The sequence below is a fragment of the Lepisma saccharinum genome, chromosome 14, assembly GCF_977018435.1.
Source record: "Lepisma saccharinum chromosome 14, izLepSacc3.1, whole genome shotgun sequence".
Lineage (NCBI taxonomy): Eukaryota > Metazoa > Arthropoda > Insecta > Zygentoma > Lepismatidae > Lepisma > Lepisma saccharinum.
The window spans coordinates 74,757,033-74,829,121 of record NC_139242.1 but is presented as its reverse complement, the minus strand read 5'-3'; the positions used below and the strand labels follow the sequence as shown (position 1 = coordinate 74,829,121).

Below are 72,089 nucleotides of genomic sequence, written 5' to 3'. Positions count from 1 at the left end.
TGTCGTTTCAGAACTTTTTTCAGTCTAGGGAAGAGATAATAATCAAAACCTTAAAAAATAGAGCCTACCAAAATAACCGTCATAGCATCGACGAACTAAAAGACAATATAAGGGCAGAACTTGGAAGAATTACGGAAGAAGAACTTTTGCGTGTGTATCAAAATTTCATCAAGGGATGCCAGGAATGTGTGAATGTAGGTGGACATCACTTTGAACAACTCTTATAACACAGGTTAGTGCTCGTTTTGCAATATTTATATAAATGTCTGCATATGTCCATAAAAATAAGCGGGCATTAAAGGCCGCAAATGTCGGCATCTCCGTCAGCGTCCCCTGGTCTCTCGGCTGAAGATCGAAATGGACGCACGGGTATTTCCATTTCTGAATGTATTAGCTATCAAGCGGTAAGCTGTCAGTTGAAAAGTTTGTAACATCCTCCGTACATACACTATAGCAAAAATGAAAAAAAAAGTAATTCGAAAGAAAGAAAGTTCACAGAATTAGTTAGTTTGATGCTCAGCAATAATAATTTTCATTGCCATGGAGGTGGTATGAAGTTTTTCACATTATTCTACGAGGTTTATTTGCTATTTTGTACAGGTGAATGAAGAAGATAGGCTGCCAAAGTTTCTGTGTCACTTATGCTTAGCTAAATTGGAATGCCTTCATGACTTCAGAGAGATGTGCCACGAAGCAGAGAATATGCTGAATGGTTACCTGCTACGTGAAGGACAAGAATGCTGCATTGCACCAATCTTGGAGGTAAGCTTAGCGAAGTGGTTTTCATACATAGTAATCTTCATGTGCTATTAAAGGTGCACTCATTTACAATACATTATGGTTTAATAAGCAAGAAGTGGTGTTTTTCTTTCTTTAAATTAACAAAAAATATAGGTAAAGAAAAAGGCTACACATTGCAACATGCCCTGAAAGTGTATGGGGAATGGGGAGGTACGGTCAAACACATTTACAATCTCAGTCATTTGTGGAGGTGATGTAATCAACATCATGCTCTGGCTACCTCCTCGTTACCCATTTTATAAGAGGCTGGGTGAACCCAAAAAGCACTGGATACAGGGACATTTGCTTGATAAATGCCCACCTGTCTAAGCCCCCTCCCCCCTGGGTGCCTCATGACATCAAGTTGCCCTGCAAAGATGATGGGAAATCCGATCTAAATCAATTCAGCTGCATCGGATCTCTTTATACATACAGTGAAACCTCAAGTTTTACATTTTCCTGCATTATACATTCAACCTTGATGATTCCAAAATAGCAAAATGTTTTGAAATTTTCTTTGTTTTTAAATTTTTCCAGCTTGGTTCCTTGAAAAACGTAATATATCAAGGTACCACTGTATACATTGTTCACAATGACATACAAAATGGAAATTTGAGGTCTCCCAATTCAGTTGTCACCTTGCACCATTTATGTTCTGAATCAGTGTACAACATTAAAAAGATGAAGGTTTTCAACTTTGTATCCTTGATCTTCATCTCAGTTAATAGGATGTATTAGAAAAACACTCAACTGATTGGAGGTTTATTTGGGTAAAAATGGATCTACATCTGATCTGCTGTCTTAAGTCAAACAAAGAGCAGCATGTGCTTATGCATTCTGTTCTCACTGCAGCCAAGGACAGGGGATTAACTTTTTTCCAATAGTAACATAAAGAAGCTGAAGGGATTGAAGTGCATGTTAAAAGCACATGCAACAATGAGGTACATTTTTCAGAATTACAATATGTAAATTTGCTTTTATTTCATGCATTGAAATAGCTGAAATTCAAAAGTCGCAAACTGTTCTTGACAATATGAAGAAACACGAACTGACCCTCAAACCAACTCGGAGTCTTCCGGTTAGTGAGCTACCTACAATTGAAAGTTTCTTATTATAATGAATAACTACAAAGACTCCAACATTTGCTTGTTTTGAAAGCTTTTTTTTTAACCCTGAAGTATAATATTCTACTCTTTTTCCTTCATGTTTTTTGTAATTACGGAAATTAATTGTCTGGGGTCAGAAGCAACCCCACACACAGTTCACGTTACAAATTCTTTTTGATATTCAATTCAAGAAACAAAAATACGTTAGAGTATTCAAATTGGTCTACTTACGCAAGTGAGTATGTATTCTTATGTGGACGACGTTTCGGAAGCTTTACTGCTTCCTTCCTCAGGTTGTCGTTTTCAGCTCGGAATATCAAGCCATGTCAGAGAAGTGTCATGTAAGGATACTGGGTGAAAGGTTTGGGTTAAAAACACTTCATAGTGCTTGACCTATACAGAATTAAAACCACTTTGCTTAGGCTCTCAACGGCCACTCCAGTTTACCGTAGCAGTGGTTTTTATATGTTTTATTGTGAGTTTTAAGGGGTTTTTAGCAAAGTGGTTTTAATTCTGTATAGGTCAAGCACTATGAAGTGTTTTTAACCCAAACCTTTCACCCAGTATCCTTACATGACACTTCTCTGACATGGCTTGACATTCCGAGCTGAAAACGACAACCTGAGGAAGGAAGCAGTAAAGCTTCCGAAACGTCGTCCACATAAGAATACATACTCACTTGCGTAAGTAGACCAATTTGAATACTCTAACGTATTTTTGTTTATTGATAGTGAGTAACACGCACGTAACCAATATGCTATTGACCTCCGATACGGGGAGAAAAGTGCGTACCTTCGAGAAGTTGAGGATTAGACTTAATAAAACCTTGATTAGGATAGGCTTTTTTAAACAATGTAAGAGGATGGGGGTTTTGCCAGGATTTTTAAAATGGGGATATCAACCTTTAAGCAATAACTGTCGGTCGCAAAAATTAGAATTGCAGCATAAAATGTTAGGGAAATGCATAAGGGAGGTTTACGGGCAGGTGGATAGACTGAACTATGAATGTTATAATTTACATTTGGAGATAGGGAAAAAACTCGACGATTTGACATGGAGGCGCATCAAAGAGCGGCATTTTAGAACCATCGAAAATGCAAAAATTAAAGATTTAGAAATCATAAGGAGGAAAACTGTAAAATTAGGCATCGGTAAGCAGACCAATAAAACTAAAACATGTGAGGGTAATATCGATTGTATGGGCGAAAACTTTTTAAATCTGACAAAATTAGACCCCCCAAAAGCTTTGGGGGTGATATGTTGAGCAGGGGGGCATAAATTCGCTGTAAAGAACGAACGGTTTGTGAAAGAGGAGGTTGTTATCGCCACGGAGAAAATTGTCGGGAAGATAGACGAGAAAGAGGATAAGTCCAAAGTCAGGCAGAATGTACGTGAGATTATTGATGAACACATGTTGAGTCAAATTAGGAGAGGGTGTGTTTCCAGGGGTGGGAATAGAACGCAAAAAGAGAAAAATGACCGGAGAATTAGGGATGATTTAAACACTGTGAAAAAATGGGCCAAAGATAATAATGTGTATCTCATTCGATCTGACAAAGAAAATAAGATGGTAGTAATAGAAAAAGGCGTATATCAAAGTAAGTTAGAAGAATGCTTTCTAAATAATGATTTCGAAATGATTAATGGGAACCCAATTAGTAAAATTAGAAATGAGATTAGACGTGGGATAGAAACCAGCATAACCTTAGGCAGCGGGGAAAAGAAGAAGCTCATTAAAGAAGTGAAGGAGGGGAATATCCCCACAGCATTCGGCATTCCAAAAATGCACAAGGCACTCATCCCACTTAGACCTATAATCCCCACCTATGAACACCCAGGGTATGGGTTGGCAAAGGAATTAATTAAAAGAATGAAGAAGATTAATGTTAACACCCAGTATAGCGTTAAAAACTCCTTTGAGGTAAAAAAGTCAATTGAAAATTTAGAAATCGGGAGGGATGACCAAATTAGCAGCTTTGATGTAACAAATTTGTACCCTAGTGTACCGAGAGAGAAAGCCGGTGACTGCCTTCAAAGATGGCTATTAGACCATGGCGTAGATATATTGGTAGCATGGGAATATGTCAGGTGGTTTTTTCTTGTAACCGGGTACAATTATTTCCGCGTAAACGATAAGATTTTTCGACAGAAAGAAGGGTTAGCGATGGGCAACCCGATATCGGGTTTTGCGGCAAACATTTTCTTGCATTACTTAGAAAAAGCGGTTATGGAAAGGGTGGGAGTAAACATAAAATATTATTGTAGGTATGTGGACGATATCCTTGTAGTTGGAAAAGAAAAAGATCTTAACACTGTTTTTGCGGAGTTAGGAAAACAAGAGGACAGAATAAGCTTCACTAGGGAGAATTTGGTAGAAGGTAAAATTAACTACCTGGACCTAAGGATTACCAAAATTGAAAAGGGGATAAAGACAGGGGTGTTTCATAAACCCCTGGCAGGCAGTCTTTATATTAATAAGGCATCGGAACATTCAAGTAGGGTCAAATCGAATGTTTATTTAAACTTTTTCATAAGGGCTGAGAGGTTATGCAATAATGCCGTAGAAAAAGAAAAGGAAATATCGTGGATAATAGAGGTAGCAATGAAGAATGGATTTTCCGAATATGAAATGAACGTGTTAGCTAGGAGAGCAAGGAAGAATATTTCAAAGGGGAACCCCGATTTTGATAGCAAGTTAGAAAAGGAGGAAAATGAGGAGGGAGGGTTGGATAGTAAAGTTAATTATGTTGGGATACCGTACTGTAAAGGGCTCACGGAGAAAATTGAAAAAACAGTGAAAAAGTATGGTGTGAAATGCGGGACTAGAGCACCTAGAAATATTGAAAAGCATTTCACGGATTATAAGAGGGGGGTGAAAATTCGAGATAACCCTGATGAACAAAAAGGGATGTATAGGATTGAATGCAATTGCGGGATGGAATATATTGGACAAACCGGCCGGAACATGCGTATTAGATGGGGCGAACACGATAAGAACATCAAAGAAAGGGATCCGAAAATGGGGCTTGCAGAGCATATAATAAACAGTGGGCATAGAATAATAAAAAGATAGGTTATCAAAAAAAGTAATAGTAAATTGGATAGGAACGTGTACGAAACGGCATTCATATGCGCGGCACACAGAAATAAACTGAACCGGGACGAGGGCAATTTAGATGGCGTATGGATTAGCTTTTTTAAAAAGTGGGACAATTTGAATAATAAAAGGGGCCCGATGGGCTTCCATGTCACATCGGAGGTAAGGAAAGCAGCCGAGGTGGAACGGGAATTCTCCTTGGATTGGTGACGAGGGGAAGAAAAAGTGAGGGGAGGGATCTCTCATGGGAGGGGAAGTACCACTCCGTTGCGCGGCGCCATCTGCCCGGTCGCCTCACCTTGACAGGGAGTTTAGGCTCTCAACGGCCACTCCAGTTTACCGTAGCAGTGGTTTTTATATGTTTTATTGTGAGTTTTAAGGGGTTTTTAGCAAAGTGGTTTTAATTCTGTATAGGTCAAGCACTATGAAGTGTTTTTAACCCAAACCTTTCACCCATGTCATGAGACATTACACTTCTCTGACATGGCTTGATATTCCGAGCTGAAAACGACAACCTGAGGAAGGAAGCAGTAAAGCTTCCGAAACGTCGTCCACATAAGAATACATACTCACTTGCGTAAGTAGACCAATTTGAATACTCTAACGTATTTTTGTTTATTGATAGTGAGTAACACACACGTAACCAATATGCTATTCAATTCAAGTTTTTGTTGCTTGTAGTGTTATTCAGGAAATTTGCAAATTTTATAGGGTTTTGCAGTACAGACATTTTTAGATCTTGATGGGAATTTTTTTAAATCCAGGTATTCGGGATGGGAAAAATTTGTAATTTCATGAGCCACTCGGGAAATGTTTGGGACAGAAATGGTCAAAATTTTTTAACACTGTTGAAATCTTTAATTCTACATGCCATTTTCCACTTAAGTGATTTTTTTTTTTTCATTTCTGGAATAGAAACTAACAATTTCCTGAGAAGTTTCAGACACTTAGGATACTAAAGATATCGAGAATTAACTATTATTAAACACGACCATTTGGATTTCCCTGATTCTTTGGGATCCCAAGTCAGGAAATCATTTCCCTAAGTTGGGATCTAGACTTTTGGGATCCTGAACACCCCTAGAATTTTGTAATTAATATGTAAACTTTGTGAATTTTACATATGAAAATGGTGTCATATCCAATTGAGATTTTAAATCTCACACATCATTTAATGCGATACTGTGAATTGGTAATTTTGCTTTCTGATGAAAATTGATTTTTATTGACTGTTTTTCATACTTTAGTGTGTCGATTCTTCAGTTGACAATGAATTATCTGAGGACTGTGGTCTAACTGAAGGGCCTGCCCCAGGAGCATCAGAATTTCTGGATCCATTAAATCTTCCAATTAAAACTGAAAATGAAGAAGTGACAAATGCTTCAAACAATTACAATGTCTCAGAAGACATTTTGTTGGATTCTTGTGGTGTTGAAACTGCACACGGTTCTCTCAGCATTGTTGACTGTAACCAGATTTTGCTGAAAAACTTAGAAGAGGACATTAGTAACAATGGAAGCCAAGTTTTCAGGGACCAATCAACAGCCAAGAAAGAGGTAGAATTAGCTACATCAGAATTCCCAGTTCACAGAGTCAGTCCCTTCTTTATAAGTAAACATTTGTTTTCAAAGTTATCAACAATGAGCAGTTCAAAGCAATCTCCAAAGAAGAAGTTGAAGGGTCTTGAAATGAAATCTGAAGCTAAACCGCATGTTTCCTCAAAGCATAATAAAGCTTCATCTCATCAAAGAAATCATCCCACTGCCAACCCACGCTCTGCTCCTTACGAGTGCTCACTGTGCAATAAACCAATCTTGTGGCGAAAGAATATTGCTAGACATTTACTGAGTCATGGTAAAGGGGAAACCTTACAGACACTTTCTCAACCGAGAAAGGTTACAAAGCACGTGAAACGAGCAAGCAATTCAAAAACGAAAAGTCATATAAAAATGTCCCAATCCTCAAAACTTAAGTCAGAAAATAATTCGAAAAATAAAACACAGTCTTCTCAAAAGAAGAAGGGTCCAGATGTAAAGTGTCACGAAGAGACACATGTTTGTTCAAAGTGCAATAAATCCTTCCCCACGGAAATATTCCTAACAACTCATTTCAAAGCTCATTTAAAGTCTGCCCCGTTCACATGTTTGCTGTGTGGGAAGAAGTTTCTTTGGCGGGCGAATCTTGACAGACATTTATTACTCCATAGTGGAACGAGTGTTTTCTCGTGTCCAATATGTAACAAAGAATTTTCTCAAGTGGGTAATGTTAAGAGGCACCTACAACAAGTTCATCCTGAAGCAATGTTGCCTCAGCCACATTACCCTACAGGCCATCTAGGAAGTGACAAGGTTGGGAATACTACGTGCAAAAAAGCAAGTATTAGAAACTACAGAGGTAAGAAAGCAACTAAGAGGAATGACGACTGTAAGGCATCTAGTAGTATGCATCCTAGAGCATCAACCTATGCACATAATAATAAAAAGTACTCAAGATGTCCCTGGTGCGACAAATGGTATTACCATAAGAATCTCCACAGACATATTACAACTCACAAACAGTAAAAAAGAAAGAAAACCTTGTGTGGCCCATACAACAGCTTGTAAGGGCCAAAGCCTACCTACTGACTGCCGGCATCACCTCGTGCCGAAGTGGGAGATAATCCAACCAGCTACAGGGTAACGGGCCGTGAGCACGATAAACCCCCGGTCGCTGTTGCAGGTTTCCATGAGTGTTATGCTAATCACTCGTAGTTCCCCAATATTTCCTATGTTTTTTGTGGTAACAGTATTTTCTCATTACTGTAAGTTGGAAATGATGAATTTGTATGTAATTTTTGTTATATTTCTGCATAAGATGCATTCTTAATGCATTCATGTCACATTTGCCTGTGGAAGGAAAAGGCAATAGATCGGTATGAATTTGCTGTGAAAATTTCGTTAAATGTGCAGCATGTTTCTTTAAGGTGTTTGTATGATACAAATAAACCGTTCTTTAAAATACAGTCATACTTTGTACACGATTAATTAAAAATGAACCGGAATATATTGGTTTTGACATTTACATAATTTTTCATTTTAATGTCATTTACATAGAATATGAAATCTTATGATTTACAGCATTTTATAATAAGGTTTATATTCATGGTGAAAACTCATATTTAATTTATATACCTAGAATGTTCATACTATAAAATACTATTTGTACTGGTTGTTTTTGGATGTGAATTCAAGATTTACTGTTATCAAGAAAAATATACTCGACTGTAATACTGTTTACATGCTACTTAAGGAGTATTTGATAAATTAACTTTGGAAATAAAAACTTTCATTGTAGCACTCAGAAGCAATGTTCTAAAAAATGTTTGAAAAAAAAATAAAAAAATTGTATTTTGAAATTGGTGATACACTTGCGAGTGTTTGCCAGAGGGAAATGCTTTTCAACATCCCTGAAATGTACTGTTTTTCTTTTGCGCAAATGTATATTAGTGTGTGCATGTGTAAACAATTTAAAATATACATGCCAAGACCATGAATTGTTCAGTTTTGCAAACCTTTTTAATGGTTATGAAATGATTAAAAGTAGGTTAAGAAATTTGACATGTGTTTACGTCAAGATATTTAGTTTATGTTTGTATTGCGATATTTCACCAATTTTCTAAGAGTTCCGATGTTTATACACGGGTTTGTATTGTACAGAGTACTGCAGATTTGTCTAGTTATTAATTGATTTTGTATAAAACATGCTGTACCATATTTTTTTGAAAAATACAAATATTCCAGGTTTTTGTTAAGAATTAATTTTTTGTTGTGGGGTCATTCCATGTCAAATCAACCAAGGTCTGAACCTTGACATCTCAAATAATTTCTGGTGCCAGTAAAATTGACAAAAACTGCCAGATTTCAGATTTTTTTGGCTCATAGTTTTTGAGTTATTGACTTTCAAAAAAAGCAAAAATTCCAAAATTTGACGACATTTTGAAATCTTTAAACAGCTGTAGATCAAAAACTATTTGACGTAGAGTGCTCAAATTGGTGTCACTCTCTTCTGCTTTTAATTAGCTTTAATTTGAAATGCAACATGTGGTATTTGAATTTTGTGATTTGGGAGAAACTCCAAAAAAAGGTTTTTTTCCCCAAAGTATCAAAGACATCAATTGACTATTTGTGTGCAAAATTTCATAATGGGACGGCAATGGGTTCCTATGGAAATTATTTTTCTGTATTGCATTGTGTGCGAAATTTGCTAAATTTGTTGACTTACATGAGTGGTTGATGTTGATATTCGTATTAGTCTATTTTGTAATTTTTGGACTACAAATAATATGAAAATTTGTAACATTTATCACTTTATGACACAAATTTGAGCTCTCTACATCAAATAGTTTTTGATCTAGAGCTGTTTAAAGATTTCAAATTGTCGTCAAATATTGGGATTTTTGCCTTTTTAAAAGTAAATAACTCAAAAACTAAAGCCTAAAAAATCAGAAATTTGGCATTTTTTGTCCTCTTGCTAGGTACAATGCATAAACAAAAAATCTGAATCCTAAAGGTCCAAAAATAATTTTTATTGGTTGATTTGATATGGAATGACCCTGTAAGATAAAGTACAATTCATGATAGATGCAGTAAACGTGGCTTAAGAATTACCTACGTGAAATCTCGTGTTTCCGTATTGCACAATTGGATAGTTATTTCCCATCAATTTCGAAGGCACTCACTATCTTCATTCACTAAGGGTATGGCATCTGGAGCAGAGATGGTAGCGCATCACTTCTTTGTTAGTTTCCGGGCAGTGGTGGTTGCATTTTCTCCCATTTGGCAACTTTGGTGTGTGTTTCCTGATTTCCCCCTTCACCCACACAAAGAAAAGGAACTACACCACACCGAGCAACACAACAGACAGCGCAGCCTCCCAACCACCCGGCAACCGAAAAGCAGAAATTACAGCAGACAATGCAAGCCAGGAAACACACATCAGTGCTGCCAAATGGGAGAAAATGCAACTACTGCAGCTCGGGAACTAACAAAGAAATGGCAAGCTATTGTCTCCGCTCCAGACACCTTACCCTTAGTGAATGAAGGCAGTGAGCCTTCGAAATTAATCAAAAATAACTATCCAATTGTGCAACGTGGAAACACTAAATTTCACGTAGGTAATAAAGTGGAATATTTTGTAATAAAAAATTACCAGACAGTATTATATTAATAAAATAAATAAACTTTATGCTGAGGTAGGCTAATCAGGAATAAATTATTTGTCACAATAATTTTCATGAATATAAACATAATTTGCATTCTCTGGTTTTGTAAAGTAAAAACTTAATTATGTTGTTTCTTTTTCAAATGTAAGCACCTAGTTCCATGCATGAATTAAGGAGATCAGTGAAGTGTTATACGTAGGTGTGTTTCAACTTTCACCTGCATCACAAACTGTTGCATTGTGGCTTCAAGCAACCATGATTGAGGCCACTTCTTGTAAGCATACAGAATTCAAGCAGGTGGGCAGGAGATGCTAACACAGACATTTGTGATTTAAAACAAATGTGCAGTTGGTACAGATGTAACAAACACACTGTGGTGGATATTTCCTTGCGAACGACAAATAAAATAGGCTGCAAACATGGTGGCTGTGTGCATCCTGATGGCACATGAAACCCATCTGTACTGCAAGGAACATTTGCAATGCTATATTTGTAAATTGTAAATGATACATTGACACTTTATCAGTGTCAGAAAAAAATGTTTGTAAGTCCAAACCCCCCTTTTTTTTACCTCTGACAGACTTTTCATACCAATTATGTGCAAAAAATAAATTCCAACTGGAATATGTTTAAAAAGGGTTTATGGAAAAGTTTCTGAAAAATTTAATTACATTCTTAAAATTAGATTTTCCTTCACAAGGGGTAACTTTTGAAACTGTGACAGCAGTTCTGAAACAAAATTGTGATATGCATTGCACATCAATGTGAATATGAGATTTTGGAGGATATGTCCAATTATTACACGCAATAATGTTAATAAAAATAAGCAGGTGCTCGCGCTCCAGCCATAGTAATGCATGGCTTAAATACATACTTTATAGCACGTACAGTAGATGTATGGAAGATTGAGTGATTTGGTGTTTTAAGTCCACATTATGCACAGTTAGGCTATTGGGGACTGGACCTACAGTTTAAAGTGGGATCCGAACCACTGTGTGCCACCACCGGGTATTGAACCCGGGACCCCTTGATTACAAGGCGACGACGCTACCATTGCGCCATAGGGGAGGCCTCAGATGTATGGAAGAATATATTAGTAGTTTGATTATAAATACCAGGCATTGGCTCATGACTGAAGTATCTCGATATATAGATGAGATTGGTTGTTACTTAATGTTACCAAAAACTTTGTAGAGTTTGTTTGTTTTCACAATATCTCGTCAATTAAATAACAATTTTCTCTTAAATTATATTTCTTTCTCTTTAAATTTATTTGTCACTAAATGTACACTATGTAACTCTTTATGAGACTTTCATGCAGGATCTGATGTTTTCTGCATGCTTCTCATTGCAATTGCAAATGCTAACTGAAATGCCTCCATGTAAAGTACTGCCTGATATAAGGTTTTTGGAAGCATTTATGCTAGCAAAAATGTTAAGATGTTTCCATCTAAAGTAGGCCTTACAGAAGCAAAATATATGCATCCATGCAGAATATAGTTATGCCTACAGTGTTCAAATCTTACACGGAACTCCTATTTGCAGGACAATTATTGTTAGATTTCTAACATGTGAGCAACAGTTGTCAACCTGACTGGTCACAACTACTGAAAACATAGACAAGCTAACTGGGCAGTTGGTCAACAGAAAGAATGGTGAAAACCAAGAGCGAGTGGAGTTCTGTAGATAGAAATTCAAGGTTGGCCAGCACTCTTGTGCTTGACTCCATGTTCGAAATTTTGACTCGAGCCTACCTTTATAAGTTATTGCTCACACAGTTGTATGATACTATAGGTAAATCAAAAAGTAAATTATACCCCCCCCCCCCCGTAAAAGAAAAAAATGGACAAAACAAATTAACATTTAACTTTTTTCGACAGTCACCAAGGTATTCCAAGCACTTCTCGAATCGCGTGACCAGTTTTTCAGTTACTTGTGTGTAAAAATTTCGTCCAATTTCAATCGAGTTGATTTTTGTGCTCATCGGTTAACAGCACAAAAAACAGTGAGAGCACAGTTTACTACATACCCAACTGACTGTGGATCAGCATAGACACACTATCGTAGGATATGTTCAATTCACTTGCAATCTCTAATTTTCACGTGGCGGTTGGCAAGAATGATTGCATTCACATGCTCCACGTTGTCGATAGTGTTCCCAGTTCCAGGCTGCCCGACACACAGTTCGTGGTTCACGTTCGATCATCCTTGTTCGAACATATGGCACAATTTTCCGATCACGAGATGTGAGAATGCATTCTGACCATTCACCTCAACAATTTGGCGATTACCTTTTGTGCCTACAAAAATTGGACCGACATACTGCACCTTAATGTTGGATGCAACCTCAATATGACTTGCCATACTCGCATACTAAACCAGATGGAACACGGTTGCTTCGGGTGAGTGGAAAAAACATTCCGGACAGTGTTGCCACCACATGAGATTATTTTATTTCAGTGTAGGAACAATATACAGGGTGTCAGGAATGGGACTGGCGGTTTTTAAAAGTGTGTGGTTTTAATATGCGCAGAGATAGGGAAGAAAGAAAACATACATTTTGAAGGAAAACTCAAAAAGTTTTGTTCAAGTTTTCATAGTTGTACGACTACCGGTGACAACGCAAGTACCGCCAAAATGAAAAATGTCGTCGGTACTCGAAAAGGCGGTGGTTTGCAGACAAAAAGTGTTGTTCAAGTGCAATGATACTTCCGACGGGTTTACCACAAGGATCCTCCATCACGCAACAATATCCAGGCATGGAAGAAACAATTTTTATCAACAGGGAGTGTAGTGAAACCTCAAGTGGTGGTAAATCGCGTGTGACAGACGAACAGGTGGAGTCAATAAGAGTGTGTTTCACACGTAGCCAGAGGAAGTCAATTCGTGCATCGAGCAGGCAGCTGGGAATTCCAAGGTCAACTGTGCACAATGTGGTACATAAACGATTACGTTTGCATGCATATAAGTTGCAATTTTTGCAAGAAATTAAGCCTAATGACAAGCCAAAAAGATTAGAATTTGCCAATGAAATTCTACACAAGATTGATAATGACCATAATTTTCTATTGAACAATGTTTTCTCAGATGAAGCAACTTTTCACTTGCCTGGCTGTGTTAACACACAATGTTAGGATATGGGGATCTGAAAATCCGCATGTGTATGTGGAACATTCCCGAGACAGTCCAAAATTGAATGTTTGGTGCACTTTAACACTTAATGAAGGTATAGGCCCCTTCTTTTTCATTGAGCAAACCATAACAGGAAATGTGTTCCTAGACATGCTTCAAAACTTTGCAGTTCCCCAATTACAACATTTGCAACCTCAAGTGATTTTCCAATTGGATGGTGCCCTGCCACATTGGAGCCTACAAGTGAGGGAGTATCTTGATACGGAATTTCCGGAACGTTGGATAGGCTGTGATGGGCCAATTAGGTGGCCACCATGCTCCCGTGATGTAACCCCTCTGGACTTTATCCGTATTCGGAATGCTATTGTTTCTGTCACACCTCAGATGTTACAGAATACGTGGAGAGAGATTGAATTCAGGCTGGATATTCTCAGTCACAAATGGAGCTCACGTGGAGTTATACTGAATTACAATGACTTTTAAGTAATACCAATAAAATGTTTTGAGTTTTCCTTCAAAATGCATGTTTTCTTTCTTCCCTATCTCTAACCATATTAAAACCACACACTTTTAAAAACTGTCAGTCCCATTCCAGACACCCTGTACATCAATACTGAGCTTTAATATTAGAGTTGTGCATTTGCAATTGAGGCTGTATTTGACAATATGGCTGATGACAGCAGAATGTTCTGCTTGCTTCAAATGATGTATACAATGAGGTTCTTTTTTTTTTTTAAAAAAAAAAAAGAGAAATAAATAAAAGTACACAAGTGTGTACTGTGCCGTGAAACAACAAACTGCAACAATCAGAAAAGCAAAGCATATGCTCGAACAAAATGATTTGTATTCTTAGATTGAATGTCAACAGATTAACCCATGCAATGAATATGGACGTGTAACCTATACATACATACAATACTGGATGGGAACTAGATATTTCTATGCCTAAAGTGAGAATAGAATTCAGTGTGTCCCTTCGAGCCCTGGTCTAGGCACAGAGCTATCATTGTTTTGGTTTCATCAATCATTTTGTAATTTCATTTTTCAGCTTCATTGTCACAATTAATTCAGCAGGATAAATAGGATGTAAAATAATAAATAGAAAGAAAGAGTGCTGCCTCTCTTCTTTTTATTCACATCATGCTCATGAATTTCTTTTTGGCAAGGCCAATACATTGCTTGGATATAAATGTGTTTCAAAACCAAGGGAGCTAAACAAAGCATCCTTGTTGGGGGGCATTTTTTGCCACCTTTGTGGGATATAGCACTGGGAAGGATGGTTTATGGCATTCTAGTGCATTTTAAACAAACAGCCTCTTGCCTATTTTGTTTTTTAAGACAGAACGAGCATTTCTTGGTATTTTTTTATCTTCCTAAAAGCAATTGTCCACTTGTTTCTTGCCAGTACGAAAGGTTCCAAACAACCACCTTGGTTCCAGGAAATCTGGTGTAGTGTTCCTCCACCTTAATTACCAGTATGGAAATGTTTCTACCAGACTTACAAGCTAGAGACATAGTTTACATTAAGCGTGTTCCTGTAGTGGAAGTAGAGGTGGATAGGAGCTTCCCAATGTCCACATTTTTATTAAGAGTCACCCAGACTTTTCCTTCATACAGAATGAAGTGCATGTTAGAAAAGTTGAGAAATGAGTGGGTGCTCAGATCTATTCATATGAGCCAATGAATGATCCTCTGCTGGAGAGGCCACAATATATTCTGTAGAGATGTATGCAGTTGATGCAACCATACATACATTATACAACAGCAATTATGTTCCAAATGGGGACCAAGTGTCTGAGACTAGACATGATACTACTAATGGTACCATCAAAACTACAGACTGTTCTCTTTGGTCAAATTAGCCTGTGACATTATTGTGGTAACTCCATTGCCTCGTAATGAAGGGGTTATGGGTTTGATTCCTGGTGGAGACTCGTTGCACATCAAAATCACGCTTTAATGGCGTTGACCCCTTTCCAGCAGCAGCGTCGAACAGAAATGGTTCCAAAAAGATATATCATCTATATGTAGATGCAACCGCAAATTTGTTTCATCACAAATAATAACTATAAAAAGACTTGCTGCGTAATGAAGCTAAGGAAAGCAATCTATGTATAGACTCTGCCACAAATTAACTTTCCAGATTAAGTAAGGTAAAAAGATAAAATTCCCCATGCATATAGCACTGTACCATGAAGGTACATTTAGGGGAAGTGGGGGTAGGGCCCCATCATATATTCTCGATCTCTGCCTTTTTGGAGGGGGTGATCAGCATCATGCTCCGGCCACCCTAACCCCCCTGGGTTGCCCCCAGGTACTCATTGATTTGAGGCTGGGTAAGCCCAGAGGAAAACTCCGACCTTAGATCACCCCACCCTGGGAATCAAACTCGGGTCTCCCATGTGACAGTCATTCAGATGCCCCTACCGACTAGACCACCGTTACTCAATTCCATATTACAAAAAAAATATATATATATATATATTTTTCAGGACCCAACAAAGTATCAACAATGGATTGTTCGATAGCCAATTGCCCAAATAAACTAATAAAAACACGAAAAAGTGGTGTTTATAAAAATGACTTGCCACAATACAATCGTTAATTTTGAAATACTGTCTACATATAGATGCTCCATGGGTTAATGATCAGAGTGTAGTCAAGGTCTACTAACATGTAGTTGCTAACCCCACATTATTTAATGGCTGACAAAACAAACTCAACAGCAAGGATGGTTTCACACTGGAGTGGCAAGAGACATAGGGACATCTCACATCTTGCCTGGTATCTGAGTGCCATGTCACTTCAATGTAACTACAATTCGTTTTTTTTTAATGGTGAACAACATATCACCTTGCTCTGTCATGTGTGCATATGTGGTGAATTGACACTTTGGTGTGAACTCCCCCATGCCGTACGTCACCTACCACTTGTTACTTTGGTGTGGTCTTCCCAAGATGCTGGGGAGAAAATACAATTGTGCAAATTAACACTGTTTATGTAATTTTAATGTATCTTCATGTGACGATCAAGGTTACCCTTGTCAGCAAAACCTCTTGCACACACTTCACACGTGTAAGGTTTTTCGCCCGTGTGAATCCGCAGATGTCTTGTCAAATGATGCTTCTCTCGAAACCTCTTGAAACATACTTCACACGAAAATGGCTTGTCACCATTATGTACCCTTATGTGCCTGTACAATCGGTTCCTATCCAAGAATAACTTGGAGCACTCGTCGCAGCGAGCAAATCCTCCGCTGAGTTCGTTCACCATGTTCTTACCACTATTTGACTGATCGTCACACGGTGTGTGATTGTTCATCTGTGAGCATTCTGCACATATCAATTGCCCTCCCATATCTAACACTTTTGCACCACACAGATTTTGGCATGGTTGGCTGTAAGGTCCACAGACTGAACTTTGAGCTTCCTGATGTATGCTTGCATGTATATTGATGTTTGAACTTGCATCATCTTGAGTCACGGATTGCCACTGCATTGTCCTAGTTTCATTATCTGAATAAACTTCACTTGAAACTTGGCCTTCCTCATTTGTTTCTATTCTTGAACTTTCCACGGGACTGCAAAAATGAAATAAATATCAATAACAATTACATGTTTTTAAAACTACACAAGTCAGATTAAAAAATTATCATCATCAATGCTATATATTTTATACATGTGTTACATATAGTTCACATTAAACTAAAATTTTGAATTCTTTCATAGAAATATTTTTTGAGGTTACCATTTTCTCAAAATTTCAAAGGTTTTTAAAAAGTTATCTGTAAAACCGTAACATTATCGTTTGTATATATAGCCAACCACAAACATAATACCACAGTAGATAATTTATACACAATTTTCCACTTTTGTCAAGACTATTGAAATTTTTTTAAAATATTCCAAAAACACAACAGTGTTGATTGTATAAATTTCATACTTGTTACTTGTTCACAAGGGCAATGTACAGGGTGCATCAAGGGACAATTTAAAAATAGATAGAACTCCAGTAATGTGTATGTAGCGAAACATTTTATATACAATAAGGTTTTGATTGATTTAGTGTTTTAAGTCCACTTTATGCACAGTAAGGCTAATCGGGACTGGACCTACAGTTTAAAGTGGGATCTGAACCACTATGTACCTCCACCAGGTATCGAACCCGGGACCCCTTGATTACAAGGTGAAGATGCTACCAATGCACCATCGGGGAGGCCTATATACAATAAGGAAATGATACAGTATCACATGCCATTTGAGGCAGATTATGTATGGAAAATAATGTAAATCAAATGACGATCTTGTTGGCAAATGCAAATGTGGAGTCACTCCTTGAACTGCTCTTCTACCCTCTCCAACAGTCCTTGAATAATCAGTCCTACTTGCTGACGAATGGTGTCCCTTAACTTCTTCTAATGTGCATGGCTTTCCTTCGTTCACTTGGGACTCAATAATCGACTTGCCACTTTTCACGAAACTGTCGTGTGCGAACACACGATGCTGTCCACGGCGCCATAACTGTAACTGACATTACATGTTCTGCTGTCACGCTGTGCCGATCGGAACCAAGCTGAAAATTGCATCGCCGAGCAAGTTAAATGCCACCCCTACTTCGGTCTCTATTCTGCTGTCCGTACTTCAAATTCTGCATTTGAAAGCTGTTTTGTTTCCTGTGATGCACCCTGTACGTTCCACCTTTTAGTTTTATCACACTAAATATATTGAGGACGACGAAAAAATGAATTAAGTTTATTTTCATAGGCAGATGAATACATGCTGCTAGCATGATGAATGGTGTCTCAACTGCATTATCTTCAGGGCCTACCGAGGTCTTTTCTTTCCTCATTACTTGATTCAACAAGCCATATCGGATCTACTGTTTTTCAATTGTGCCGAATATCATATTTCACAGTTCATTAGCAGGAAATGTTAGCAGTACTAAGTGAATGGAGACAAATAACATAATTACCAAAGAATTAAAAACCGTGGAACACCACCAATTCAGTGGCCCCAGAAATAAAATATTTTGAAGAAATAAGCAGTTGGTTACACAGTAGGTTTACAGATGAACGTTGTGTTCAAAAACACAGGCTGTTATCAAAATGGCATCTGCACAGATTGACAGCTGTGCACCGTCATTTCCTTGGCTTCTTGCAAATCATAGCAAAGCAACAGCTACTATCATCTAGCCACAGACATTGCAAATGACAGCTACCCAAAACCAGAAAGTGACACAATTATCTTGGCCTGAAAAATGTACTATTATATCCTAGAGCGCTGCGATCACACATATACAGTGAAAGGTTAAAAAGCAATAAAGCTTTCTATTACAGGAAACCTGATTCCTGCATGTTTTGCTTCTTCTCCGCTTTGTGAACCTTCATATTACCTTTTTTATTTTTATTATTATTATTATTATTATTATTAAAGAAGTGATATCAACAAGCATGATAATACAGAACTAAAGTATTGACGAATGGCAAATGATTAGGGCCAACCTGATACCGATGCCATTTTATCAGTATCAGTCAATATTTTTCCGGGCATTGTTCTTTCATGGGCTTTGCAATAATATTGGGCAATACTTTAGCAGAGCTATATAAATCATCCTGGATATTATGCAAAAATTCAAAGTTTTAATTTTTACTGTGGAAAAATATAGATTTTGTGATTGCATAACTGGTATTTTGATATCCTAAATTAATTCTTGAATATTATTCAATATTTTGAACAACTTTAATCCTTACAAATATCAGGCATTGGTACGAGGTAGTATCAGCTCAGCCCTATAAATGACACATAATTTTTAGCAAATATATATGTAGAATGAGATTAAATCATGTATATAAATTCATATTTAAATTGTAAATGAGGCAATTTTTCAAGCAAATGTAAGAAAATTGTTTTGTATGCCTAGAAATGTATGCATAGGCAGAGTCAACTGAAAATGAGCCAACCTTACTCTGGAACGTATACTTTTGACCACTCACGTGACATTAGGTGGGCAGGCTGCAGCAACTTTGGAGTTGGTACTTGTTAAGCAGCTGTCCATCTTGCAATGGAGGCTCCAAAAGAGGAACAGTGTGATGTGGTGTGATTTTTCTTGGAATTTCTTACTATTGAATTGAAAGTTAGACAAAATGGATATTGTCATTCCGGCAGTTAATTAATTTTAAAAAAAATACATAAAAAGCTATTGACCAATAAATATACTTACTTTCCCATATAAAAAATTGGCTTGACTCACTTTCACTCTCCTTATACAATTTATGTGAAATACATGAGCATAATATACCCACCTGTGGAAGGACGTTTCCACGAACACTTCGTTATTGGGGGCTACGACTTCTTCCACCTCAACAAACTCAACTGTTTGATATTCAGTAGGCACAGGCTCAATATCACTTGTGGCAGAAGTACTATTCATTGAAACTGCATTATGGATGAAGGCCTGCTGAGAAGTGTCATCTGCAAGTACAACCTCCACTTCACCGACAACACTGTCATTGTTCACGTGGACATATATGACACCTTTCGAGTCCAGAAAATTATTGGTGCTTTCAACATCCTTTTCACTCTCGTAACTTTGCACTGTCACTTCCTTGGCTTCCTGCAAATCGCATTCTGAGTACACTACCACCTCCTCTGGTTCGCAATCGTCAATGTTTGGTTGCTCGAAGTCTGTGCATATATCTTCCTGAAATGTATATACAACAGCTAAAGAACACATAGGACCAAAATAATATGTTGGCAAGATTTGCACTGTCACTACATGGTGTCAGCACTGTGCTTACAACTCTCTGTCCCTAAATGTTTACAGTAATGTATATACATATATAATACACAAACATCAATATTTGCTTGAAACAGAAGGGTACAGTAATTCCCAAGGAGCATTTTGAAGGTCCATTTGCCAGAGCTCTGGATCGGATGCAAAAAAAACCTTTTGGAGAAATGCTAAAGAAAGGAAAGTGTGTGTGGATTGGACACCCTCTCAGAAGATGGGAAAATGACACCTGCAAGGAGGCTTTAGAATGGAATCCCTGGGAAAGAGAAAGTGGGGTAGACTAAAATCACCTAGATTGATTGATTGATTTGGTGTTCACTTCATGCACAGTAAAGCTAATCGGGACTGGACCTACAGTTTAAAGTAGGATCCGAACCACTATGGGCCTCCACTAGGTATCAAACCCGGGACCCCTAGATTACAAGGCAATAAAATCACATAGAGAAGGACTGTTGAGTTTGATCTGAAGGAAGTGAGGAAAACTAGGAGAGATCAAAAAGGTGGCACAGAACAGAGTTAGATCAAGAAACTTTGTTATTGCCTACAGGATTAATGGAAACACACAGTGTAACTCATTTCAATACACTTATTACTCTGGTAAAGTGCTATGACATAGTTGAATGTAGCTATTTTCAACAACTTTAATTGTTATATTATCCAACTATTTATATCAGGGGGAACCAGAAAGAGAAACTACACAAGTCCAGTCCTAATAATTTTCAATTTTAAATTTAACTCGCCCCAGTTTTGCAATAAAATATTGCCACAAGTATAAGATTCTTGAAAACAAATTATGAAATCATATTGGTGCTTGCTTTCCAATATATCAGGTAACAACTATCTGCATTACATCAACAAAATAAAAGTTAACCACAGTTACATAAAACCAGCATTGCAATGGCAATTTTTAGACCTCAGTTTCATGCCATGTTTTATCTTGCACTTGTTATGAGTGTCTTTTCAAAGCATATGTGAAAAGTTTTCCAACAAACAATTCAAAACTAATGGTGCAGTTTTTGACTGATGGATTGAATTATGTTCTCTTATGTTGATTTTTCTGCCACTTTTGGCTAATTGCGACAATGAGGATGAGTGATAATGGTACTCACAAGGAACACTCGTGCCTAGGCTGGGATTCGAAGCTGGCAACCATGGCATCGTAGCATCCCGTGATAACAACTGTGCCACAGACGTCGGATAACAACGTAGTGTCTCACCAACTAATATCTAAGGAGTTGAAATACTTTGTAGAAAATGAACTCACCTTAGACTGAGCAGCATTTTGCTCCCATTCACTTATCAGAGTTTTGAGAACATGCTCAGACTCTTGGCAAAACTCCTTAAATTCCTGAAAATTTACAAGCTTCTCCAAGCACGGTTGACATAAACATTTAGGAAGCTTATCACCTTCTGATATCTGAAAAGAGACAATATTAAGACTATTAGAATATATATTATTACACAAAAGAAGATATTGTACAGTAGTGATATTAATAATAGATGATTCCCTCTAAGAATCAAAAATGAAATAGAGATATGATACCCTTGTTTATACCCATAGGAACCAGGGCATATGTTACATCATTGTTGTGCAGGTGGTGGTCGGGCAAACACACGTACACTCACATGGATATTATGTTGCACAGTTTCATTATCATGTCACAATGAAGGATGTTGATACATAGGGAGCACATTTTTAGGTAAAAACATATTTATTCTCATGCTTCAGAAGTCAGCCATACTCGGTAGGAGTGCTGACCACATGGAACACATATTTCAAGGGAAATAACAAAAAATGTATATGTGTTAGACATTCAAGAAAAAAATAGAAATTCCGAATTCTTTGTGTAAAAGCATATTTTGGACTTAATGCATAAAAATAGATGAAATATTTTGCGATGCATCAAAATTTATTGAAAGATAGATGTTTGAAAAATGATTTGGAGTTCATATCTGCAAATCTAAGATTTTTGTGTGACATGATAGAAAAACTGAAAACTTCCACACAACTGCTTTGCGAAACAGTGAAGGACGTTAGTGCAGTTGAAAGAAAATTGAACTCTGTATCAGAGACATGCCTGCAGGAGCATGTCTGAAAACACCACAGGGTACCAAAAACTGTACTTAGATGCTCAGGTTCTTGAGAGTGAATGTGTAGGTGAAACTGATTGTGTAAGTGTGCATGACAGCCTGTCCTTCAAATATATATGTCTGACTACGTATGATGTGGAAAGGTTGTTTTCACAACACAACTCATTGTTTGGAAATAATCGGAAATATTTTCAATGACAATCTGAAAAGTGTTTTGTTGGGTACTAATTTACTATTCCACAAACAGATTTCTTCATTTTTACACAAGAAACTACTTACGGTAATAAGTTCCTGTAGCATTGTCTAACATCTGGAAGGTGTTTTCTGTCATGTGGGAATGTATCACAGCAGAAATTCATTATTTTTGTTGAAATTACTTCTCCGACACAATAGCCTTTGGCGCGTACACCTCCGTTGATTATCGCACGTCGTGCTTGTGTTTTGTCGATTGCAGGGTTTCCAATCACGCCATTGTTTTCCTAAAAGATGACGTGTCGTGGATGTGTGGTGAAATTCATACCGGGGGAAGATCCACTGGATTTTGTAATTGGGTACTTGAAAAATGGGTAGCCCCACAAACCATTGATTGATAGCCCCACGAACCATTTCCGGCAAGGTTAGGTTAGGCAAGCATAGTTAAAATTTTGTTCGTAAAAAATGTGAAGCAGCTTAAAAAAAAAATTCTACTTAAGTATTTTTTGGGTTACGAAGGTTGGAAACACTGCATCGACAAAACAGAAGCACGACGTGCGATGATCTGCAAAGGTTTACGTGCCATACTGTTTTTTACGCAAATGAAACAACGTAAATAAAGAAGTACTCTTAATTTGAAAAATTGAAATTACTTTCATCAAAAAAACGTGAATACACCTTGAAGAATGTTCCACGAAGCAGATAGGTAAGTGTGAATGTTAAAACTGACGAAACGAAGAATAGTAAATTTTTACCGGAGCGAATGAAGAATATAGAGAATGTCTCCAATTTAGTTAATTTTTTGTATGGTAACTAAATTTGGCCTTCTAATCACAAATCTGTTGTTAAAATGCAGGGGTCACATGTAGGGTTACCAGATCGCTGAAAGGGAAATGTAGGACATGCTGTCCCAAAATATAGGACATTAAGTCAAAATGTAGGACACAAAATATTCTCAAAAAAGAATACATATTTCTATAGAACACTTTAGAAAGTAGTTGAAAAGTGACACTTTTCAGTTTTAGAAAAATGAATTCTTAATTAATTTTTAAATGCAAAATTTCAAAACTTGCAATCATACTAATCAATGCACCTCTCACTACATGATTTAAGCGATACTTCTCAGAGGAGACAATTTGGTTTAGCCAAACTATATTTATGTTCGAGTGGACAGTCAAACTCTTTGAAATTATAGGGACCAGTACCAAACAAACATTTTACAGACTTCATGAAAAAATAATTTCTCTCGTGAGTCTGTTGTGCTGATGGTAATGAAAGTACTCTCTCAACATTTGAATTATGACCTGTAATGGCAAACAAATATTCAGCAGTTACCGTAATTGAAAATGGTTCGAGAAGTTTCATCTTGAGTAGTGTCCAGGGTGTCTACCAAAATAACACATCCAGAATTCTTGACTTTTTCTGGACTTTTCTATACCTTTTTTCCGTTTATCTTAATGTCTATTTATTCGACCCCTACTTAGGTAAAGTTGAAAATTAGTAATTAAGAAAATAAATATTTATTTAATAAATAACCCTACCAAAGAGCCAGTTAAGATTAAAACTGAAGCTGAATTTAAGAAGAGAATTAGATCTGCTTTCTCGTATTAATGCATCCTGAACTGTTTGGCAGATAAGCGAGTCTTTGGCATCTGGACTCACAGCCAGTATAATCTTATGTGGGGCTTGTGTCGATTGTCCCTATATGTTTGTGACTGTCTCTTCATCCATCTTATCTTACCATCATTCATCCTCATCTTCGCGATTAGCCAAAGGGACAGAAAAAGTGAAGTAAAATTAACTAAATCAACCAATCAGTCATTATGATAGCAAAAATTCTTGACACCACAAGAATAATTTAATGCCTTTTTATTGACTTCTTGACCTACTTGTTAATTTCTTTACTTTTTCTTGACTCGCAGACACCCTGAATAATTTTGTTCTCTATACCCCTGCTGTACAATCAAATTATATTGAATATTGAATAAGAATGGGCAACACGTTGTTCCATCAGTATAAACCCTAAAGCAAGAAATTCTGCTCAGGCATTGAACAGTGACGTTATCAGAAAGTGGTCCCAAAACTTTGTTTATTAAGTGCTTCCGTTTTCCTGTTTGTTTAATAGCAGGACAAACTTTTTTCTTTTTGGGCAATGACTCAATGACAATCAAAATAAATTTCACTATTGAGTTTGGAAGCGTAGTCCATAGACTTGTAACTTGCATGATTTCTTTCTGTTACCTATTTTCCTAATTAATATTATGTGACGCTCAAAATGTAGGACATTTATGATATTTTTCAAATTCCTCCCAGACGCCGGACATAAGGCTAAAATGTAGGACATGTCCGGGAAAAACCGGACGTCTGGTAACCCAAGTCACGTGTGGAAATAGGCAAAAAAGCTTATGTAAGTGGATTTTTTTTTACAGCTGTATTGCATTGTTTTAGGAACAACATTTCAACTAAGCTTGCCTAACCTAATCTTACCGGAAATGGTTCGTGGGGCTACCCGTGCATAATGTACTGATTAGAAGGCCAAAGTAGTTCATATAGCTACCAAATATTAATGAAATTCGAGATCCTTTCTTACCCAACCTTACCGAAAATGGTTCGTGGGGATATCAGTTGAATGTTTTGCCAATGAGCACATATTGTAACAAAATACAAGTTTTGTAGCAATAGCTTCCTCACTATGCAAGAAGCCATTTTTGTAGAAGAACGCTTGAACACCGTTGCCAAACTTACCTCTAATCAAAGTCTGTCCTCTGTTCAGCCATGCTTCAACGATTAATGATCTTCAAGTAAGCACTTGTTCATATCATCAAACATGGTTCCTATGTTTCTGTATGGACAACGATCGCGATAATGAAGAACGTAATTTTGTAACATATATAGACGTAAGTGTACAATTTTTCACGTAGCCTCCAAATCTTAACTCCAGATACGTTACCAGGACTGCATATTTAGTGAGTATAAGAAGTTGGAAAGAAATTGGAGACATTCACTGTATTCTTCATTCTTACCATTTATTTATTTGACAGAATTTTGAATGAAAATATTTTTCATTTTTGGCCTCATAGCTACTTCTAGCATTTTTAGAACATAAAGAAACAAATATTTTTCAGTTTTATAGCAGCTAAATATCTGTCCCCTATTGATAAGACACTGCAGTGGTCAGATGAATATGATACAAAGAAAATACAAGTTCAATAGAAGTAACCGACTCCACAATTAGAATCATAGACAGTTGGTGTTGGTTGTTAGGAGAGGAGTTGGTGGAATGTTAGAAACAGTGGTGGGTAAGAGGGATACTCACATGGGTGAAGATGGGATTATTGGGTGGCTATGTTAAATCTGGGGGATATGGTTAAATGCGTAACTGATATACAGGCCTATTTAACCCTTAACCACAGTCGTGAACATTTTGGGCACTAACACAGTCGTGCGGTCCACAGGACCTCTATGAAAAAAGGAATATAAATATATCAAGAAATATTTTAAATGATGTGAATTTAATCATGTCTTATGCTTTGTTATTCACTGAACACAATTGCATAGTTTTGAGAGCGAAACATTATTTTTTAACTTTCCTCAAAAAAATATTTTGTTTATATTGCGAGTTTAAGCAAAACAAATACACCAATCCAAAATATCTCTTAACTGAGTATTTACACACGGCTAATCAACGTGAATTTAGTCCTTAGTTCAGGGCATGAAATTTCTAGTTTGAAATCAGTCGCCGGTCTAAAATCTTTGGTCGCCACTATTTTATATTGATAAATAATAAAAATATGAGCAATTATTAAAAAGTTAGGAATTAATGTTTTTGTAGCGCTGTCGGTCTGCACTGAAGCACCACTTATCAATCGCAGCTGCTGGGTCAAACTCTGACAGGGAGGGAAGGGGGGTCGATTTACGGAAACTCTGAGCAAATCATCCAGTGTCTCAGTCTTCAGAGGGTTTGAGTCTGTTGTGACAGCTGAAACCTCTCTCACATGAAGCTGTGCTCACTGGTAGAACAGCACAAAATGTCAAAATCTGGAGCAAATTGGGGAATCTTGCTGAACACTCCACACTGTGGATCTTCTCCAGCGTCTGATTCAAAGCTGGAGAAGGAAACAAAAGTTTGTATTCTGTCCACTCTGCTGACAGAACATCCATTTTCTCATTGTAAAGGCTCGTGTTTAAGTATATGTAGAGTTTCTTTATTTCTTCTATCCCAAACTGAAGAATATTTTCTTTGGGAGGCCAACCCAAGGTGTCGAAAACATGCAGAGATGGAATCGCATCTGTTGATATAGATTGCAATCTTTCTGTGATGTACATCTTCGCATTGTTAATTAAGTTTCCTCTAACAGTCAAACTCTCGCTCTCAGTTTTGAATGTTTGTGAGCTGCACATCCCAGAAATGGATACATGGTCCAAGAAATCGTGTTTGCTTGATCCAACATTAGATTCCAGGTCAGCCAAAACTGAAATACAGTGTTAAATTCTTATTTTCAGAGATGAAATCAAAAGATTCTTATTTTGTAGTGCCAGGCTTAAAGGGTTCAATTTCCCGTAGAAATCCAAAAGGAAGTACAGAAGCTTAACAAATTTAAATTGCTTCAAACTTTTCAGCAAATCCTTAGCTTTAGAGCCATCATTGTATTTTCCATGGGTCACCTGTTCAAGATGGGTCACAACAGCTTTCCATGATTGCAAGAGACCTCTTACTGCACGTTCTTTGCTGGCTAACCAACTAATAGCGTGGATATTACTGAGTTTTAGAATATCTTCTATAACTTCTGCCGTTTCTCTCAAGAGGTGAAGTCTTGAGGCGTGTTTGACACACATTTGAAACAACGAAATTTTAGTCGCCAGCCCAAAACTTTTGGTCTCCGATGCTGACCTGGCGACCAGAAATTTCGCGCCCTGCCTTAGTTATAGTTTACAATTCATTCTTCAAAACCACAGGTCCTTCTATTCAGTATATGCCACAAATAAAAAAAATTGCAATTCTCTTGTCTATTGATTGTAATAAATCTGTGATTTTAAGCTTCAAACACAGTTGTGACGTCCGCGGGACCGCAGTATATAAATAGAACACCACAGATGCAGATAATGCAGGTTTTATAGTTGTCGGGGTGGATGGTGGTTAGGTTAGGAGTGCTATTATTTTGTTTTTTCTTACATTTTGAGTATACATACAAGTTTTAACGCATTCAAAACGAATAAAGTAGTAATTCAAAACGTAGATATCGATTATAAAAAAAGCGACGTAAGTCTTGGGAGGACACAGTCGCTCAAGGACCCAATGATAACTTTCTTGTGGTTCTTCAGGTTAATTTATCAGTATCGCCTCATAAAGCGAAGAAATTAAAGAACTGTGCGGAATATTGTCTTCCTCAAAGTAAACCCTGAACCGAAGTTCCATTCATGAATGGGAATGATTTGGAATAAGCAAGCACGAACTGTAAATGTAAAATGGTAAATTTGGTAAATTTAGTTACTGTTACAACGAAGTGGAAAAGTTACATCAAACAACAAAATATAACGAACACAAAACTTACTGTTAGAGAGAGACAATCTTGAGCTAATCGCTGTACTTCACACTTAGTTCCTTCATCGTCAAAAATATTAACTTTGAGAGAAGACTCTTTCAGACACAATCTACACAGATTGTGATAATCTTCCCCTATTGTAATATTTGAAATGTCACGATGTTCTTGCTTCGTTCTGAAACTCAGAATTCCACATCCCAACATTTCGTATTTATCAAAATACGAGCGTGACAGTGTAGAACGGTAACAGTAAATGATGGTGTCTGTTCTATGTCTGCGTATACGCCACACGTTAAGTGCTAATTCCACTGCATTCGACCCACCATAACTTCAAAAGACAAATTGTACACTGAGATGCACAAGCATTTATTGAAACGCTTCACTTCATCAATCCCCGCCCTTCGTCTTCTCACGATTTTGTCAAGCGCCGACAAATTGCAGTATATTTATACAAAAAGCCCGAATTTTCAACCACGGGACCAAATTCTCTTTGCAGAGAACGGTCCTATCCTTTATTAGGACGGTGTGGGTGTGTAGTCTGTGCTAGTATATAATAGCATTTTCAGTAGTCTGTGTTTGGTGTGCAGGTTCAATTCAGATAATTTAGTTTTTTTATGTGTACTAACAAGGTTACGTGATAATATTTTATTACATCACGTCATATGTAGTGCAAAGTTGTCAACATGTTTGGACTTAACAGCAGGAAAAGAAAAATAGCTGCCAAAGCGAGAGCTATTGACATCAAGGATTATCACAACTTGTGTAGACTTTGCATAACAAAAACTTCCAATAAAGTGAACATTTTTCATGAGGACGGAATTCGAAACCAACTTTTTGAGAAAATACTTAATTGCTTATCGCTTTTTGTAAGTATTGGATGAATGTTTTTAAGGTATAATTTAACAATACAGGGAATTTCTCCAATTTGTTTGAATTTTCGGTTACTTACTAATTTGGGTCTCCTAATCACGAATCTGCACTTAAAATTTGGCGCTCACGTATAAATTTGGCGCTTATTTGGGGCAGGTGAATCCGGCCACTTTCTAACATGCCCTTAACAGGGAGTCTATAGATATAGGCGGGGCCGCGATAGCGGTTGGGGGCGGTAGGTCGATTACCCCAGGGGCGGAGCCCGGAACCGGCGGGAAATTCGGAAATCGAGGGTGTGGAAATAAGAACTTAATTTCGATTATTTTGCTATTTCCACGTGTGAGCGCCAAATTTTGACTGCAGATTCGTGATTAGGGGCCCAAAATTAGTGAGTATGCCGAATTTCAAACAAAATGGAGAAATTCCCTGTATTGTAAAATCGCTCCGCGGGGTCCAGTGTACGAAAACCCATTAACAGTTTCATACATCGGAGACACATTTAAATTGGATATTTTGTCTTTCTCGTGGTTAGTACTTACCAATTATGTATTGCGGAACATAATGGAAGATGCCATTATGCTTTTTGCACGAAAACTGACACTTTTTCTGCTAAAATAAACCATTTTCCTTAATGCTACGGAAAGCACGTCACGGTGCGATATCGCTTGCTTTGCGAATGGTAACGCTTCTTTTGTTTTCGAATATCAATGTTTCCAACTCTATTGTGCATGAAAGTTGTAAAAAACCGAGGATCACGTCTGGAAATTGTACATTTTGATGAAACATTGTTCGTTAGATCCCAAAAACCATCCACGGGTAGCTCCACAAACCATTGACGTTAGCCCCAAAAACCATCCACGGGTAGCCCCAAAAACCATCCACGGGCAGCCCCACGAACCATTCACACGAGGTTAGGTTAGGTTCCATGAGCACCCATTTCACCCCTAAATTCATCGAAAAACCATTTTCCTTTCTTGACAAAAAAACGCACGTTTCTCGAAGGAAAAAAAATGCACGTTTATCGAAAAAAATCGCACGTTTGGAAACCCTGATTCCACTAGCGAGATCGCGTGACTTCCGACGCTAGAGCCATCTGCAGGTACATCTTGGAAACAACGGCATGATGATGTCGATTTTCACATAATGCGCAATATTATTACATGAAAAGTGATTATTTATTGTTCTGCTGAATTGTATGATGAAGTTTTAGGAAGAATATATATCGACGAAGGTTGTAAACCTTGGAGAAACTCATTTCCGTAAGTAGTTTCTTGTGTAAAATTGCAGAAATGTGTCTCCGATGTATGAAACTTTTACCCGAAAGCCCTTTATCCAATTTTTGGTAACAGTTTCGGTAACACTTTACTATACCGGAGACTGATTTCTTCAAATTTACAGGAGAAAGTACTTACGCAAATCATTTTCTGTGGCGTTGTTGATGTTCGGGAATGTAGTTTTGATCCATTTTAATGCGAATGCATGTGGTTTTCTACGAAAATCTAGTTCCGATGCGTTATTGATGCTGCCGCCATTTGCTTTCTGCGCGAGAGCACAAGACACTCTCGTATTGTCCGTATGTGCTAAATTGAACGAAAGGAGTGCTAATGGAACCTAACCTAACAGCCCTAACCTAACCTAGTAGGCATACTTCGTTCCCGTGATGGTTCGTGGGGCTATCATGAATTTTTGGGCTAACGTCAATGGTTTTTGGGGCTACCCGTGGATGGTTTGTGGGAAATAAGGAACAAGAGTAAGTACTCGTTAATGTAAGAAATAGACATTATTTTTGTTAGAAATTCATTATTTCCCCTCAAGAAATGTTCCGCAATGCAGAATAGTACGTTAGCAATGTAAAAAATTGTGAAATAAATCATTGAAAGGAGTCTCCTTTATAGTAAAGTAGTACCACAGTTTCATACATCGGAGAGACATTTCTTCATTTTTACAAAAGAAACTACGGTACTTGTTTACTATCTGTCGGACAGATTTCTTCATTTCTACAGAAGAAACTACCTACCGTAATAAGTTCCTGTAGTATTGTCTAACATCGGGAAGGTGTTTTGTGTGAAATTCAGGTAAGTTTTCCGTATCCTGGAAACAGATTTCTTCATATTTAAAAGTTTGGCGCTCATTTGGGGGCAGGTGACTCCGGCCAATTTCAAACATACCTTTAACAGGGAGTCTATAGGAAAAGCCAGAGCGGAGGTGGGGCGGCGTTAGCAGTTAGGAGCGAAGCCAGGAATCGGTGGGGAATTTGAGTAAAAAATTTCAAACTAAAATAATTTTTTTCTTTAAATTTCGCACCAATTCCGGGATGGATAGCCCCAAAATCCATTCACGGAATGTTCCGGGAAGCAGATAGGTAAGTACGAATGTCAAAAATTGACGAAAACTCAGAAGTTATAGGTGTCCGACGGATAGTAAACTTTTACAGAAACGACATACGGAAATGAGTTTCTCTAAGGTTTCCAACGTTAGTCGTTTCATCGTGGAATCTATTTGACCGGGAAATCATGTATTTTTCAATAGAAATAGCTCACCGACGCACAATTGCCATTGCTTTCCTACGTGAACTGGATGCTCCATACATTGTCAGTGTTTCCAGGGCCCCCCCTTTTTTTTTAACTAAGCTTGCCTAACCTAACCTTATCGGAATGGTTTGTGGGGCTATCCGTCAGCTACCCGTGCATAATGTACAATTTGCACACGTGACGAACACGATAGTAGGTATTTTTCGGTGAAGAAGGTTGGCAACACTGATATTCAAAAACAAAAGAATCAATATCATTCGCAAAGTAAGAGATATCGCACCATTACGTGCATTCGGTATCACTTAGAAGAATGTGTTATTTTAGTAGAAGAAGTGTTTGTTTTCGTGTAAATAGCATAATGGCACCTTGAACTATGTTCCGCAATACACAATTGGTAAGTACAAACCATGCGAAACACAAAATATCCGATTTTTATGTGTCTCCAATCTATGAAATTGGTACCCATTTTTTTTTATCCTTATTCCGTGAAGATTTACTATTTTTAATTAACAACATTTACAAAAAATTTTTGAGACTTGCATCTCAATATATTCTATAATAGTTGATGTGACATCTTTTAATTTTTTAAAGGCTGCGACTATTTTCACCAGGTGGTGAGAATAGCATAATGGCTTTTTTCACTAGGTGAAAAGAACATGGAGAACTTCGAACATGAGGCACTTAGTTCAGCTCCACAGAAACCTAATGAATTTTACAGATACGTAGGTGACACCTTTGTCATCTGGCCGCGTGGCGAAGTAGCGCTACAGACGTTCCTGGACCATCTCAACGACTAGCACCCGAACATTAGATTCACTATGGAGACAGAGACCAACATCAGCCTTCCGTTCCTGAACATCCTAATCACACACAAACCGGACGGGACCTTAGGACACAGCTTATACAGGAAGCTTACTCACACTGACCTATACCTTAACGCCAAGAGTTTTCACCACCCAGCCCAGAGGTCAACCGTACTCTCTACGTTGTTTCACCGGACCATCTCCATCAGTGACGCAGAGCACCTTCAAGATGAATTAAGACACCTTCGCACAGCTTTCAGACAGTAGAGCGAGTAATGCACAACAAGAACAACGAACAAACAAACCCGGAACCTCCAGACAACCAAGAAGAGAAGAAGATAGTCATCATCCCATACACTGGAAACCTCTCTGCAGTCATCAGCCACATTCTTGCGAAGCACAACATTAAGACGATCCAAAAACCACCACAGAAAGTCAGAACCCGATTTCGAAACCCTAAAGATGACCTTGGACAGAAGACACTCGGGGTTTACCGTATCGTCTGTACCTGCGGTAAAGCCTACATCTTCCAGACAGGGAGGACAATCGAACAACGATGCAAAGAACATGCCAGCTACATAAAGAATTTTCACCCAGAAAAATCTGGGTTAGCAGAACATTATCCAAGAGGGCCATAGAATCGACTTTACAACCACCGAGATCATCAATAAGTCATCCAATTATTGGGACAGAATCCTCGAAGAAGCAATAGCCATTCATAGGGAAAAGGAAAACCTGAATAGGGACACGGGACTAGAACTGGACCCAGCCTGGTTAGCAATAGTCGACTAAGAGCACGGACGTCGCAGAGACGGCACCTGATTGGCCCGCCACCTGCACCGTACCTCTTCCACATCAAATACATAAAACCATACCCTAACTTTTCTCTGCACTTCAATCCCTGAACGTGAGAGTGACGTTAGCTCTCGAAAGCTCGGAAGCCTATTTGGAAATCACCTGGCTGATATCCCGAGAGAACTTCTTCATCAGCGTATGTGGCTATTTTAACCAGCAAAATAATTACCCTGAATCATACCATACCATTGCCTTTTATCTCATTTTATTGTATTCATTGGCAGTGTTGTTGAACTTACTGCTAAGAAGTTATTTAAAATTAAAAATGGGTGTGACTACTACTGTCATCAGGTAGTGAGAATAGTAGAAACTGCTGAAGACCAGAAATAGTCAGGTGTTGGGAAGTATTTACCGAAGTAATTTTAATGCTAATATACCTAAACCTGACCTGCCTAACCTAACAACGAAAGCATTGAGGAACGTAATACCCCTTCATACATGTGTAACATATTAGCAGCACCAGTCCATATCATTACACCGTGCGATATTTTCCCAACTCTATGGCATACAGAAGAAAGTACTTGTCTCCTGCACGGAAATAATTGCACACCGACGTAAGCTTCGTACACATGAGCAACTAAAGAATACACACATCCATGTAGCAGGCCATGTCAGGTTGTAGATCATGTACATGTAGTAGTTTAAAATCTGGTGAAAACAGCTGAAAAGCTATCTTCACCACGTGGTGAAAATAGTCACTCCGTTTTTTTTAATATGAGAAGATCCTGGAATGAAATTTCTGAAAATCACGTATTTGAGATGTGGATAATTTGTGTTGGCAGTATACTTGTCGTCCAATCAGTAGGATATCTGACTGTCATGTGGGAGATCTGCAGTGGGAATTAATTTTTCAGACAAAATCCCTACATTAATTCGTCCTGTAAATACCAGAGGAACGTAACTCCAAGAACACAGTTTTTGGATTGGTTTAAGGTATCTCCTCTGAAGAGCTCTTTTTGTAGTGAGATTGACACATCTCCATTTCTTTTTCTTGCTTGCCAGAGCATGGTGCCATTAGAGGTGTTTTTTTCAGTCCGCACTTGAAAGATAATACTAGCACCGTCAAGTTCACTGCAGTTTTCGACTCCCGTTTCACTCACATGTCTATTTAGTTAGAAAGTGCAACACTGAGTAGTCTACTTCGTAGATTTGATGTAATGTAGTGTATTTGGTGTCTGCACGTTCTGAAATAGTGTACAGTATGGTGTATGATCATGTGGTATGTGCTAACCTATCAAGTGAACGCTGAAGGCAGCAAATGGGTATTTGTTGAATCTTGTGAACTCGAACACCGCTATTCTTGTGTATAGCATGTACACCGACGTAAGCTTCTTACACATGAGCAACTAAAGAATACACACATCCATGTAGCAGGCCATGTCAGGTTGTAGATCATGTACATGTAATAGTTTAAAATCTGGTGAAAATAGCTCAAAGCAATTTCCTTGCACCAGCTTGACACTAGGATGCACCTGCACTACACACAGAGTGATAAAAAGAGAAGCGAAGTAGATTGGGCAAAATGGTATATCACACAAATAATGGAGAAATAAAAACAACTGTAAATCTTACTTACCACTAATGCTGCTGAAAAGTAACAAAATTACCACTAATGCTATTGAAAAGTAGGGTCTTTGCTAATAGATCATAAATAAAAGGAACTGAAATAGCTGTATGGCCATAGAACACAAAGTTTCGTTAGCACAAAACTTTCAACCTTGCTATATTTGTCAAGTATGTGATAAATTACAAGTGGAAAGAAAGTCAATTTGTTTATGATTTTTTATTGCAATTTTTTTTTCAAAAGAGGGTAGAATGTACAATCAGAGATTTCCAGACAAAAGCAGGAGGAAGACTAACTTTGAAACACATTGACAGAATGAGGAAATTGATAACTTACTCTGTTAACAGGTTGGATTAGGCCAAAGTCCCGATTGTTTAATTCTGAATTAATCATAATACGAAGGTATTTTTTAACATGGTTTGATTTACATTTATGCCTGTTAACATATGCTTCAGAGTCTTAGTAATTACTTACTGCATAATGTCTGGAGAATTATTTTTCCTTTCCTGACACTCCTCTATGATTCTTTGTCTGTGAGCAACCATTTGTTTACTGTCATCTTGGATACTCCTATAAAACTTGCAACAAATCATTTTGGAACATGAAACATTTTGAGCTGTTATCTTGGATTCTTTTAGTAATTACTAATTTATCAATATCATCCTTATAAATGTGTGTGGAGGCTGAAGTATGTGAGAATAGAAGTTAAATATATAGAAACAAGAGAAACATGACTCATTTTAACCTAGTGAATATTTTCTGAAGGCCTGGAAGTTCCAACTGTTTTGGATATGATGGTAACATTGGCTCATGAAGCTGCACTCGACTTGTTTTTCTGATAGAAGAATAAGTTTTGATTGGTCATTTTTTATGAACATGACTGCCATCACCAGATACTGAGGCTAGCAGAGCTGTTTTCACCACCCCTTTTCTTATTTAGTACCGATGCTATTATTTTCAACATTATCTATGTTTTGTAAGTTGAGTCGATCACGTTAACCATTAAGCATAATATGGCAAAATAAAGATGATTATGGTTATAGAGAGAAGTTAACCTTACCTACACAGCATGAAAATGTTGTTCTGATTGTTATTATTTTTGTGATATGCTAACCTAACAAGCAGCACAAAAGAAAGGACATATCAGTTCATCATTTCTGATGGAGACTCGATGTGAAATTATGTGACTGCCAAGTAGTTATGTACTGTTTTTGTATTTTGATTCTACTCACTGTATTCAACTAGTTCGTATAATGAAATAATTTCATAGAACTGTAAGAAAAAAGGCTTACCTTGAGGCCTTTATTATAAAATTAAGTCTTCTACAATCATAATACTTAACTAATAATTCAAATGTCAGACACCAGTTCGTCGGTTGAATGATAATTAATCTTCTTGAGATAAATTTGTTTTGTATGTACATATTTTGCTACAGTTTTTTTCAAGAATGTCAGTGGTATTCTTCTTTTCCTTATTTGTTATAAAGTTATCCCCTTCCCTTTTCAAAAGTTGTTAGCAGCTGAAGTTCTCGAGTGATACATTTGATTTATGTAGTCTCTAAGTATGCTGTATATTGGAATGTGTGGAGGTTGCATTGCCGTTGAAGTAGGTGTTGCTTGGGTGCTCCCAGCCAAGCCAGCATCGAGCCAAGAGGGAAATAGAACACATTCTGGTTCTCAAACCAGCTTCTCAGCCAATCAACCTGCTAGCTAGATCATCAGTCAGAAGGCAATCTAATAGGAGACCTAACTCTGTGCAATACATGCTCAGGGTTACCTAATTTGATTTCTTGCATTGTGTACCAGTGTCATAAATCACTTTTTGCCACATTGAAGTTACTTTTGTTCAAAGAAAATATTGCACAGATTCACAATTAACGTACACATATACGAAGAAAATCTTTTAAAATCTTACCGCATTCTTGCAGTTTCCTAAACTTTGCCCTCTCCTCACATTTCTGCTAGGCCTTGGGTCCTGCCCGATTGCGCAGTGGTAGTGTCATTGCCTTGTAATCAAGGGGTCCCAGGGTTCGATACCTGGTGGAGGCACATAGTGGTTCCTATCCCACTTTCAACTGTAGGTTCAGTCCCTATTAGCCTTTCTGTGCATGAAGTGGACTTAAAACAACAATTCGATTGTGCTACTCTGGTGTACACTGACAAAAGATGTTTGACTCATGCAGTTGTGGACAAATGGTGACATCAAAAGCATTAACAAAATTACTGCTGTTTTTTGTGCTGACATCATTTTAGATTCATGGATATCCTTGTCAGACAAGTTTGTGGGAAGATGTGTAAATATCTGTTACATTAAAGTACATTAAAAGAGAAATTATATTACTACATTAATCATGTACATTTTTTAGGTGTCAGAAGATGATGAGCTGCCAAAATATGTGTGCAATGGTTGCATAAATAGGCTGGAAGATGTTGAAGCATTCAAAGATAAATGCCACGAGTCTGAAGAGATTCTGAAGACTTATGTCTCATTTGATATAAGTAAAGGCAAGAGAGCTAAGGTAAATTATTATATTATAGATTTATTTATATATATATATATATATGAAGTAACATACAAGGTTGCTATAATTTGTAGTTCTTATATGTGTTAGGAAAACATTTTGTACCGCTATGTAATAATGATTGATAGAGGAATTGGTGAAGACCATTGTGTCTGGGTAAAACATGTGAATATTTGTGAGTGAAAGGAATGTATATGCTGGCAGATACATAACAATAAAATGAGAATAATTATTCAGTTTTATTGGATTGTTGCATAACAATTAATTTTGAGATTTTTAGAAGGGAAGGAAATAGAGTTGTTAAAATGAATGTGGCTTATGGTGACTTACCTTCTGTATATAAAGTGAGCTCTGGCATGGCCAAATGGTTGGCATCCTCTCACCTTTGGTGTGAGCAGTCCTGGTTTCAGTCTGGTATGAACTAAGAATTTCATTGTTGACACATCATCATGAGGGCAATTGCTACTTGGAAACAAGAAGTGGTGGATTTCCTTCTCAAGAGCCAGAAAAGAGTGCTGAAGGAACTCAATGTGGTAACTACATGTTGGCCAATGAAAAAATCACTTAGCAGGCCGTAGTACTTTGCACTCAGTAGCTTCTCCTCCCCTTCTCCCCTTTTTTGTACTGTTTTATCTGACATGATTCATTCCATGCAATTTTCATTTGTTTTTGATGCAAGTATTGTGTGGCCACAATTCAGGGAGGATATATTCACAACAGTCAGGAATATAATTATTGCATATTTATAAATCTGTGACTATCAGAGCAACATTGATATTTTATTCCTTTTCCTTCAGTTGTCAATGTTTTATAATGTATGCTGGATACCTCTCTCAAGCCCAAGATTTCATCATATTGCTTATACGAACAATATTTTAAGCAAGAGGTCATCCCTGTGTATTGTAAATGATTTTGGTATGTGACCATTTTTCTTTTTCTTTGTATAAGTTCGTACAGTGAAACGCTCTGTTCCAAGCTTTACCATTTCTCACTTTACACATTTTCATGCATTATAAGTTGTGTAGTAACAAATCTCTGTAAAACATAATCAAGGTTGTACTGTGTACCTGTAACTTCATTCAGTTAACTTTTGGTCTTAGTGATGGCTGTTGATTTCACATTTGTACAAATGCATAACTTGCTCCTGACCTTCAGTCATGGATCACAGCTTATTTGTTCAATGTTTCAGATCTCAGTTTTTACTTTAAATCCAGTCTCAAGTAACTTTGTGCACATAGTTTATCTGCAACATAATTTGTCAGAACAGGTTAAGAAATTTGACGTAAGTAATGATTATCTTTTGGCACAAAACTCTATTCCCCTCTTTTCTGGACAAGATTTGAAAAAAAGGTTAAAGGGCATAAAATTAAAAGAAAGAAAGCAGTTGCCTCACCATGATGGTTTCTCTTCCATGTTTTTCCAGATTTCTGATGAAACCGTTAAAGCCAGAAGGAAATCACTATTTGCCAAAGTGCTAAAGTGCCATTACTGGATGATAAGACTTTTTGTTAATAATAAATCTCTTTTGTAATTACCTTGAAGATTTTTCTCTGTACTAGCATCACTTGGGTTGGAAATAAGGCTGAGCCAATACAACTTTGAACTGATACCGATACTTATATTATTAGAGTTTAAAATAATAATGGCTAGATACCGAGTAGTACTAACAGATCACATTCCTTTAATTACATTAAATAACTCCCAAATTATTCTCATGTAACATTATAACACTTTAAAATATCTTGTGACTGGTACTTTTTTTCATGTGAACTTTTCTGTAGACCCAGAGAATGGAAAGAAAGAAGTTTTTGAAATGTTGCAAGACTTTTTAAAGCATTGCAGTTACACCAAACCTGGAGAGGATGTACAGTTATTAAAATAGCGCTCATCTGCCCAGCTCTCTTTATGCTATGCTGTCCACCATTCTCTGTCATTTGCAATGAAAACAAGTTGCTGCAATATCGGTCGATACCAACAGTCACGAAAAGACTTACACAGAAGGGAAGAGTGCTAGAAGTAATTGTTGAATCCTCAACCCTCCCTCCTCACTTGGATGTAAATAAAACAAAACAAATTCCACAGCAACCTTCACTCATCTTTCCCAGAGCTCCATAATCATCTGGTCCTGAAACAGCCCAGCATGATAGCAATTCTAGTTTTAAAAATGCCCCTCTTTCGTACCCCGTCGGTACCCATACATTGGTATCGGCTCAGCCCTAGTTGTAAATTTTCAGTCTTGCACATGTTTTTTTCTCTCTCTCACAGAAGAAGAAAAGACAGCAGAAGAGTGTAGAAGACCGTATCAATGAAGCGGAAACGGTGTTCCTAGAAAGAGCTATCAAGCAAGAACAGGAGGACTTTGATGATGTGGATGGGGTCATAGATGTTGTACATGGACAGTACCCTCAGATTGGACTGGAAGCATTTGGGTCTAACATAGACAATAGTATGAACCAAGAAGATAGTTTGGACAGTGTCAGTGAATGTGGAATTGCTTCAACATCAAGTTTGACTACCAGTAAAGGTAATAACAGTGAAACCCCTGAAGTGTTTCCACGTGTGTTGTCTGAGAAAGATATTGAAAATCTTTTTGTGAACAGCTCCGATCGTCTGGAAAACATTACGAACAGTGATAACCCAAGCAACCTTTGTGAAATGCAGATAGTTGTTGATGATTCAGAGGCTAGTGAAGTCGCACCAGTAAAATCTGAGAGACCCCCATCTGATTTGGCAGCTTGTAATGAGGAAGCTGATAGGTATGTAAACGTTTTGATCCTACAATTGCATTAATTTTTACTCCCAAAAGCTGGTCTCGCAGATGGCATAGTGGTAACACCCTTGCCTTGTAATAAGGTAATGGGTCCAATGCCTGGTGCGAGTGCATTGTACAGTGGTTTGGATCCCACTATTTTGGTTCATTGGGCATGGAGTACAGCAGGATGAAGAAGTAATGCTTGTTAAATTGTCCATGGCTTTTTGCATTAATTTTTTCTCGTCCATCCTACATGTTTTAAACCCTTTAAGTGTGTGTGATGGGTATACCTGTCATGTCCCTCGAAAGATATATCTATCTGCGACAACCTTAGGTTAATATCTCCTGCATATGACGGAGCTACGGAAACTTTCAGTAATGAGTTAGGTCGCATTTCTGCCATGAGATGTTGCTTTTCAGGAGCTCCAGAATATTTAACTTAGCGTAATCCCCATGAGATGAAAACGCTATTTCCACGTGACACACTACCTGCTGTGTTTATATTGCACTTCCAGCCGAGGTGAATTTTTCTTGACTGAGCTGGTTCAGTTATTTTACGTTGCTTTTCTTCCACTTTTGACTAATCATGACAATGAAGATAAGTGGTAATATGATGAAATTGATGAAGTGACTGTCACAAGAAACTCCCATACCCAGGATTTTAACCCGATACACCTGCCTTCTGCATTTTGAAGTCATGCATATTTCGTTTTTGATGAAAACACGAAATATGAAATAACACATTCTAATGTTAATTTTTCATGTTTTTGAAAGGTGTGAGGTGCATTTTTCTACCCTGTTTTGTCAAGAAATTATGCGAAGTGAACTGCAAAATGGGAAATAGACTCTTAAATACGAAATTTACCATTTATATACCGATGCGACACTTTCTGAAGTCTGAAGTATCCTGCGAGTTATGCAATTCATGGAAAATTGATTAATTCTGCTGTAAATATTTGAGAAGCTAAAATGGACTCCTTTATACAGGAATAAACTTAATGATTTAATGTGCTATTAGAAGGGATATGTATATTTTGTGTAATAGTGCAGTTTTTAAATCAAATTTGGGATAATATTCAGATTTTTTAAAACCAAAATGTCATTTTATATGGTGCTTTTTCACAGCTATAACAGCGAAATTTCATTTTATTTACCGCTTTTGAACCCGAAATTGATTCTGTTTTTGTACCGAAATTTTTATTTTTTATTTACCAAAAATATGTGCCTCTAAAGATCCGCTTTTGGAGAGTGATCAGATCTTGTAATTTTTAAAATTTCCCACTGCAGAAGGTTGATTGATTTATTTTACTTTACTTTTTCTGTCACTTTTGGCTAATCCCGAACTTGAGGATGAGGGATGATGTGATGAAATTCATGAAGGGACACTCAAAGAACACCCATGCCCAGGGCAGGATTTAAACCTTGGACCACTGGCATCGTAGTATGCTGTGCTAACCGGCTTAATGGGTTTTTAGATATGCTTGTGCAGAGGTTGTCATTCAGCTTGTTTGGTGTTTTGTTTTAATTCTGGAAGCTCTCATTTGGTGAAACAAATAGAATATACATGATGATGGGCGATTTGCTTTGTAATACTTATGCATTGCGCTCCACCATGCTTGTAAATACTTCAGGTGCCTTTGGGATTAAGATTTTCAACACCCTTTGAACACTCCTGATTTGATTTTTGTTATTTAGCATTGCTTTTCTGCCACTTTTGGCTAATTACAACAATTAGGATAAAGGGACACTCCCAAAGAACACCCATGTGAGGTAAAGAACTCTAAGAACTGCCAAAATTCCACAAACACTTAGGAAGTGTGCTTCAATGGCAACACAACTAATTTAATTTCAGGTCTCTAGCTCTAATGGCTTCCATAAACACAACCATGCTAGCAAAAATGGTTGTCACAGGAGATCTAAGTGCAAAATGTTTTTTAAACACTGGTTCTGATATCCTAAAACGTACAAACCTGTGTACTTAAAATGAAAATTTTCTAAAATGTTCATGCAACCACTGTTGGATGATTTCATATGGAATGACCATTTGGAAATTTTTAAAAAATGAATGAAGATGATGTAAAAAAATATTCTGTGTTCATTGCTGAAGGCAATGTTCTGCAATTTTCAACCTTACATCTATTGTGAGATCTATGCTCAAAGATGGGGAAATGACCCTCTTTTTAGATCAAACCCACAGACCAACTTTGGGACAACAGTGACTGTTTCAGCACTTTTCTCAGCTGCCAGATGCAGAGTGGGGTGTGCTTATTAGATATGAATTGTGGTTCAATAGTGAGGGGAGAGTGCCTTCTTACAGTACTAGAACTATCTTCACTTTTTGTACACAATAGTCTCTCTACTTTATTCTAAAATAGAAAGAAAAATAGAATAGAACATTCTTGCATCTGGTGATCATTCTGAGAATAGGGAGCTATCTGAATAATATGCTATGGAAATATCATCCTTCTTCTTACGACACTACCACACTATGAATTCCTCTGAATCTCCTCATCCACACCATCCAACAATCTTAAGTTATGTCTGCCTTGCTTGTTCTTACCACCCCAACTACCAAACATCACTCTCTTTGCAGGATCACTATCGCTCATACAAATCATGTGTCCTGCCCTTCTTAGCCTTGCCACCTTTATTGCACCAATAGCTGTTGATTCTTGACATAAGTTGTATCGTTCTTTATTGAAACTTTTTCACCACTTTCCGTTGTCACCCACTGGTCTTGGTAACCTTCGTAATATCCTTCAAAGGTGTCCACCAGCTTTACATCTTTTCTCTAGATGATCCACATTTCTGCTGTATAGGCCAATGCATGTTGTCTTACCAGCATCTTATAATGTTAAATTAGATTTCCTAGACAGTATTGTGCTCTTAGAAAGTATCTGTACTCCATTTGTGACTTCATTGTGACTTCCTCCTGTGAATCATTCTCACATGTCACAACAGAACCCAGGTATACCTCTATCGAGGGTATAATTAGACATTTGTTATGCGTGGTTATGTATCATATTTGTGTGCTTTACCAGCCGGCATGAACTTAATTTTCTTTTCATTCACTACCACATGCCTCTGTCTGGCTCCCATTTCTTGGAGGTCTCGCAACGTAGTTCCTTTTACAGGATGGGGTTGTGAACCCCAGTCTTACAGAACCAGGATTTGTTTAGTTCCCTAGGGCAGCTGACTTCACTACGCCCCCACCTTCGGTTTCTTTTGGAGCTTCCTTCCCTTAGTCGTTGGAGAACTCTCCCCCTCCTTGCAAGGCAGTAGGGGCTGAGCTTATTTAGTGGTGGCTCTTCCTCACCACATCACAGGATTTTCTTCAAGCATTGCAGTATTTCCTGAGATGCAGCATTCACTCTACATCTCATTGTATCTGATATGATCCTTCCTCCAACTGCAACCTGAGGATGTACCTCAGGATAAAAATATTAACCCATAAATATTTTTACAATTTTATGGATACATCGTGCATGATGCTAATTATTCGTAATTAGTAAAAGTGCCAACTTAAAATATATTTTTGGGGGGCAAGGTTAGCATAAACAATATTTCATATATGCAAATATAAATTATATCTGTCCCTCTAGGTGAATTTGGGATGAGGGCAGGGCATGCCTTACCCCCTGAAGTTGGCACTTATGTTAATTAGCCCCATCCCATCTACATTTGCATCCTGAAAGCAGTTCAAAAATGTATGTGCATGTTCATCTTCGTGTGCTATTGATAGAAAAATGAAATGATTGATACATTATCAGGTTATTCAGATTCAAAGAGCAAACGTGCTTTTTTGTGCAGTAAAATCATGTAGACATGTGGACAAGGACACATTCTTGAAGGTACCGGAGCACAATGTGCAAGCAATGGAATACAAGTAGCCACAAGTATATGTGTGTGCATTGAACATCATTTGGTGGTAAATTTTCTCCTCATAGTATATATATATATGAAGGGTACAGGGGGAAAATGATGAATGTCACAAAATCACAAAAATTGATATTTTGCCTCCTTGATATTAAAGGCAGTCCACAGTAATGGTTAAAAATGTCAAAACAGGCTAAAAGTGCTGAGAGACACATATTTAATGAAGGGTGCAGGGGAAAAACGATAGATGTCCTAGGCTTACAGGGCAAAAATGATGATTGTCCATCCATTGTGTAGGAATAGATCGTCGCGTACGATACAGACTCATTGCGCAATATAACAACAACAGCCTTTACTTCACAGACACATTGTCGTCTCAGTTCTGACATTGTCAGTTTGAATGCAGGTTTTGTTGGTTTCACAGTGTTCGCCATGAATGACCCAGAAGTGGATGATAACTTTGGGAGAACAAAGAAGGGTGAGTGATGTTAGAAAGAAAATGCTGTGCAGTACTCATGAAACTGGGACAGACTGCAAGTGCTCTCGTTCAAAATACTTTGCGGTGATACCTCCTACAGAAAGAAATAACATAATTGTGCAATTTAATAGAATGGGCAATTATAATGCACAAAACTGTTATCTAGGGGGATTAATTACTGTTAACGATGTTTCCCGAAGAAGGCCAAGACAGAATCAGGATGATGCCAATTTACATTCACTTTCATACAGTTACAAAGACCGTGTACTTAGAGGTGGTGTAATGGCTGAGTTACCTGTTTGTTACAAGGCATTTTTGGCTTTACATGGTATCAGTGCAAGGCATGTACAGACAATTCAGTCTAAACTAGCACTGACAGTTCCTGTTGGTAAAGATGAGCGTGGGAAGCATGAAACTAGACCAAACAAATTAAAACGGGAAAAACTGAATGCCATATACTCTCACATAAAATCCCTTAGAAGCAGGAGATCTCATTATAGCCTTCATGACAGTGAACGTGTTTATCTACCAGAAGAATTAAACGTAAAAAAGCTCCATGCCATGTATAACCAAAAAAAAACAAAAAAAAACACGAACCCTGTATCATATGAAACGTATCGTCATCTCTTCAACACAAAATTCAACATCACATTTGGTTATCCATGGACAGATACATGCAGCACATGCGATGAATTCAAAGTCAATAAACAAACTCTTGAGAACAAACTGTCTAACTCATCAGTTCATGAAGAGAAACTTCAATTACACACACAGTTGCAAGACCACAACACTCAACAAGAGCTCCATTTGCGAAGGGCAGATTCTTTCTTTACAAGGAAACGCCAAGCACGTCTCTCAAGTCGGAAGATGACTTCCCGTGAGGCAGTATGTTTTGACTTTCAAAATAATTTGAAGTTACCCAATATTAGTACCAATGATGTATATTATAAGAGACAGTTGTCATTTTTTCTATTTAATGTTCATGTTCTTTCCACTAACAGTTCAGTGTTTTACACTTACGAGACTATTGGGAATAAAGGTGCAGACGATGTTGCATCTATGCTTTCTGATTTTGTATTTCATATCCTCGGAGATGATGTTCAACATTTAACATTGTTCTGTGACTCGTGCTGTGGGCAAAATAAAAACTATAAAGTAATCAGGTTCTTGTATTATCTTGTCCACATCAGAAAGCATTTAAAAACTGTTACAGTGACCTACCCGATCAGGGGCCATTCCTACATGGAGTGTGATCGAAACATGGCTCTAATAAATCAGAGAATTAGAGCTGAAGTTCCTGCAGATTGGAGTGACAACATTAGAGCTGCAAGACAGAAACCAAGTCCTTTCATTGTGGAAGATTGTGACCAAAGTTTATTTAGAAGTTGGGGCGATTTCTTTCATGATACCTTCAAACCAAAGTGCCCGTTCCCTACAAGACCAATCCGTGAGCTTCAGATTGTACACACTCAACCTCAGCTTGTATTACACAGGAACACATATAACGGCACACTTGAAAAATGCAAGAGAAACATCCAGCCTTATTTAGAAGAAGGTGAATTTGTGTATCCATCAAGAAAATATGATATGGCAATTCCAATTTCTCTTGAAAAATATAAAGACATGCAAGACTTGAAGAAATTCTGTGGATAATATGCAAGAAGGTTCTATGAAGAACTTCCTCATAGTGACAAATGAGTGACTTTATGCATTTGCATTTTGTTCGTGTATTTCACAAAGCATTCATATTCTTTATTAAGGTATTTTACAATTCAAATGAACATTCATCTTTCTTTGCTTTTTTTTCTGTGCGAATAATGGACATTCATCATTTTTCACCTGCAAAATGTGCATTAAGAACGAATTTTAACAAAAATGTGTTCTTCGTCTTTACATTATTAGACACACTGTTATATCATTAGTTAAACAATATAATGCTTCAGATTATGTAAAAATTTCATACAGTGCTAAGCCATATTGTAGATGTAAGAGCGTTTCAAACATTAAAATTCATTTAACTCCATTCCAGTTTCTTGTGACATTCATCGTTTTTCCCCTGTACCCTTCATATATATGTACACAGGGTGATACATAATTCCCTCCAGGGTTTTTGAATGTTTATGGTACAAGAACTATAACACATACAGCAAAAAAAGATGCATATTAGTACATAACGAATTGCTCCAGGTTTGGTACATACTTTACGGGTGCTCAATATGTGCATCAATCCTGAAATCAAGTTCCCACCACGTCCCAACACGTGACGATCAATACCAGTGACTTCATTTGTGATCCTTTCTCGCAGTTGTGCTAAATCACTTGGCAAAGGGGGCACAAACACACGATCTTTGATGTATCCCCCTTAGGAAAAAAATGCATGGTGTTATATCAGGTAGGGGGGGAGGGGGCACAGAAGAAGAGGAGAGTCATCTCGAGAAGCATGTTCAATCCAACGACCAGGAAGTTTGCCATTAAGGTAAGCACAGATGGAAATGTGGGAGAACCTCATCGTGTTGAAAAATGAAGACCTCATAATTGTCCTGTAATTGTGACATTAGCCACTGTTGCAACATGTCTAGGTACACCACACCTATAGCAGTTGGCTCCGCAAAGAAAATAGCCCATCCACTTTTGATGAAGAAACTGCACAAAACATGCTTTAGGGGACTCGTGGATTTGTTTCATCACCATTGTGTTGGTTCACCTTTCCAGACAGATGAAACTTAGCCTCGTCACTAAAATTCACTTTTTTAGCAAAACCATCTTCCTCTTACTTCTCTTGGAAATCCAGACAGAACTGGCAGCTAAAGCTACAATTACGTGATGGGGCCTATTACGAGTGCAAATTTGGAGAAATTCTTTACATGCCAATATCCACCTTCTTGCTGTATTTGCCATAGTTCGTGTACTGTAAACGTTTGAAACCCCAGAGGGAATTATGAATCACTCTGTATACCGATAACCAAAGGCGACACAACAGTTCATGAGCAGAGAATTTCTTTCGTTGCAGATCTACAAATAGTGGCAAGTTCAGGATGGACAGCAATGAAAAACTGGTTCAAGAGGTATCTGAGTTTATGGTTATGCAACATCGACACAACAAAGAACAGGAAAGACAGTATAACAATTGTGAGCAGGATGTAGTGGCTTTGCTTGTGTCAAGTGCAAACGAAGACAAGACACCCATCAAAATCTGCCAGGACACTATCAGTAAAGATGACACAGTCTCTCCAGATTACATCAGTTTGGTAGATAGAATCAATGCACATTATGACAACTCCCTTTCGTGTCGGAACGAATCCTCTGACAACATTGTAAATGTGAGGTCAGCATTTATGGATCCTTCTACAAAACGCACTGTTATGATGTTCGAAGTGGCAGACCCGACTAGCATTTTTACCCAGAGGAGCAAATTCATGTGCCTGAAGTGTGGAAGGTTTTTCCTCTACAAAAAGCTATTGGATGCCCATTTGAGGAGTCATGCACATCCTTCACGTCCTACACTTTCCGGGGTATTGTCGTGCAGAATTTGTGGAAGTACTTTCTCAAATAAGGAAGCTCTTTGCAAGCACCGCCTGACTCACGTTAAAGAAAAAAGATTTCCGTGCAAGTTTTGCGGCCGAAAATTTTCCTTCAAAAATACTCGAGACAGACACGAACTGGCCCACACGAACAAGAAACCATACAAGTGTAGATTTTGCCCTATGGGATATTCACGGACAGCATCTGTTAAAAGACATGAGAGACGACGACATTTGACTTGTCACACCAAAGGAGCTGAAACTTCACAAGAATTTTTGAAGTAGTTAGAATAACTCCTAATTCTGCATTCCTTGCTTGTGCTTGCAGGCCATCTGTGAAACATGTTGTACGAGTTATATGCTTATCTCAAATAAAGTACGTAACTGTAAAAGTACAGAGTCTGGCGGTACAGAAATCAACCTGTGCCTTCTTGTCACTGTTTGAAAGTTTTTCCACAATTTGGATTTTGTAAGAGTGAAACTTTAACCTTTTGCCGCCCAAGGCCTTTTTCACAAGTAAGCCTCTATTGCCCGAACCGATTTTGAGTAAAATGCAGAGTTTCAATTAAATGAGTGTAGATCGGAGGCTAATTGCCCTAGAGAGATGAGTGATATACCGTTGTACGCGGAATGAACCAGAGATTCAGACTATATGAAATTTTTGAAAATTCGGCGTATATGTGGTGGGGGGGAGGGGGCTAACTCAAAATTCCAAAATTTCGGAAAAAAAAATTGGTTCCCCCACCCTCCCCCCAAGAAAAAGTACATGACAGTGTCGACATGCACATGGAAATGAACGCTGACATGTAAGGAACACAAAAATATTTGCATTATTATCATTTGACCAATGTAACTTGAGTTGTACCCCCAAAAGGAATGGTCGGCACGCCACTGATTCAAGCTTCAAAATGCAGCGGTACCTTGAAATGACTATAGCTCAGAAACTAAATGAAAGATATACCGTTGTACGTAGAATGAATCACAGATTTAGACGATATATAATTTATGCACATTCGGCGTATATATGGAGGGTAAAAGGGGGGAAATCCCCTGAAAATACTTTTTTTTTTAAAAAATGGAGTTTCACCCCCCTCCCCCCGCCCTCCAAAAAAAAGGATATGAAAAGTTCAAAATGCACATAGAAATTATCGCTGGCATGTAAGAAACAGAAAAATATTTGCATCATTGTCGTATGACCAATGTAACTTGAGTTGTACCCCCGAAAGGAATGGCCACTGATTCAAGCTTCAAAATGCAGTGGTACCTTGAAATGACTATAGCTCAGAAACTAAATGCCCTAGAGATATGAAAGATATACCGTTGTACGCAGAATGAATCACAGATTCAGATGATATATAATTTATGCACATTCGGCGTACATATGGAGGGGGAAAGGGGGAAATCCCCTCAAAAATACTTTTCTTAAAAAAATGGTGTTTCCTCCCGCCCCCTCCGCCCCGAAAAAAAATGTCAAAATGCACAAAATGCAAAATTTATGCAAATTTGGTGTATATATGGAGGGGGAAGGGAGAAAACCCCCAAAAATTATTTTAAAAAATTGTCACTTCACCCAAAAAATGTCCTCGCACTTGGGCACATAACGACACCTACGCACAACATTCACGGACGAAAAGCTAGAACGTAGTGACAAATGAGCGCCAATTCTTGCATCTGCTTGAAATTCTATTTTTAGACAATGCTGGGTAACCCCTGTTGCCACTTGTGCTAAAAAAAACTAAGGTTTCCATCAGCGCGCTTCGAAATTCCATCCTCACAACGCAGATTCAACAACCAGTCTTCCCCCTCCCCCCCTGCTTGCGCCCTCACGGAAAACTTTCATTTTGACATCGGATACTGATAAACAAGCTTCCTTCGAATGCACTTAGCAAGAGGGAGTGAAAAAGCATTGCTTTAGAACAACAAAGCCAGTCTTCCTTTGTCGGCAAAAAATTGACCTTGAAAAGAGACGCAAAAGAGAAGTCCCTTTTCCCGCCTTTCCCCCTCCATTTTCATGAAGACAAAAAAAAATGCAAAAAAAATTTCTGTTAAATACATGTGTTAGGAACAATATAAAAAAATAAAATCGAAATTCTAGCCAAAAATAGAAATGTTATAACGTAAAAACTACGACCTTGACACAGCGTCTCGATCGAGATGCTTGGCATCCTGAGGGTTACTTTTGGGTATCTCGTTCGAGATGCTTGGGCACCAAAAGGTTAAGTGTTAGTCGTAAACATTTTCTTTACACACCTAAAATGCGGGACTGCTGCCATGCTGAGGATTGGGACTGCATTGAAATACTCCCCCACTATAAGTTCTTTGATGTGTGCACACTGTACACACCTAGCACACCATCCATTTTTTGTCTTTCAAATTTACACACTCAGCTCAATATCGTATTCCAAGGCAGTGCTTGACTATGCCAACCAATATTAGAACGACAAACAAACGAACACTGCACTTCTTTCACAGACTTTATTTTGTAGTAAAAACAAACGGTGGTGTCACAGACTAAATGATCCATTTCAACTGAGTATGTGTAAATTGACATCTTCTCTTTCCTTCCCCACCTGGCCGATGAGTCCTAAGTCACTACAGCTGTGTCAGATTCAGTTTTGGAACATGTCAGTTGTTTTGTAGTTTGTTTTTGTCACTCTTCTTTGATAGGTTAATCATGACGATGGGTATTAAGTGGTTAGGTGAAATAGATAAGAGAGTAAACAAAGAAGCACATGCCCAGACGAGGACTCAAACTCGGAACCTTCAGTATTTCCATTCTCATTAAATCAAAGAAATGTTTCACTGGTTAATTCTCCCTCTAAATTTAAGGTACAGATTCTTAGTATAGAAGTTCAGCGTACACCCAATTATTATTAGAATTGCTTGGTATGATATCAAATGAAAATTAGCTCTCTAAGCTGTATTGACCTTACTCAATGGATTCCAAGTAGGAGACATTCTATATCCATGAAGAATTGTTGATACTTAAGGACACCACAGCCAATATTTTCAATTTTTCAGTTTTATGTAAAATTTGCAGTTGTAATATTAAAGGGACATATATATATATATATGAATTTGATTTAGAAGATATACTTCCATGGTGTGATGTGGCGTGGCCTGTGGATTTCATATGGGAAAAAGGGTTTTGTTTTTACTTTGCTCTTTTACAGCATGGTCCCAGGTTCGAATCCCAACTTGGGCATTGATGTTCTTTGTGGCTGTTGATCAATTTCATAATATCATCACTCATCCCGATCTTTGGATCAGCCAAAAGTGCCAGAAAGAGTACTCTACTCTTTTTTTTCTTTTGGTCAATTATTTTGAACATTGGCTTTATTATAGGTTATGTCATCAGGTTAAGAGGTGAGACATATCCCTGCATTGTTTGCACTTAGCTGGCAGGAGTTCAAATTTTATTCCGTTTGGCAATCCTAGGGAATGAGAGGTGCCAGACTGTGTCAAGTGCTCCATGGGCTGTGATTTGTGCTGTTGGGAGGAAGTTGTGTGGTGAATTGCACTTCTTGCTCTGTAGAATATTTCATGGAGAATTCGCACTGAAGCGACAAGCAACATGTGTTGCTTGGGGATTTACCAATCCTACGCATGTGCTGCCTCTCATGATGCTACGGTGTGAAACATTGCTGCTGATTGGCTCGTTCCAATTGCTTATTGCTTTGGTGTGAATTCTCCCACAGAGTACACTGTGCAAAGAGCAGCATGATGCACACCACCAGCGGAGTGTAAGCAGTGCGGTGACATAATACCAACTCCACCACAGATGCCAGAACCTATGATAAAAGAGCAGCGCAGAAAATTTTATCAAATTTTATAGGAATAATGGCGTGATATTGAGATAATATGGTAGTATATGGAGCATTCATCTCTTTTCCAGATCTTTGGACGAGTCAGGCATTCCCGCGAAAGAATGTGTGGATGTAAAACGTTTAGTTGAGGAAGTTTCTGAATTTGTGGTCATGGATTGGAACAAAGCTCAAGAGGAACAAACTAAGAGTTCAGTAGATCCAAAACTGCACCAGAACACTGATGCTGGAGGGAAGGAAATACTGGCACTTGTTGTCAGTAATACAGACCAAGATGATGACAAACCCATTTTGATACCAAGAAATCATGAGAGCAATACACCTCCGACAAAGTTCCAGTATATTGACTTGGTAAATTTAGATTGCCCCGACTCTGTGGACAAGCGCGAAGACGTGCCCGGTTCTTACGTGAAAATTAAATCAGCATTTCAGGATCCTTCCACAAAAAGCACTATTGTGATGTTTGAAGAGAAGGAACAGAATTGCTTGACAAGTGTGAACAACAGATTTATGTGTTTGAAGTGCGGAAAGTTTTTCAAAACTAGAAATCACGTACAGCATCATCTAGCAGTTCATGACGCTGTGAAGCGCTTTGTGTGTCCAGTGTGTGGCAAGAGGTTCACGCAGAAAGTACATGTAACTGCACATCTCTCTACTCACACAGGTGTAAAAGCGTTTTCATGCAAGTTTTGCGGTAGAGGATTTACCGGCCAATCCTCCCTTAAGAGACATGAACTAAGTCATGTAAATAGCAAGCCATTCATGTGTAGATTCTGCCCCATGGGTTACTCACGGAGAGAGAATGTAGTTCGCCATGAGCAACAGCATTTCATATAAAAAATAATGTTCACATTTTTTTCTTTCTTGAAACAACAAGTATATTTTGTTTAACAATATATTGTTTCTCCATCTTCTTTGAACACCATTCAAATGTGAAGCCTTGTACGCTCACAAAATGTTATTAAATTTGATTCTTCTGCATGGATTGTGCTCACATTCTTACCTTGTATGACCTATTCAATTCCATCTAGTGATTGTTTCATTTATTTATTAACTCTTGTGTTTGAGTAATCGCACATGTTCAACACTAGTAAAAATAAGTCAAAAGTGGAGAGAGACATAAATTGTGTTTATTTGCTGTCTCCACAAATTTGAGGGCTATTGCTTGTCTATGGGACCCCTTGATTATAAGGTGATAATGCTACCACTGCATCATAAGGGAAGCCTACAACGTTAATTGGACATTATCCATTGTCTTGCGCTTTAACCTGTACTTATTCTAACATTATGTTTTGAGAGAGCACCACGTCTCTCATATTCAGTTAGATACATTTCTTTGTGCCTGTAGTGCAGATCGAACTTACAAAAGACCTGTGATTTTACTACAAATGTGGGACACTGTAAATACTAGAAATTTTAAAATCGCCATCATCCCTCATCACTTTCAGTATCTGGCAGGATCACCATGGAAGTCATGAAAAGTAGAAAACAGTGGGTCAAAATGATAAAAATAAGCTTGTGCTCAATTGGAAGCTGAATAGATGCTGAAGAAGTGAGCACATGCTTTATTTTTTGGTGTGAACACATTTTTCCTTTGCATAGGTACCAATATATTGACTTCTTGTGTAAAACCTTTTTGTGATCTGCTGATATACACACATACATTACACACACACACACACACACACATGGATGTGTATGTGTGCATATATGTGTGTTTTCATTTGTATGAAAGTGTAAACACATGCTCCAAAAAGATGGGAAATGAGTAGTGCTTATTTTTATACCCAGTGTTTGAACTCAATCATTATGGAAAATTGAAAAGAGTAGAAAATCTAATAAATCAATAGTTCAGATTATTTATAAACTATAGCAGACAAAAAATTTACTCCCTCCGTTCCATAATATGGTATAGAAACAGGATGAATGCACTGATTTATTGTGCATGCGCATCCGAGTAGTGATCGGATATGATGAGTGTGTGCAGTAGTGAAGCAATCCTTCATCCAGTCAGACGTTCACTATGCAGAGCATACTACAAGCCTTGCAACGGAAACAGATACAGAGCTGAGTATGGATGTCAGTCAAGGGGGCACCCGTTGTGGCGTTCCAGGATGAGGAAACACACCAGTAACGAGGGAAATGTGAGTAGAAACACCAAAGCAAAACAATTAACAGCCGACTATCGTAGTGCCATTCTACAATTCCTACTGCAATTCAAGGAAAATGGTACCTTAAAGAAGGGTGCCATTAAGACAGCTGCAATGAAATTCAAGGTAACACCTTTAACTATTTCACGGATGTTGTCTGATGCAACAGGGGGCAATGGTTACAGCATACCTCATATGGGAAAAGCCAGGCTACGGCGGCAAGGTACAGTACCTCAGTCGCTCCAGTGCAAACCAGAAGCAATAATAGCAGCACAACAAACACTTACCTCACATTGACGTGGTCTGTGTACCAGCTTTTGTAGCAAAATGTAGCTGACATATACAGGGTGGCTACTCACCGGGAATTCCAGGAATTATGTGTGAATTCTACTTGAATTTTTCTCCGTAGATGTGAAAAATTACAACTTTTTCTAATCCAAATCCTATTCACATTTTATGCAAATAAAAATTATTTTCGTAAAATTTTCTTAGTCTTATCAAGTTTATAACCATAGCTAGGAGGCAGTGGGAGTTGGCCCTGGGCACCGAACTATCTAAATGAAAAATGTTGTAAAATTGATTGATTGATTTGTGGTTTTAAGTCCACTTTATGCACAGAAAGGCTAATAGGGACTGGACCTGCAGTTTAAAGTGGGATCCGAACTACTGTGCCGTGTGGAGAAAAATAATTGAAATCGTTTGTTCGAACACAAATGCTTTAGCACCAACTTCTACCCCCCCCTTTTTTTTGCATAATTTATGAGGATAATAACGTCTCTGATACTACTACTACTATTACTACTACTAATAATAATAATAACAACAACAACATTGTTGCTCCCGGCGGGTTCGAATCCTGGCTTGGGCATGGATGTTTGTGACTGTCCATTCATCAATTTCATCATATCACTCATCCCCATCTTCACAAATTAGCCAAATGTGGCACAAGAAGCGAAGAAAAATAAAACAAATCAATAATAATAATAATATTAACACTATTATTATTATTATTAGTAGTAGTAGTAGTATTAGTACGTTTATCGTGGCACTTTCTCCCCGCCCGCTCAGACAAAAATTCGTGTTTGCGCCTCTGATTGTAAATAGAAACTCAGCACCTTAAATTAAATATTTTAATTATATTACGTATACCGTTTAATTGAATTATAATTTTTGGTTGTTTGAATCACATAGACCCTTTATATTATGAAGATATTTGTGTGTGGATGTTAAGAGGCAGTAATACGTAAGGTTGAAATAGAGAAAACATCTGCTTGATTTTTTGGAAAGTTCGCCTTGAAAACCGGGAATTATGCTTGAATTTTATCATGGTCCTAGGGAAAGCCACCCTGATATACTACTCCATCGTGTTAAGTACCAAAATGTACTATAGCATCTGCTTGCCATATGTTGTCACATAACTGTACCATGTATTGTTTGCAAATGTGTCTCTCTTTACAGAATAATGTGGAATAAAATGCATTATTATGAGTATGAAATTGTAAACTACATTGTAGCCTATACCTAACATACAGCCTAACACTCTAATGCTTTACAATGTAAAATATCTATGCCATATTATGGAAAGGAGGGAGTACATTTTAATGCCCTTGATTCCAATCTAGCAAGACAAAGCAGTATGTGACTAGTGTTGCATGTTGATCATGTGCCAATACATACTTCAGAGTCTTTGCCCTTGGCTAACACACTGAGTATTTTAATCCTAATGTTACCAACATCTGCCAGTTGCTTACCATCTGAACAATTATATTTGAGCGAACTGTCGGAAAGAATCCAACTTTTGCTGTGATGATAATGATTATTAGGGCTGAGCCGACGTATCAGTATTTTAAAGTATAAAGGAATATATTTGCCAATAATTTTCCGGCATTTTGTTCTTTCACCCACACTCATGAAAAACTCCGTGCGACATTTTCAGTCATAATTATTCTGGAAAGTATGCAAAATTTGAAGATTTTTATTTGCGCTGGTTTTGTGTGAAAAACAGGATTTCATGATTACATAAAATATATTTTAATATTCTGATGTAATTTTTCAATAATTTAAAGCAAAACTTTTGGTGAATTGGTGCACATAACTAAAGTAGAATACTTACACACGAATATTGATCCATGTTTTGAATAATTTTTTATTCTTGTATTTTCAAGCATTGGTATCGGTGGGAATTGGTGACAGTATCAGCATCAGTATTGGTTCAAAGTGGTATTGGCTCAGCTCTAATGATATTGATTTTTTCCCCCTTTTTGCCTACTGTATTTTGTGCTATTGAATCCATTTCCATAAAAATTAATTGTTAGAATGATAACATCATACTTTGCATCATACTCTCCCTCAGTGCCCGAGTGCATAAAGTGGTTGACTCGTGGTTCAAGGTTCAATATCTGATGGAGGCACATGGTGATTCAGATCTCAGTGTAAACTGTAGGTCCATTCTCTATTAGCCTATCTGGGTATAATGGGGCCTTGAAAACTATACAAATTCGTTCCTGATATCACCACCAGTGATTTGTAACCCAACCTCATCATCACAATTAGCCAAAACTGACAGAAAAGTGATGTAAAATTTAAGACAGCAAAAATAGAAACCTCAGACAATTTTATGAACATTAAATGCACCTATTATGATCCTTCTACAAGACGTATCATTATCATGTATGAAGAGGTGGAACAGCATGCTGCAAAATGTTCATGCCTGGAATTTGGATGTTTGTTTTTAATAAGAGGTGTACAGGTATTCATTTAAGATTTCACTACAATACCAGTCCATATGCCTGTATTCTTTGTAGTTATACATTCCAAGGTAATGTGTAATTGAAATCTCATATGGTGAGGTTACAGTGGGGTAAGTCATGTACATGTGTAAAAGAAATGCAACAATTTTTGCAGTAGTTCTGAAGAGTCACATGGGAAGCACCCAGACAAGAGGCCATATATGCATATAGATTTTCCAATAGGCATTATTCTAGATAAATTATTTTTTTGACTTGATGAGATGTATTTTACATAACAATATTGAAGTTCCCACTAACCTGTAAATCCTGAAGAAGTCTGGAAGTTTCATAAAAATATTCAAAATCTGGAAAAGTTGTCGAGTACTAGATATGGTTGTTATACATTTGTGATTTGATTTGCTTTATTTTACTTCACTTTTTGTGCCACTTTTGGCTAATTTGTGAAGATGGGGATGAGTGATGATATGATGAAATTGATGAATGGACACTCACAAATATCCATGCCCAGGCCAGGATTCGAACCTGGGACCCCTGGCATCGTAGCACGATGTGCTAACCACTCCTCCACAAGGGCCGGCTGTTATACATTCATGAATAAGAATCATCTCACATTTTGTAAACCCTAATTTCCTCATGAATAAAAAGATGCATGGCATTTCTCGCAACCAAAGGCCATTGCTTTCATATTTTCACTAAATTGATTGATTGATTTAGTTTATTTTATTTCACTTTGTGTGCCACTTTTCACTGTGCCGACTACACGTCACCACTAAGTGGTTGGTTGATCTCCCACATCTCTGGGAGTGAGGCCAGCAGTCGGTAGGTAGGCAAAGGCCCTAACGGGTTGTTACGTCACACACAGGCTATTATCATTATTATTATAGTGTTATTAACTAAAATTGATCCCAAGTTAAGAGTTCAGTATGGGGCTTATGGGCTTTTACTTTTGAGATTAACACCCCCAAATAAGAATGTTTTTGTGAGAAAGTAAAGTCATTTGTATTTGAAGAGAGGTTTTTTTTTTTTTTAATGTGATATTGCATCCCTTTTGATCAAAATTTTGCTGCATAGAAGTCGGCTCCTCCTTCCCTTGAAGCCACCATAAAGTCATTTGAGGTGACGTTAGTTTTTCACTGTTAAAGATAATTTATAGCTGTGCAATTCTGTTACAGGCTTTTAGTTTTATATATTTAGTGTCCTTGTGTACAACACTACAGTTACAAATTACCACTTCATAAACATAATGCAAACAATAAAAGCAGCCACTCAAATTCCTGCCACGAAAGTAAAATATGTTTGTTTCTATTTTTTCCTGGTCTTGGATACGGCTCCCGACTTCTGTGCTGCAGGGTCATTAGTTACACCACTGTAGCAAGGTTAATAGACATAAGGTAAGGTTATGTGGATTGTTCCTGATGCACCCATCGTGGTTCTCTCACTCTACTGACATTAGGCCATTGGAGTTTTCTTGTGTTTTGTCAAGAACAGACCATACTCATCTAAAGTGTCTGTGACATTTTTGCTCCAATTCTCAGATGTTTACAAGCTACCGTATAAATTAAGAGGCCGTGAGTTAAGTAAGCGTTTGATAGTAGAACGTACAAACTGCTGTGTTGGAGGCTTTTGCCACGTATTTTTGCAGCACCTCAAATGACGCAGGAAGTTGATTGGTGCGAGCCCTAAAATCACCACAACAATGTTGACTATTATGTATTGTATTCCACGAATATGGCGAGTTCTAAGAAAAACACAATTCCAAAATACGTAACGTAATAACAACACTACTACTGCAATCTACGCTAGACTACCATAACCAAATACATACGTCTTGCTAAAGACTACACCTTTTTGACAGTTGTAATCAATTTCAGAGTTTTGGGTAAATATCAAGAATATTCATAGATGCATTTTTACTGACATATCTTTTATTACATATGTCCTTGTATACAATTATCCAAAAACAACGTTGCAACACAATTACGATTCTACAAATGTATGTGTTTCGGCAATTCTACATGATCACGCTATTAATCCCAGACAACCAGCCCAATTTAATTATTCCCAATTTAACACATTAACAATTTCTTTGGTTTATATTCTACCGTATATCACAGAATATATCATCTCGTTGGATCTAAAATACACTTCTTTGGTTTTGAATTAAGCAAAAACGTTTGTACAACCTTCACCGCCTTGACTAATCTGATGTGTAACTAATTCTTCACTTTTGCAACAATGTACAATTAAAAGTTACTTCTTTCGGTTTGACCAGCAAACTACTGCAATCTTAACTTATGTCAATCAAATTTGTCATATCAACAATGACTCAACAAACTTGCATAATTTTCAAATTACGTAATCTATCGTAGCATGCCCTCAATTTATAGTTACAACGAGAATATCAAATTAACTAGATGCTCATAAAAGGGAAAAGGCAAATTCGTGATTGCAATTGTATTCGCAAGGTGCAGATTATGAGTCGCACTTCACTGCTGTCGTAATTTGCCAAGTTTGTATTTTAGCGACGAATAGCATAGTTTTTCATTTTTATCGAGTACAAGAAATTTAAGTTATTAATTTAACATGTACCATTTTATAATCGTAGTTTACATGCACCAACATCCAATAATCACTCGTAACTTATTAACGTACGAATAATGCAAAGTTATCGGCAAATACAATCACCAGATTATTCTGGTTTCTTCTTAACTGTCATGCAATTAATCACTCGAAAGTAGGATTGCAAATCAAATCCCGCTAATGTGAGCTATTTCAACATTGGGCGTAATTTCATGAAAAAAGGTCAAAGGGAGTTCTTGTCAAAACCACACATGTTGCACTATAAGTTTCACTGCTCATACCTGTATAGTAAAGCAACATGTCCTAGGCACGATACTTCCGGTTTTCCATGTAGTAGTAAACGTGGTCAACAGCTTCCATCGTGAAATGAAGTCCCCAAATTACGTCTTCCCATCGTAATTTCACCTGGCTTCTAACGGAAGGAGCTCTTCCCAATTCTCCTTTGCTTTCTTCACAAAGCGTCATGTAAGTGGTTTCTTCACCAAGCACGGCTTCCATGCTTTCTTCACCAAGCATCGTCTAAATTGGTCAGACGAAGAAACCATTCCCTTTGATGCAGTACTCCATTGCTGTTTTCGTGGTGTATTGTAGAAACTCTGCCCTTTACTGTACGTCCTCATGTAGTCAAAGTCTGGGTGGGTCGGACGTTCCGTATTCTTCCTAGTCGAGTAGCGTACTTGTTGTCTCTTGCATGATCGAAGGGCGAGTGTAATTACGAGCTGCCGTTATCTGCTGGGGCATTGTCCATCAGGTGACGCTGTTACGTCATACACACGCTAACTAGCCTAGTGCTGCTATCTCGTATCATTTCAACTAACTACGTGGTCCTTATACGCGAATATGGGAGCAATCAGGCGACATGCGCCTGCAGCAAACTTGTAACGAAATTTACGTAATAATATGCCTTTTAAATATTAGGAAATTCGGAAATACGTAACATGTCTTATCATTGAAGAACTGAAGTGAAGGTCTCACGCCAAACATGTTACGAAAGACCATGTGAGTACTATGAGGAACTGAAGAAGCCCTAATTAATGTTGAGGTTGAAATGAAAGACACTACAAGTTTTTGAGACTGCATTTGCAATGCAAAAGCTGTAAGTTGCTATCTTCAACATTAGGAACTCGAACAGTTTTTGAGTTCTTAATGGTTGAAATCCATCAGAGACTTCTGGAACACCCTGTACTTAGAATTACAGTACACACAAACACAAGATGGATCACCAAAGTGAACTGAAATATTAATAAGGAAAACTATAAACTATTCATTTCCAAAAAAATAATTCTCTCTGTCTATATGTGTGTGCATGCATTTTCTTTGAGATTTTGTGCACCAGTAGTAACACTAATACAATGTTGTGCACATTTTATTACTTTCCAGATATTCAGAAGCAAATGCAAAAGATGAAGCAGACCTAAATAAATTGGTAGAAGAAGTTTCGGAATTTGTTGTTTTGGAACAACTTCAAAGTAAAAACCAAGAGGATCATAGTCATTCCAATGGTGCAAGCCAACCAGAATTGAGACAAGCAGATGTTGTTGATGACAAGGAAGTATTGGCATTCCTAATTCCTAGCACAGACCATAGTGACAAGCCTGTAAGGTCATTGAGAGGAGTACCTACCATTGTTGAGGAGAAGTCATTGTTTCAACCAAATTACATTAGTCTCTTGGACTCTGTCCAAGATGAAGCTAGTGAAACTTTACCAAAACAGGGGGAAATTTTAAAACGTTGTGTGAATATAAAGTCTGCATTTTCAGATCCATCTACAAAACGTACCATTGTTACATTTCAAGAGCAGAATGAGGACCGGATGTCATCTGAGAAGAGCAAATTTATGTGCTTAAAGTGCGGAAGGTTTTTTGGACTTAAAAGACGTTTGTTCATTCATTTGAGAGTGCATCGGAATATCAAACCCTTTTCTTGCCCGGTATGTGGCAGTAAGTTCAGGCAGAAGTCCCATGTTACTAAACATCTAATTACCCATACAGGTGCACGTCCATTTTCCTGCAAGCATTGTGGCCGAAGGTTTTCTGCCAAAAATTCTCTTGATCGGCATGTTCTGGTTCATGTTAACAGAAAACCCTTCAAGTGCAGATTTTGTCCAGCTGGTTTCACCCGGAGAGAAAACCTTGCAAAACATGAACGGATTCATTTTATGTAATTTTCATATTGTACAGACCTGTGTTATGTTCAATTTCTACCACTTAGCTTTTCTGTTGTCGTCTTACTAAAGTATTGATGCAAATCCTGTTGGAAAAGCCAAAAAACTTTCTCCTTAGTCAAAGGCAAAGCATAAAATCTCACTTCTTGTGATAATTTAATGAAGAAATAATTTCTTGACATTGAGCATTACTGCATGAAATTTGGCTTTCTCTCTGCACATTTATCATCTATCATGATCAAAGTGATTGCTATTTGTACTAGTTTTGAGATAAAGTTAATATTTCGGACATTTTTATAATGTTTTACAACTTGTACTTCATGGTATGTAGTTCATCACTAGAAAAAAATATATTTTTTGTGTACATATCGCATGGTGAGAGCAGATATTTACACTTCCAATTGTAACAAAAGAAAGAAAATATTGTTGACATACTTCCACAACTATTAAGCAATAAATCACTTAGGAAGAGACTGAAATGTAAGAACATACCATTTTTTTTATTGTCTGTGAAAAATTGTGCCTTGTCATGAGATATGTATCGTATCTTTGTAGATAATTAAATCTAAAAAGTAGACACCTTGGGCTGTGTGCTGTGTAAAATTTGAAGCCATGTCATGTGAAATGGATCTAGCATTGTATTATTTTATGTTACTTTTCTACCTAAGTAAATATAAGATGATAAATTACTGCCTCCTGTACATTGAAGTGTACCTTAATCAATAACACTTTTTTACCAGCTTTCAGTAGGCGTACAATATCTCAGGTTTATGAGTTTTTTTTATGATCAGCCAATGATGGAGAATACAGAATGTTGTTCGGGATGTATGTGAATGACTTTCAAGATATACAGACCTCATAAAATGCCCTGCCACCACCAACAGTTGTGTTCTATCTGACCACCAGCATTGTGGGCTATCACCCTACATAGGAGTTTCCATTTTAGCAGGGGCAATTCCTCCATGTAGGAACTTTATACTTATTTCCAGTTCTCTTCATTTTAGGAGTGTGATGCACATTATAAAATTATGAGCGCAATGTTTGTACAATTGCGTATGTTAGCTGCAGGGGCATGCCGTGACCTTTCATGATAGGCAAGCGATGGATTAATTTTTCGTTTCGGTTATTTATAACAATTTCAAATATAATATAGGCCTACACACATCCCTACTTACAATAATGTGCATAATGGTGAAGTATCGGGCTTGAGTGTGTGAAGTGCATACATACCGTAAAGTCAAATCTTCGCTGCACGGTTTATAAAGAAGAGAAACAGCCTCTCGATATAAACTTGTAAATTTCAACCATGAAGAAAATAATGATTTGCTTTATATTTGAGGGCAACTGTAAATTAAATTATGTTTTTTTAAACCCTGTTCGGTTTCTTTCTTGGCTAGAATTATGAATCATGACTTGTCTTCAGTTCATAGGTTCAGTTGGATGCAAGCGCAGATGTGATTCTGGGAACGTTCATGTCATGTTTATAAAAATTGCTCAAGTCACTGTAGCTTGTATAGTTCCATGTTTCTTAATTTGTATTGAACAAACACATGGCCAACAAAATAATTTATTAAGATCATTTGCTGCCACATAACCACATAATATTGTTGTACTGAGATGTTTTAAACTGCCTAATGAAAACTTTCCCATCTTTCTTAGTTGGCTTGGTTATGCACAGTTCAGGACACGATCGCTCATGATTCACAATCACAAGCTCCAACTTTATACCATACGTTCTCGAACTGAATGGCTTTGAAAGAAGGTCTCTAATCAAGGCCTTACCTGCAGCACTGCAAATCGATGGCTCTTCTGGTATGTCAACCATGGTGGAAATTTTCAATGTAGAATCATACTTTTACACCAGGTACAAAAACACGACACAAAGAACAAAAAGAAAACAGCACAATATCACAGTAAAAAACAACACTCATCCGCAGCACCCACGCTTCTAAATTAACCTTCCTTTTCACCCTACCTGCAGTGTTACATGCCCTCCATATTTCCGAGTAACTGACCACATGACGAATATGTTCAAGTACCGGCTGTGATTTCATTTCTTATAAATAGCATACGACTGGTCATCACTGGCTAACTTCATAATATAATTTGTTGATTACTATAGAGTTTCAAACATGAAAATCGTACCGCGTTAGGTGGTGCTATGGATGCACAGAAAATTCTGGAAGTTAGCAACACTTGTGGCTAGTGTGGACGAATTCTTTCCAACACCCTTGTCAAAGACAGATGCGGGCTTGGTGTTGCTTGCCCTCGGCCTTTATTCTTCGTGAACGGAGACAGACAGTGACCATGCAAGAACTGCATAAGTCACTCAAAAAGCGGGGAGAAAGGCGAGCAGTCCTCTAATTCTAACGCGGTCAGTCGTGCCGCATCGCCCAGCGTCGTCAAGGGTGTAGCCGGTTTATGTTTCTAGCCATAAGAACAGAAAATAGAGGAAATGAAAATTTTGCAATGTAAATATCTTATAGTAAATAAATTCCATTCTAATGTGTATAAAGGCATTGAAAAACATGCACTTAAGATATCAAAAGTGTTTAAAAAAACAACCCAAGCGGCGCTTGCCCCACCTTTCCTTACCGCACGCTTCTGGTTAGCTGCTGTCACTCTCTCCAACTGCAGCCCAAAGACGATGGACACACAGACTTTGCTACCGCTTTGGAACCTCACTGGTCACACTACAGCCAGATAGATGAGGAGTGGAAGAGGCAGTGAAGGGGATGAGGTTGTGCAGTTAAAGGAATCACCGAGGAACCAGCAAGAGTTTCCTCAATCAGGGATGCCAACCCGCAAAATAGTAGTAAACCTAGCATAGTCTGATCTTTGTTGGCAACTAGCTTTTGGGATAATGATAAAATCTAGCATACTCTGCTAATGCGAGTCCCTGGGAGAGGGAAATCGAATTCAAAGGAATATGTGTTTTCAAAAAATAAAAATAAAATTATGTCCAAATCTTATTTCTACTGACCTGTGGACATGTTTCAAACAAAAGGGAGTATGCAGACCCAGCAACAAGCTTTTTACAACCATGCCGTGATCCATCCTCTTTTATTTTTCCTGCCTGATTTAGATTATGAGGAAATTTTATGGCGGGAAATTGGTAGGAAGTGGGGGGTATACAAACAATTTTCTCAAACCTTTTTAATTTCTATGCTGAACCCATTTCGTTTGTTGAGCCATTTTAAACAATTTGCCCACAGATGGCAGTGGCATCTCAATGGCATTCAGTTATAACCTGAACAACCTTCTGTAGACTATGTTTGATATTTTATTCAATCAATCGACTTGGAGGAACATATGATTTCTTCTATGTAGATATGAGTTGAATAGTTCTGGAGATATAGTTATTTTACTATATGTTTCTTTAAACAAAAGAAAATGTAATGATTCACCTTTTTCTATGTACACATATTTACAGATATGCGCAGGGCAGTTGGGTATTGTTTCATTTCATCTTATCACAATTCAGCCTATCTTTGTGAGTAGCCAAAAGTGACGAAGTAAAATAAAAGAAACAAACAAAAAAAACTTATGCATGTTAAGGTGTACACAGACTATTACTTAATGGTTCCATCACCTCCTTGGTAATGACATCAATAAGGCCTAGAGTTTCATGTGGCAAAATCATGAAAAATATGTAGATAGAAACACTGCAGATGTATGAAAATATGTAACGAATATTAAGATGTAGTAAATTTTTCAGTCTTTGGGCCATTTCCTTCAATCCTTTACTATGTTGCTCAGCCAGTCTGTCTGTTATTGCCAGATGATAAACAAACTTGGCAATTCATAAACTTGTAACACTAATACTCTTTTTGTGTGTAGTTTTTAAATGTAACTCTCCACCCAATACTTTAAAAGGGTACCAAGTCTTATTCATATTCAAAGCTATCTCACATTGTCTACATCAGTTATGTATTACATGTTACTCTCGATTTTTAGCTGCACTGTGACAAGGCAGTCCAGTTTTTCTTGTTACTGTTAACTCACTAGTAGGTGTGGTCTAGGAAGGGAGGAGAGGGGGGCAATTGCCTTAAGCCCAGTACACCCCTCATAATAAGACATGTATTCTGCATTCCTCTTCTTTTGGAAAGGGTATACCGTATATGAATGCAATGCCACTTTTTAAGGTGATTTTGTGTTTTGAAGTTTTGTAGACATTTGTCCAATCAGGTTTATTTCCAGCATGTTATGTACATGAATGTTTTGGTTGTCATCTGTGTGTGATTTTTTTTAATTTCCTGTTTGATGAAAAGTATAAAAATCTATATTCAGTGGTATATTGAAAAGGAATTGCAATAATATCAAGGTCTATAGAGATTAAAAGTAAACTAACTATTTGTCGTTGTTGGAACAACCTTTTGAGGGTCAGTTCCTTCCAATCAGCTATTCAGGGAGTGTAGAGGGTCCCATCTATCTAACTCTCAGCCTTCTTAAACCCAGAGGTTTTGTGGCTGCAGCAACACAAGCCTTCCATCTGTCCCTCTCCTGGGCAAGATCAATCCAATCTTTTCCATTCTTACAGATTTCCTTTAGTTACATCTCAATGTTATCCTTCCATTTTTCATCTTGTCCTTCCTGCAGGTCTCTTTAACATCAGGTTTCCCAAAAAGAATCCTGTAAACTCTTCTTTCTTCTCCCATTCGTGCCACATGGCCTGCGCACCTAGGTCATCGTGATTTAATTATTCTAATAATATCTGGACATGAATACAAATTATGTAGTTTTAAATTATGTAACCCTTCTCCATTCACCTGTCTCCTCATTCCTTTTAGGTCCAAATATTTTTCCAAGGATTTTATTTTCAAATACTCTCAATTTATTTTCCTCTTTCAATGTAAGGGACCAAGTTTCACATCCATATAATACTACAGGCAAAATTACTGTTTTGTATATTTTAACTTTTAGTTTCTCAGATATTATACAAGAAGATAAAAGTTTATGAAGAGAAAAGTAACATGCATTTTCTGAATTAAGCCTACTTTTTATTTTCTGTTTAATATCATTTGCATTGTATTACTAAGTACTTGAATTTGGAAACTGATTCAAACGAGTTGTTATCAATACTTAAATTATGATTATTGCCTAAAACTTTATTTCGGCCTGTAAGCATATATTTAGTTTTCTCTTTGCTAACTTCCAAACCTATCTCTTTAGCTGCTTTGAAAAATACTTTAGCATTAATCTTAGTTGTATTTACATCATCCCTAGTAATTCTACATATGCTAACAACTGAGTTAGTCTATTTAATTTTAGTGCTTCATTAGTTTCTTGTATCTTCCTAACAGCATATTCCAAGGCAAAATTAAAGAGCAATGGAGATAATGCATCTCCCTGTCTTAACCCATCATGAATTGTAAATTTGTCAAACATACTACAGAGCATTCCCTGACATTCGCTACGAGACTCGGCGGCAAGTGGCCCGGCATCAGCGCTTGTCTTTCCCGGTGAACAGGCTCCGCAACAGTCGCTTGAGTCTGCTATTAAAATTACAATTTTCATATTGTGTACTAACCTTGACTACAGAAGGTGTTGAAAATGATGTCCCTCTGCTGCAACACATTCCTGGCATCTCCGAAGAAAATTGGCATTTACACGTGCAAGTTCGTCTACTGTAATTCTCCCGATTTCTCGTACAATACTCTGTTTTAACTCAGGGATGGTGTGCAGATTGTCTTTGTATACTTAATTTTTTAGATTTCCCCATTTTTCTTTCCACTTTTATTCAGAACTGACCCTGTTCCTCTAAACGTTTTTACGAGGTTTGATATAGTGGTCCTATGTGGCACAGGAACACCGGGAAATTTCGTTGCAAAACACACACAATTCCTCTTTCCGAAGTAACACTCGACAAGATAAATACTTTGTTGTAATGTAAACTTTTGTGGTGCCATATTAAGCCACAATTTTCAACACACGGACACGACACAACACAACACAACACAACTTCCCAGGGAGGATTATATTGGCGTCAGTCTGCAACATCAACAGAAAGGGAAAAAGAGCGAAGGCAGGGAGAGCGAAAAATAACAGACTGTAGCGTGCAACTGTCGCGGACCCCGTTCACCGGGAAAGACAATCGCTGACACCAGGCTGCTTGCCGCCTAGTCTCATAGCGAATGTCAGGGAATGCTCTGTATTAATACCCACACATTTTACTTTCTGTTTCACTGTTGCATACTTTTATCGTATGAACAAGCTTTTTAGGTATTCCAAACTCTACTAATACATTATATAATTTATCGCTTCTAGCCGAATCATGTGCTTTATTTAAAATAAATGAATAGCTGATGGACATTTTGATTATATTCTCACTTTTTCTCAAGTGTCTGTCTGATGTGAAAAATTTGATCTACCGGGTGATTTTTTTAACCTGAATCAATTGAATATCTTGAAAAAAAATCATCCTACAAAAAAATGTTCGAAATAAAAAGTTGATAGTTGGAGGGGGAAGTTTAGTGGTGCAACAAAAGAACATCCCCTCCCCCCCGCCCCACCTACAAGAGGGGGAGGGGGTGTTCTTTTGTTGCACCACTAAACTTCCCCCTCCAAACTATCAACTTTTTATTTCGAACATTTTTTTGTAGGATGATTTTTTTTCAAGATATTCAAATGATTCAGGTTAAAAAAATCACCCAGTATAGTTGATTTGTTGAACTTAAATCCACATTGATAATCATCTATAATTTCATTAGCATATGGGGTTAGTCTTGCTAAAAGAATGTTAGATAATATTTTATATGATGTCGAGAGTAGAGAAATTCCACCTTAACCCTTCAAGCCGGGAGTTAAATACCCATCAGTCGCTGCGAGAGGCGGTAATTTTAAATCACCAAAAGAGCATTTTTTTCATAATGTCACAAAATTGAACATATCTTAAAAACCATTTGCTCAATTACAATAAAATTTTCAGGACTTGTAAACGAAACTTCACACTAAACAAATATTTATAAATAATGACATTTATACTATAACAAAAATAATAATAAAAATAAGAACCTACATGTTGCGCTTAGAAGGTACTCCTCCTGTCTTGTGTTCTTGTTAGTTTAGAAGTCCAACGTTGTGTGTTGTGTAAAAAAACAAGAAAAAGGGATCAAGAACATTATTGACTGCTTTTTGGGGACCGCACAATCCACAAAACGCAAGTTTATTTGCTTTGAAAGAGTCGTCAACTTCTTTCCAGTTCCAGGTTACATTCGATGATACAACAGGTGAGGATGTAATGCCATCTAATTCGCTTTCACTATCACTGACACTATCTACTTCCTGTTCTGCATAGTTTACTTCACTTTCACTTGTAGATAGAAATGAACCTTCACTGTCACTTTCCTCTAAAAACGCACAAATTTCGTCCGTTTCGATGCCCTTTACCTGCTAGTGTGACGACATTTCTCAGCTGTTTTTTTTATGTAATAAAGTGATGCACTCGCACATAATTTCATGTAATTGGAAGGAAAATAAACAAAAAGCAGCACATTGCAGTCTACTCTTGAGTTACACGCGTTTTCGTTCATGTGGGAAAACAACAGATGGCAGAATATGCATCATTTCGTCACTACTACACAGGACGTATACGTGTACATCGAACCGCCTCTAGAAGCACTATGAGGGTCCGTACACGTGTACGTCGAACCGGCTTGAGGGGTTAATTATTGAAGTCTCATACGAGGGTCACTATTTATATTTTGAGCCTAACAATGAAAAAACAAGAATTTGGCATTGAAAACTGCTTTATTGTTTTTCGAAGTATTCTCCTTTATGGTCAATACACTTTTGCATTCGTTCGAACCATTTGTCAAACCAGTTTTTCCAATCTTCTTGAGACACCTCCATAATATGGTTTTTGAACGCATCAACAGCGTCTTCCGCTGACGAAAATCGTTGTCCACGCAATTTATTCTTGACATTCGGGAACAAGAAGAAGTCATTGGGTGCCAAATCAGGACTGTATGGCAGATGACCCATCAATTCGATTTTTAGACTATTCATAAAGTCGGTTGTTAGACAAGATGTGTGACAGCTGGCATTGTCTTGATGAAGAATGATCCGACGGCGTTTGTTTGTTTTCCGTATTTGACCGAAGACCTCTGGCAAACAAATTGTTGTGTACCATTCAGAGTTGACCGTTCTACGTTCCTCTAAAGGCACAGTTGCCACATGACCAGTTTTCCCGAAAAAAAAAAACAGGCGACCATTTGTTTCGATGTGCTTCAAGCGCGAACAACTTTTGTTGGATTGGGTTCATCTTGAAACACCCATACAGTAGACTGCTGTTTTCGTTCCGGCTCATATGCATATATCCATGATCCGTCACCTGTTACAATCTTATATACGTTTTTTGAAGCACCACGATTGTATTTATTCAGCCATTGGTTGCTACAACTGACGCGAGCGTCTTTTTTGAGTTTTTGTCAAATTGTGTGGGATCCAACGAGAACATACCTTTCTCACAGCTAAATGATCATGTAATATTTTATATATGCTGGTGGAACTAATGCCTATGGTTGCCTCAATCTCACAGTATGTCACATGACGATCTTGCAGTATTAGGTTTTGCACAGCATCAATGTTTTCTTGAACAACAACTGATTTTGGACGACCTTCGCGAATCTTGTCGGTGAGCGAATGGCAGCCACGATTAAATTCGTTATACCAGCGTTTCACAGTGGCAAAGGATGGGGCTTCATCGCCAAATGTGCAAGTAAGTTGATCGATGCACTCTTGTCTTGATAATCCACGTCGAAAATCGTAAAAAATCATCGCACGAGTTAATTCCATTTTATTGTTGTCGCGCAATCTCCAAGGCAACATAAACAACACAAATGAAGCTATTGACAAAATATTTGAAGTACGTTATGGTCAATAATGCCAGACGATTCCGTGCAAACGTCAAATCGTGCCTAACTTCAATCAGTGTTGCCAAGGCTCAAAATATAAATAGCGACCCTCGTACTGCTGATTATTGACATGTAATTTTTACAGTGCAGTTGTCAGCTCGAGGACTAACCCCCAATATGACTGGAGGACTGCACTTGTTGTTGGTCAGCGGATCCGTTGGATCTAGCTGAGAGGACCACAAAGTAGTCTACCAACCTACCTCAACTCTGCCAATTGTGGGACGCTCATAGAACAATGACCGGACAGCTCTATAAATCCAAATAGAGCAAAATGTTGACCATTTCACTCTGTTGGTTGACTAACTGCAGTGAACAATCACCAGAATGTAGCGGGTTCCATTGCTACTGTATTTGTTTCTGGTAGATTCCAATTAGGCTTGTGATCTGTCAACACCCTTAATCTAGAATCCCAGTTCATTTGAATACATTAGTTACTAGGACTTCTCCCTGAATCTTGATCTGCCGCAGCCAAAACCCCCTAAAAGTCTAAATGAGAAGTGTTTGCTATCCTTTCAACAGTTACTAAAAATAGTACTTTTTGAACGTCTGTGTATGTAATCATGCAACCTAATTTTTTTTTTAAAAAATGTGAGAAGCAAAAAGTGCAATTGATCATGCACTACATGCTTGACAACATATAAGCATCCCCCAGTGTTTTATTGTCACACTCCTAACACCCGTACAAAATTTCCCCACCATCCCCCTAAAACTTAAAAAAAGAAAGAACAATTTATGGTCATTTTTGACTGAAAATTATCTTTTCACCATCTAAATAGGAACTTGCACCACTGAGATGGAAATTTCTGAATAAACCCCTGCCCCCCTCCTCCAAGAAAGAATCCTGGTTGCACCACTAACTTCAAGTAAATGATAATATTTCCAGTTTCCTCTCCCAGTTGTTTATCAGATTCATATTATCATGATTTAGTATCTAGAAGCTACTATCCTGATTTTATATATACACACACACTGCTTTTTTTCCTGGGAAGAAAGGTTCCGGTACTCTTCAAGTTGGTGTGTTCTTCATTATAAGAACTACTCAAAACATTGTGGTATATTCATAAATAATCACCTACAAAAAGGGCCAGAAAATGAGTACTGTGTGTATATACACATATACCTAGTCATATCATACATTATGTTACAAACTTAATAATGAACTACAGGCACAGTGAGCAAGCTAATGTATTAATATTTGGATGTTGGTCTTGCCAACACAGAGCACCAATCACTGTTCAGAATGGCCACCTCTGGCCTTCACACAGGCCCGAAGTCTCTGAGGCCAGTCATTGATCTCGGCATGCATGGTCTCGAGGGAAAAGTCCACCACTGCCTTCACAAGAGAACGCTTGAGACTCGTAAGGTTTTGATGCCTCTTCCTACAGACCATGCCCTCCAAAATGGACCACAACCTGTAGTCCAATGGGCTGAGGTCGGAGCTGCTGGAGGGCCAATCAGCCGGAGCAATGAAATCAGGCACATTCCTCTGAAGCTACTCCTGTGTGGTGTTTGCCTTGTGGGCCGGTGCTGAGTCCTGCTGGAAGCTCCACGGCTCATTGTTGAACATGGTGCGGGTCAACGATTTCACAAGTGGCTCCAACACTGTCGCTTGGTACACTTTTGCAGATGTTTTCACACCATATTCACAGAAGTGGAGGTCAGTTTTGCCATCGTACGAACCCCTCCCCCCCCCAAACCTACACTGAGGCGGGATGATGGCCTCTGAGGATCCGTAGTGTGTTTTCATGAGCTTCCTGGGATGTCGAGGCATAAACACTGTCATTTTGACAATTGTAAGACACTTCAATCGTGAAGATTTTTTCGTCCGTGAAAAGTATCCTCCTGTGACCACCATTTGAATAATGCTGAAGGAGTATTTTTGTTTTCTACTCCCTCTGGACCTTAAGCTGTGGAGTGAGGAAGTGACCAGTACTTCACCGATAAGCGCAGAGTCCTAGGTCACTTCGGAGCACACGCGACATCGACCTTTTCGAAATGTTCAGCT

The 72,089-nt window shown here is 37.8% G+C and overlaps 4 protein-coding genes across 7 annotated transcripts in view; 2 read left to right on the top strand and 2 right to left on the bottom strand.

Moving 5' to 3' along the window:
• Positions 1–8,765, top strand: part of LOC145998616 (uncharacterized) — an 11,701-nt gene extending 2,936 nt beyond the window's left edge. Inside the window, exons 2-3 of the mRNA XM_083135069.1 lie at positions 601–762; positions 6,231–8,765. Of these exons, the coding sequence (XP_082991195.1) occupies positions 601–762; positions 6,231–7,544 (1,476 nt within the window). The 3' untranslated portion in view covers positions 7,545–8,765. The remainder of the gene's footprint in view (positions 1–600; positions 763–6,230) is intronic.
• Positions 8,766–15,864: 7,099 nt separating this feature from the next.
• LOC145999027 (uncharacterized) lies at positions 15,865–28,265 on the bottom strand. The gene is made up of 4 exons (XM_083135927.1): positions 27,940–28,265; positions 21,369–21,521; positions 19,617–20,014; positions 15,865–16,895 (listed from the first exon to the last, which is right to left on the bottom strand). The coding sequence occupies exons 1-4, from the start codon at positions 28,132–28,134 to the stop codon at positions 16,322–16,324; spliced, it is 1,320 nt and encodes a 439-aa protein (XP_082992053.1). The 5' UTR covers positions 28,135–28,265; the 3' UTR covers positions 15,865–16,321.
• A 240-nt stretch (positions 28,266–28,505) lies between these two features.
• Positions 28,506–61,779, top strand: LOC145999026 (uncharacterized). 4 transcript variants are annotated; one of them, XM_083135923.1, is made up of 5 exons: positions 28,506–28,796; positions 36,919–37,071; positions 39,340–39,830; positions 47,191–47,982; positions 51,597–52,504. In XM_083135923.1, exons 1-5 carry the CDS (start codon positions 28,614–28,616, stop codon positions 52,360–52,362), a joined length of 2,385 nt encoding a protein of 794 aa, XP_082992049.1. In that variant the 5' UTR covers positions 28,506–28,613; the 3' UTR covers positions 52,363–52,504. The 4 variants fall into 4 exon arrangements, with proteins under 4 accessions (XP_082992049.1, XP_082992052.1, XP_082992050.1 ...); XM_083135926.1 differs by having other exon boundaries at positions 47,191–47,245; positions 51,597–51,806; XM_083135924.1 differs by lacking the exons at positions 47,191–47,982; positions 51,597–52,504 and adding an exon at positions 60,386–61,779.
• Positions 61,780–72,018: 10,239 nt separating this feature from the next.
• LOC145998414 (uncharacterized) overlaps positions 72,019–72,089 on the bottom strand; it is a 342-nt gene continuing 271 nt past the window's right edge. The window contains exon 1 of the mRNA XM_083134821.1: positions 72,019–72,089. This exon is cut by the window's right edge and continues 271 nt beyond it. Within this exon, the coding sequence (XP_082990947.1) occupies positions 72,019–72,089 (71 nt within the window).

Coding starts and splice junctions, on each gene's coding strand:
- LOC145999027 (XM_083135927.1), bottom strand. CDS start 28,134: ATGTTGGGATGTGGAATTCTGAGTTTCAGAACGAAGCAAGAACATCGT. Junction 20,015..21,368: donor AAAATGCTGCTCAGTCTAAG/GTGAGTTCATTT, acceptor TATACATTTCAG/GAAGATATATGCACAGACTT. Junction 16,896..19,616: donor GTGGAAACGTCCTTCCACAG/GTGGGTATATTA, acceptor TCATTTTTGCAG/TCCCGTGGAAAGTTCAAGAA.
- LOC145999026 (XM_083135923.1), top strand. CDS start 28,614: ATGTTTGGACTTAACAGCAGGAAAAGAAAAATAGCTGCCAAAGCGAGA. Junction 28,797..36,918: donor TTAATTGCTTATCGCTTTTT/GTAAGTATTGGA, acceptor TACATTTTTTAG/GTGTCAGAAGATGATGAGCT. Junction 39,831..47,190: donor TGTAATGAGGAAGCTGATAG/GTATGTAAACGT, acceptor CTTTCGTTGCAG/ATCTACAAATAGTGGCAAGT.